Source organism: Lepidochelys olivacea (assembly GCF_965140295.1).
Source record: "Lepidochelys olivacea isolate rLepOli2 genome assembly, chromosome: 11".
NCBI lineage: Eukaryota > Metazoa > Chordata > Testudines > Cheloniidae > Lepidochelys > Lepidochelys olivacea.
The window spans coordinates 5921832-5993920 of NC_140421.1; positions in this window are offsets into that span (position 1 = coordinate 5921832).

Genomic DNA, 72089 nt, shown 5'->3' on the forward strand with positions numbered 1-72089 from the left:
ATTATATTAATATGCTTCATGCTTTGAAAATGGTCCAGTATTTCACTGCATCTTTAAGACTCTTTGAACATTGATCCATAAGAGAGTAAATTACTGGCAGTAACAAAGTCAGCTGCCTGACAGAGGGAATACAATGTAATGTGTTCTTAAATGAATGATATATTTCAAGGGTGGCCAAACTTATTGACCCTCCGAGCCACGTAGGACAATCTTCAAAAGTTCGAGAGCCAAGGCTCAGGGCTTCGGCTCCATGGGAGGTGCCTGCAAGGCTCAGGGCTGAAGCTCTGTTCCTGCTGAAATTCTGAGTCTGGGCAGGCGTGCCCTGCAGGCCTGAAGTCCTGAGACTTCCCTCCCCGCTGGGCAGAAGCCAGAAGTGACGCTTGGGGGGCACATGAGGTCATGTGAGTCAGCAAGCTGGAAGCTAAGGCAGTGGAGAGAGGCAGCAGCAAACAGCTGGGAGGAGAGCCCCTGCTTTTGCTCCACCACCCCACCTCAGGGTAGAAGCCCTGAGCTCTCCCCCTGTCTGATAGGCAGAGAAAGGAGGAGAGGTCTTGGGGGACTTCAAAGAGCCGCATGCGGCTCACGAGCTGCAGTTTGGCCACCCCTGGTATATATCTCGATATGTGGTCTTAAGGGAGGAGCATATCAACTGGATTCGTGCGCAGAGGAGTTGTTTCTTCATCATGGTCCCTCCTGCTCTTTCCAAATCTTCTATGTACTTAGTGAGTGGGACAAGAAGGGCAGGAAGTGAGTGTAGAGGATGGTAAATATAATTCTCTCTGCCTCTCCAGGGAAAGTTCTCCAGGAAGTTCTTATGGACCCATTTTTTTAGGGAATGATCCAAACTTCACTGAAGGTGGTGGAAAGACTCTGACTTCAGTGCACTTTGGATCAGGCCCTCTTATTACAAACGGCAATCTCAATCAGTCTCCTGCAAATTCATACTCTGGCAATGGCAAAAAACAGAAAGCAACCTATATCCACTTATCCCAGGTACAGTTACTCTTCTGTGCCATCAGGAGCAGACAAGATTCATCCTTTCTATGTTCCTGCACAGTGTTGATGTCTTAACAGCCAGCATTATAGACAGTGCTGCTGGTCCCAGTTATCCCGTCTCAGAGCAGGGGCAGTATCAAAGAGCATGTAGCTAAGTGCCACATTTGTACGATAAGGCTCTTGCATGAGCCCATATCTCCTCCTGGTCCACAAACTGTCCTTTTTTGGCCCTTTTTTTAGGGCACGCAAGGAACTTGGCTCATGCTTCCATTCATTGTAGAGGTCCTTGCCTATTACTCAACCATACTTGTATCATATACATCTGGTCCCTAACCTGGTGTAAATGGACATACGCTCCTTTATACCACTTGACGATTATGGCTGTAGCCTCAGTCAGCACCTGTATTTGTGCTCCCAGCTGCTCACCATGCAAGGATTTATGCGATCAAAGCCTTGGTGAGTAAACAATAGTAGGATATACCTATCGTATTCAATCTCAGCAGCCTGCATTTCACCCAAATGTAGTGATGAACTCTCTGACAGGGGGCTAAGATAGCTTTAGAGAGCACTTGCATGCAGACTCTTGTAGCTTAGCTGGCTCAGGGATTGAAAAGAGAGGTGAAGACTTTTCTCTGCGGGGCTCAGAGTGCCGACTCTTTATCTTAGCCCTCTCATCACCGGGGGGTGGGGGGGAGAAGATCTGAAAAGGGAGAAAACTAAAATAACTGTATAATGACTCACACTTATCTAGGGCCTTTAATCCTCAAATGCCCTGTAAGAAATGTCATAACCACATGTTTTGGGTTGTCCTTCAGTTTGAATTACAAATGTCAGAAATGATCCCAGCCTTAATCAATCTTAAGGAACTTAATTATTCTTTCACACTCAACCTCATCACGCACTGCTGTCTTGAAAATATTAGCCCAAAAGTTTGCCAATTCTTGTTTTTCTTTTAACCTTGCACAACCCTTGCTGGGAGAGCATGAGTTACTCCATAGTGGCTAGTACACAAGAGGTTTACAAATGAGGGTTTAGTCCTCTACTACAAGCAGTAGGTGTGCATGCTTTTAGCACAGATGGTTCTGGGTTCAAATCCTGAGGTTTGCTCAAGCAGAGCCATTTGTGCATTGAAGACAGCAGTTTAGCACCCTGATAGAAGTGGGAGGGGCTCAAGGGCAGCTCTTATTCTTTAGCTGTCAGGAAGGTGTTGTCTTGGGACAAATCTTACCTTGGCAGAGTGCCATGATGCCCATGCGAGTGTCACTTACGCCCCTTATTGTGCATTTCTATACACGGGACCCTTGGTACAGCGCATTCACCTTTCTGGGGCTTCTCTCGATGCCCCACCGCGTTGTGAACACTCCCTCCCAGCTTCTGCTTGAGAGAATATATGCTTCTATTTACACCAGTCCTGGGAAAAATGAACTAGAAAGTTACACTGGCCCTCAGTGTAACTCCTTAGTATTCTGCAGGCCCTTTAACCTCAGTAACAGAAGCCTTCAGAGGTAAACCTTTTTCTTCCCTACACCCAAAGTATCTCCACTTCCACAGCCCTCATCCAGATCTGTGGACACTATCCATCAGTCTGAGGGGTATTGCACTGCACTTCCTCGGGGTTCCCTTCTACCATTGCTCCTAAGTTCACTGCTGGGCAACTAACTCCCCGTCTACGAGGGCCTTGTGGCCTAGTGTAGTAGCGTCACAGTGAATGTAGCGTGGGACCAGAGACTCCTCATGATCACTCTGCCACTGACAAACTCTTGTGGCTCTCGAGAGCGAGAGAGCTTGAAACCTACTGCCATTCAGAAAGGAGGACTACAGTAAGCCTAGTGCTTAAGCTTATTTGTGCCTAAACATATCACTGAAGCACATCAGCCATGCACTCCCTGCTACAAAATGAACAAGGACTTGCAGATTCCAGGCACAAGGGTAACAATCTCCTCTCAGATTTGCCCTGATCCCTATTGCACATTCAAGACTACAGCTAAAAGATCTGTAAGGCAGGTCAAACAGGAATTTTGTTGCCGCATGCTGAAGCAGACTGGGGAAGCGAGGTACCAATCTGTGAATTATGGGCCTAATTTGGGCACACTGAAGTTTTTCTTGCTTGACCTTTCAGATCTATAGATCTTTTCTTTCTTCACAGCACATGTGTCTGCACTCTTGACGTCTGTGTTTGGAAGCAGTGGGACAGGAACACTTATCTGACTGAGCAGGAATCGTAAAGCAGTAATGAGAGAGGTGTGTGTGTGTGTAGAAAGAGAGTGAATGCTGAAATGTCCTGGCAGCGATTGCGTCATCTCCAAAATGTGTCTTTAAAATTAAATCTCATACTGGAATGAATACAAACACTTGATTAGTGCTGACCAATGAAACTAATTAATTAATTGATGGGTTGTAGAGTCGTCTTTAGAAGACAACCAGGAAAAACAGGATTCTGTTCGTAAGAAGAAGAAGGTAAAGAAGCCAACAACCAATAGAAGAGCAAGTACTGAAATATCTATTTGCCTGCTTTCCATTTTGTCTGGGTGATTCTGTTCCTCATGATACTTTTGTTCCTCAGGAAGGTACTTATTAATTGTGCAGAAAATGTTCCAGAAGGACATATTCAGCATTTTCCCATTACATCAACAGTCCTCGGCACAAAGAGAAACTTGATGAAATAGATTTGAAAAAATGGGGAAAAACAAATAAATCTGCTTTTCTGTGTTTACTCCTGAATAATAATTCAGGAAGGGATCCATTAACAGGAGTCAGAAGAGGGAAAAGGGTGCTCACTTGCTGGCCCGATCTCAGAAGGCTACAGATAATAGAACCTGAAAAAAATACAGGAATGGGAGTCCACTGTTCGCCTAATGAACTCTCAGATGCTCCTCTGTCTTGACTTCCCTGCCCACTCTTATTACTTCCTCTATATTAGTCTCCTCTGTCATTTGTTCATATAATAATCTGGTGTTTTACAAAGTAATTAATTACAGCGGAAGTGCTCTATAGGCAAATGTCACAGTTAAAAGTGGTATTCACACATTATTAGCTCAGACACAGCCCTTGATATTAGATCCTGTTATATTGTCAGGGAATTGATTGTAGGCCTTCCAGCCTCCTGTGACTTATACAACCGGTTCCAGGGTTTCAGTAGCAACTGTGACATGCTGTGGTTCTGCAGGCTCTGACTAAAGAGAGGTGAAACGGGTTAACACGTCTACGTTTGTCTTTCTTTTGTCCTCCCCAGAGGGGCATTATGGGAGTGATAGGCCAGAGGTCAGGGTCACACCCTACTGTCAACAAAGAGCACAACTACGAAAGGGGAGAGCAGAAGGCCTTACGCATGTCATAGCCACAGAACTTCTCATAGAGTAGCACTGTAAGAATCTGGGAGAAGCCCAGATGCTGAACACAGCAAGCAACTGTAAATGTACCCTAAAGTAGGAGAGAGAGAGACCCCTTTTGAGCCCCCTGTATGCAAGAAACCTGAGCCTCCGAGGTGCTTTGGGGGGGGGGGGGGAAGGAGATTGAAGGGGGTGGGATTGAAGCAAAGAAATAGTGTTGGTTGAAAATTTCCTGTTCAAATTGTTTGTCAATGGGATGTTTTTTGACAAAACACTTTTTCACAACAAGTGACTTCTTTCCACTGAAAATTGTGACTTACTGACAAAAAAAGAGCCAAACCCAAAACATTATGATTTGAAAATGCCATAGCAGTGCCTCAGGCCCCCATTCCTCTCCATTCACTGTGTACCCCAGCTGGACTATATCCCCAGGATGCAGCGTGTGCAGAGACTCCCGTAATGCATGCAGTGGAAGAGCAAGAGGGGAGATTGTGGGGCCGTGTGGAAGATGTAGTCTGACCAAGGAGCACAGCCCATAGAAGAGAGAAGGGGACTTGAGATGCCTGAAGTACAACTCCCAGGAGGCAGTGTGGTGGCATTTTGGCATCAAAAATTTTTTCTATTTTAAACCAAAAATATTTGGTCAATTTTTTTTTGGTTTGGGGGTGAGAATTGTCAGCTTTTGATTATTAGCTGAAAAGTTGAAATTTTTCATAATTTTGACTCTACCTAATGTTTTCATAGACATTTCCCATAGGAAAAAAAGAATTCTAATCAGCAGCAGCAACATCACCCACTCATGATTTCTATAGGTCACACTGATGATGCAATGATTATGACGACATGAAATCATTAGGTCTGGATTGTGTACTTCCTGTTGGCAGCACTTCTGCCCCCGAGAAACAATTCCGTCTGGGAGATTCCAGGAAGCTGTACGCAAAAACACTGGTTGCCAGGAGATGATTCTTCCCCTCACGTAATAACAATAATACACGTGTATTTTGCTTAGTGCAATGTGACTTTGATTTAGCATGGGGCTTCTTGGGTGCTACTGCAGTGTGAAAGTTTAATAATAAGATGCATGTCTAGCACTTGTGATGTGCTTTACATCTTAATATTTCTGTACAAATCTCAGTGAATTAATTTCCTTTTTATTCTCCTCCCTTTGATTAAAACTGATATGAATCCAGTAGGCTATGTAATCTCCTATATAAAGGGTACACTAGTTGCTACCTTTGTAGATCAGTGTGGTTTTCAGAGGCTAATAAGGTTGAACTCTTCCCTGTTTATCACTAATGTACATCTTCAGACTTGGCTTTACTCTTGTGCTCTGCCACACTTAATTTATTCCAGTGTTGCTCCAGATGAGACTGATGATGCTGGAAGTCAGGCAGATGCTCCTAAGAAACATGACTGTAGCAGGCCACTGTGGATGTGACCTTTTATCTTTCAAATAACCTCAGTAAGTCCAGTCTGGTCAATGAACCCAGAAAGATGACTCTGTACCTGGGGCTATGAAGTGAGGGGAGCAAATTCCAGTGTGAGAGGAAATTCATAGGAAGGCCTGGCTGAAACAGGCTTTTCCTGCAAATTGTCTGTGGGGACCGACTGATGTGATATCTGGATTCATCACTCCATAAATGTGAATGGATGCGCAAGTAGCAGATATGTTGGAGACTTTTAAGAAATCTTAGGTGCATGTCCACATGCATTAGTGGGAGTTGAATTTATATATAGGGGTGTAAAAGTGTACATATGTAAAGGGATTGTTACCCCTTTACTAACATTCAGTGGGGGTGTTTTAGTTGCTAGCTGCCAATACTAAAAGGGGGAAGGGTCGATGGGGAATCAGAACCCTGAGACTGCCAGTCCCTAGGAGCAATGGGGAGAGGCCAATGCTCCAGGTCAGCCTGAATGACAGGGCAGGCAGGCTAATCAGGGAGTCAGGAGGCCAGGGGGATCCTGTCCTCTGTGTGAGCTGGATTTGTCTGGGTCAGAGAGAGTGGGTCCGAGCTAAGGATAAAGCAGGGGCCCAAGATGAGCTGGGGAGCAGAGCTGGGCCAGATCCAGAGGGACCGGAAAAACAGCCCAGAGAGAGCAGACCCTGTCCTGGGAGCAGAGCTGCAGCAACCAGAGCCAGAGGGGCCAGAGAAGCAGCCCAGGGAGTTGGAGGCCGAGCAGCAGCCGTGCTGAGGCAGAGTGGAGCTGGGGCTCGGGCTGGAGCAGTCTGGGGCCGGGTGTCATGGGGGAGAGTGAGAGGGGGACCCTGGGCAGTGGGCCCAGCACAGGGAGTCGCCTCAGCCAGGAAGCTCTGCAGGCCAGACTCAGAGGGGGATCGGTAACCCCGACAGGGCGGGGGCAACGCTGGGAAGAAGGGCCCTGCCACTTAGAGCCTGAGAGCCTGTGGCCACCACCAGAGCAAGTGTCCGACCCACAGCATCCCTGCAGCGCAGCCAGGGCCTGAGCAGGAGGCCTGGGACTTACAAGGAGCAGACTGTGAACAGCCCGGACATTCCAGAGACGCTGTTTGTGATGTTCCCTGCCACAGAGCGGGGTGATGTGTTTCTTTTAACCTTTCCCATTTTTCCTTATTCATTTTTTAAAATTAATTGTTGATTAACTTGCATTTGTTTTAAATTGTATGTAATGGTCAGTGGGTCAGAAAAGTGCGCAGTGCAGAGAGAGTACCCTGGAGTGGGGACACCCTAGTCCCTGTCCTAGGTGACCACAGCAGGGTTGGGGGTCGAGCCTCCCAGGAATCCTGGACCCAGCCTTGTTGGGGTTACGAGGACTCTGCCAGACAGGGGAGTGGAAGGGGAGTCCTCAAGGGCAGGGAGGCCACTGGGTAAAGGAAGTGGGAGCGAGGACTCAGATCCTTTCGCTAGCCCACTTCACCGGGGTAGTGCAGAAGCCAGGAACGTTCCCCAACAATAGCGGGACTATTCCCCATGACACACACTCTCTCTCTCACACCCCCCCCCCCGACAGCATTCAGTGTTGGATTGAATATCAAGGTGATTCTTTTGGGAGGCTATAGCATGAGTCCAGCCGTTTACTCCTCTGTAACTTTCTAATTCCCTGACTGAGGCCTTGAATTTGCTTCCACTGTAATCACTAGTAAAACGTCAATTGGCTTCACTTTGTGCCAGATCAGAACCTAACAAAGCTTCTGCTCTCTACAGTCACCACAGAACAGCTCCCTGGGTCGCAACTTGGATTAAGTAGGCTTGGAAAGAAGTGCTGATTTCCACACTACTGGTAACCAGCTGAAGTTAAGCAGGGCCGGATTAACCTGTTGTGGGCCCGGCTCCAAATATAGTTGTGGGCCCCCATGGGGGCAATGGAGCATGGCGCAGGGAGGTCAGTCCCCAGAGCGAGAGGCCAGCCAGGGGCAATGGGGCATGGCATGGCAGGGGTGGCACCCCCTGCCCACAGCCCCACCGCAACTGCCCAGCACCCCACAAAGAACCCTCACTCCCTAGTGCCCCAACACACACATCATCCCTGGCCCCTCACTGCCCAGCACACACCCCCTCCCAAACTCCCCCAGAGACCCATGTCCTGCCTCCCGGCCGCAATGACCAGCCCTTCTGGGAAGTGACTGTGTCTGCCGGGCTGAGCTGGCAGCGCAGCCAGGGTTGGTCCTGGGGTGGGGAATCGCTCCAGCCCCTCAGGAGTGGCATGATCAGCCAGGCCAGGGCCTGCCCTGGCCGGGCTCCCTCAGGACCCACTTGCCTGGAGGGGCCCAGCCAAGCCCCCCATGTTTCCCCTCACCCCAAACCGACCAAGACTGGCCAGGCTTCTGCACCAGTCCTAGGTGGCTCAGCTCTGGGGAGACAGCATCATAGAATATCAGGGTTGGAAGGGACCCCAGGAAGTCATCTAGTCCAACCCCCTGCTCAAAGCAGGACCAATCCCCAATTAAATCATCCCAGCCAGGGCTTTGTCAAGCCTGACCTTAAAAACTTCTAAGGAAGGAGATTCCACCACCTCCCTAGGGAACCCATTCCAGTGTTTCACCACCCTCCTAGTGAAAAAGTTTTTCCTAATATCCAACCTAAATCTCCCCCACTGCAACTTGAGACCATTACTCCTCATTCTGTCATCTGCTACTACTGAGAACAGTCTAGAGCCATCCTCTGTGGAACCCCCTTTCAGGTAGTTGAAAGCAGCTATCAAATCCCCCCTCATTCTTCTCTTCTGTAGGCTAAACATCCCCAGTTCCCTCAGCCTCTCCTCATAACTCATGTGTTCCAGCCCCCTAATCATTTTTGTTGCCCTCTGCTGGAATCTTTCCAATTTTTCTGCATCCTTCTTGTAGCGTGGGGCCCAAAACTGGACACAGTACTCCAGATGAGGCCTCACCAGTGTCGAATAGAGGGGAACGATCACATCCCTCGATCTGCTGGCAATGCCCCTACTTATACATCCCAAAATGCCATTGGCCTTCTTGGCAACAAGGGCACACTGTTGACTCATATCCAGCTTCTTGTCCACTGTAACCCCTAGATCCTTTTCTGCAGAACTGCTGCCGAGCCATTTGGTCCCTAGTCTGTAGCAGTGCATGGGATTCTTCCGTCCTAAGTGCAGGACTCTGCACTTGTCCTTGTTGAACCTCATCAGATTTCTTTTGGCCCAATCCTCCAATTTGTCTAGGTCCCTCTGTATCCTATCCCTATCCTCCAGCATCTCTACCTGTCCTCCCAGTTTAGTGTCATCTGCAAACTTGCTGAGGGTGCAGTCCACACCATCCTCTAGATCATTTAGACAGGCAGGGACCCACAGGTGGTGGAAAGCAGAGACTGCCCAGAGCCAGAGATGCACTGGGGTCTGGCCTGGTGGTGGAGAGAAGCCCTCGGCCGACCAGCTGGCCAAGAGGAGCAAGTGGTGGGCAGGGTTGGGGAGGGGGGGAGCCAGCGAGGTGGTGCAGTCTCGGGGCACAATGCAAGTGGAGCAGGCCAGGGCCCCTTCTGAGCATAGGCCTGACTCCATGGCCCCACTGATGCCATATTAAACCCAGGACGGAAGTTAAGGCTATAAACACCAAGCCACTTAATGGTAAGTACTTGTCTGAAGCCATTAACTCATTTCCCATAGGCCACTGAACAGTTGTGAATGACTTTTAGTCACTACCGCCTTGTTCTGGCTTTGAACCAGTAACCTAGAGGTGAATGTGACTGGGGGGGAGGGGGTGCTCCCCACTCCTGCTCTGCAAGAGCTGAGTTAGGCCAGGTGGGCCTAATCAGCTAATTAGGCTGCAAACAGTGAGCTTTAGGCTCAAGGCTGCTAATTAGAGAGAAGTGCACCTGTGAGGGACAGGTGGGGCTTCTCCAAAAGACAGAAAATTGGAAGCAGAGGAGGCTGCAGAGATGAGTTGCCTGAAGTCTCTCTCTTGGAGGAGGGAGTGAGGAGACTAGCAAACCCAGAAGCGTGGGGAGGACCAGGAGTTATGGAAGTGTCTCAAGGAGAGGCAATAAAGGGCAGGGAAAGGACCTGGGTTGTTGTGCAGGGGGTCTCTGAGCCAGAACATGGAGAAGAGGGTGGGCCCAGCTTCCCCTGCCAGTCACTGCAGGTGTGGCACTGTGAGGCAGTAAAGCAGAAGGCTGCCTGAGACTGATTTTTTGTCCCCCTCCCCACACACAGAAAGGGAAACCAAAACAGTGACCTAGCCGGAGGACAGCTGCAGCTCCTGAGAGCAGCAGAGGAGAAACTGATGGCGCGTAACCACTAGAAGGGGCATTGCGAGACCGAGCTAATCCCTGTGTGGAAGCCCGCGTCAGAGTGAATTTTTGTTTTGTTTTTCGGGAAAGGCTAAAGATCAATCATTTTTAGCTAGGGTTCAAGACACAGCCAACCTCTTCTTCTTCCATTGTGTTGTTTTTTGTTTTCTTTTGTTCGTCTCTGTGAAAAATGATATGCAAACCCTACCATCTATAGTTGTATGGGAAACGTGTAAACCAGACTGGTTCAGTTACTATAGAAATAGTGAGTAGGTCTCCTGAATCAGCATAAATAATGTTTGAGTTGCGAGCTGAGTTAATATTGCAAAATCAGATATAGGAATATTTGTTTGATTCTGAAAGGTGCTCAACTAAGGGATAGATGTCATATTCTGTGTTTGATTTAAACTTTCTATGAACATTTGGGCAACTGAGCTCTGCTAAGCAAAAATACTTGTGAAAAGAATACTTTCGGCTTGAATATTCCCTGATGACAAATTTCCAATTGTCTGGACTGCAAAGCAGTTTCTAGTAATCACCATGTTGGTTCATTGTATAAATCATCCACGCAGAGAACAGAAACAAAGCCATGGAATATGTGGGAACGGTCGAATGCAAATTGCAAACATTTGCAACAAATCACTCACTAGTGAGCGGCAGTGCAAGGGTTATTTACTGAATAAATTTGTGAGCAGTGTCAAACATAGAATTAGCCAGAAAGAGTTTTGCATTCTGTTCACAGACCATTTGCACACTGAAAAAGGGTGACATTTATTGAATACATGATTAGCTGTGAATTAGACAGTCAGCTGTAATCAAAGCATTTGCATCCCCTTTTTTTTTCTTTTTTTTGGAAGGACAGCAAAATTAAAAATTGCTAGGTCATTATCCCAGGAGCCAAATTTTCAAAACATGTCCCAAGGTGTGTCCAAACCCCACGTGTGCTGCTTTTGATATTCATTGATAGGCATCTGTGATACATCCCTAAATGTGCGTGCAAATGAAGGGGGAGAGTGGTGTGCATTTGCAGAATTACTTCTGCTGCATCCTGCTGTGAAAATCTGCTCTTTAGTGCTATGCTTTTGTATAACACTTGCATTTCCTGACACCAGAACTACGACTACTAATAGTAATACTTAGGGTTAATATAGAGCTCTTTTGACACTAGGTCCCAAAGCATTTCATACAAGTCAGTGACTACAATTAGATATAAATTTTACAGATGGTGAAACTGAGGCACATTAACATGCTCTACTCATGGTTGTACGGTGACTCAGTGGCAGTCAAAAAACTAGTGTCTTCTAACTCCCAGTTCCATTTCCTACTTGAAGGTGAAATCCATGCCTGTGCAGAGACAAAGGACAAAGCTAATGCATCATTTTAATCCCACTAGGATTTATGTGGGTCTTAAGTGCTCCATAAACCTGTGACTGGTTTGCCTGCTCCTTTAAGGGCTAGGAGGCCCAGATCCAGTCAGTCCTGTTCAATAAGCCTGCTCTTCTATACCTGTGCAGAGTGTGGGACTTAAAAGGAGGAAAGCCCATCAGTTGAGAGTGGGCTGGGGAGGATGGTGGACAGGCTGATATGGGACAAGAATTTGGGCTGAAAGAAACTGGAAGGCCTGAGAGAATCAGGGAATCCTGAAGAACCAGGAGACCTGAGAGGCCAAAGCTGGGATGTATGGGCCAGGACAAACCTGGGGAGGCATGTAAAGAATCAGCCCAAGAGAAGTCATAGGTTTGTGAGCTGAACTAGAACTTGGGCACTGAGGAAGGAAAAGGAAAAAAGCCCAGCAGGTAAAGGCTGACAGGAGAGGAGAGTGGACAGCTACTCCTATCTGGGGGCAAGAAGCTCCTGGCCCTAAACTAGGCTATTTTAGGACTGTGGCTGGCCAGAACCCTTTGTAGGAGGGTGGGCCTCATCTGAATTGTTGGGTTGACCAGAGGCCAGGTATCTGTTGATGTGTGTTAAGACACACCATTGCATCTGCAGCCCACCTGTGAGGAAAGCATCTTAAGGCTGAGACCAGCAGGGCCAACAACTCATTTGTTTTGGTGGTTTTGTTTCTGGATTTAGATTAAGGGACTCTGTTACCACAGAAGGGGTTGAACTCTCTAAAGTGCCTTGACTGAAGCTCCAAGTCCTCTATGTCTGGAGTAGGCTGAAGAATGTACTGTGGAAATGAAGGTAGGGAAGCTTCCATGCCACACTATACCACAAGGAGGCACTCTAGGATGGTGAGCCTTATAACAAAGCCTTATGCTGGCTCTCTGCGCAGTGGTAAATTTCACTCCAAATGTCCTTTTGATTTAGCTATTGATAGGTACAATATTCTAAAGAATGATTATTAGTTGTATAGCTACTAGACTAGCAAAATAAAAAAAATCGATGGGAATAAACACTAGTTGGCTGCAAATTGGCTGAATATCAAAATCCTGTCTTTTCCTAATCCTACCTTTTGTCTCACTTTCATTCATGCATAACAGGGCTTTCATTCAGATAGGAAATACATATTTTTGTTTGGGATCCCTGCTAACCTTTCCATTTGAACCATCCTTCTGTTTACACAACCAGTCCTGTTAATCTTATCATAGCAGTTCCCCTTACATGCTATCGGCATTCTTCAAACACAGATGAACAAGCTAAGAGGAAAGACAAGTGCTTGCAATAATTGTGGTGTAGAGAAAGTGAATAGGGAAGTGTTATTTACCTCGTCACATAACACAAGAAACGGGGGTCAGCCAATGAAATTAATAGGATGCAGGTTTAAAACAAACAAAAAGAAGGACTTCTTCACACAACACACAGTGAACCTGTAGAACTAATTGCCAGGAGATGTCGTGAAGGCCAAAAGGATAACTGGGGGTCAAACAAGAAATAGAGAAGTTCATGGAAGATAGGTCCATCATTGACTCTTAGCCAAGATGGTCAGGGATGCGACACCATGCTCTGGGTGTTCCTTAGGCTCGGACTGCCAGAAGCTGGGACTGGACAGGGGATGAATCACTCAATAATTGCCTTCTTCTGTTCATTCCTTCTGAAGCATCTGGCACTCATCACTGTTGGAAGACAGGATATTGGGCTGGATGGTCTGACCCAGTATGGCTGTTCTTACTCTATTCTTTCTCTCTTTTTTTTTTTTTTCATTAACAAATTGATTCTGCCAAAGGTCTTCAGCTGAAAAGAAGCTAACAAAATTGAAGAGAATGAGTTTTCATTGTGCCAGGTTAAATAAGAGCAAATGACAGTTTGGAAATACTGAAATGTTTAAATACACAGTATTATCCCCATGAGATTAACCAATAAAACATGTTTTCCTTTAGTAAGATAATAGGAAAATAGCAAGTTAGCAATGTTGATCACTGCAATATTGTAGATCGGGATATAAAAATACTACAGTAAGATCTTTAGGAGGAATAATTACAGTGCCAACTAAAAGGGCTGTGTCAGCAAAAACAATAAAAGACAATTACAAAGAAATATCACTTAGAGACAGCAGGAAAAATGGGATTTTATTTGAATGCATTGAAATTATATAAACAAGCAGTTTTTCAATTCCAGCCATGTTATAAATTTTATCTGCTTAAATTCATCCCAGCTATTGCATGCTGACACTGGAATGAAATATTAGCAATAGAATCGCCATTCTAGTTAGTCTCCATTCAACCCCAAACTTTAATAGAAATAACCTGTCGGATTTGATTGAGTGTGATATCACTATAGGAGCCTTGAATTTAAACTTGGGGGATAAGGAAAATTGCATGGTTTGTAAAGACAGCTTTGACTAGAATGGAAATTTCACTCCAATCCCATCTTGCTGTCAAAAAGCCACTTCTAATACTTTCATAAAGCAATTTGCCTTCAAAGAAAACGTAACCTGAAAATAAAATAAAAAAATAAACACACCCAAACTTTCTAATCTCCTTTGAGTTTAATTTTCTGTTTTACATTGTTTTGCAGTTTAGCTTCGAAGGAGAAAAAATGACGAAGATTCATTCCGATTGGTTATTAAGCTGCTGCTGAGTTATCAGACACATTCATTAGAGTTACCATTTTAATCCTTTGAGGCAAGACAACGCCAAAACAGAGTGAGTCACAGAATGATGATAGGATTGGCGAATTTAAAAACCCACTTTTGAAGTCACAAGGAAATTTACTTCAAAACTAAATAATTTTTTATAAGTGCATGCTCTGAGCAAAATCTAAAATGGGACTTGAAATTTAAAAAAAATGGATATAATGTCTTGGTCCTCCTAGAAACATTGCTGCTTAAACTGATGTGTGTAGAATAAAATGCTGGTACATACTACCTAGCTCTATGTTGCTTGGGGAAACGGCACAGTGAGATCGCTCAGGCTGCAGTTAGTGAACCTGAAGGGAAATGCAATTTTAGTGACAGATGTGGGAGGCTGATCAATTGCTACACGAACATCGAGGGATTTCTTGTGAGAGATGTGTTATGCTACATATGGAGATAATGGCCTAGTGACTACAGGAAATGGACAACTTCATTTCTTTTTAAATAACAATCCCACCACCCAACCTCTCTGCCTTTCCTTTAATTTTATTAAAAGTTTTAAGCAGCGAAGGTTGATAGTTCATAAATGTTAAGGCCAGAATGGACTGCTGTAATCACTTTTTCTGACCTCCCACAGAACACAGCCCATAGAATTTCACCTCATAAGAACAGCTTCCCTCATGAGATTTCCTTTGCTTTCTATTAGGGTGAAATTCTTGGGAGGGAATGGTCTTTCTAACTGTCTACTGTCATTGCTGATCTAGGCCAGCTTCATGGAACACAGTAGAGTATTAACACGATCAACTATCTAAAAGAAAAGTCCACCGAACCCAAGTTGTCTCTTTTTCAACCAAGTCAAGTAGAACTTGGATAAGTGACAACTGAGGGAAATGGATATGTTGAGTGGCTACAAGCCAGGATGGGCCTGGACTGTGGAGCCTGTGGCTCTGTGAGCATTATGGACTATATTTCTAAAGCTTTGGGCTTAGTCAATGAGGCTGAGTTTTGTGAAAGCCAAAATGTCTGAAATATAGAAAAAAAATTAAAAACATGGGACCAGAGGGGGCTGGAGCTTCCCTGCAAGACCAGGTCAAAGCTAGAGACAGAGTGAAATCTCTGTCTGGGGACTCATTGCCAAGGATCCTGAGCACAATTCTTGGGAAAAGAAAAATCTCCCCAATCCAAGGCCATCCAATTCCCTCCAGATTATGGGATTTCAGATCCTAATATGAGTATACAGAGGAAACCCCTTTCCTCATTCCCCTGTCTGCTGGGCAAGGGCAGCCAATCAAAGCTGTTCCACTTGCTGAAGCACGGCTTACTCCAAATTCTGGGATTGAATCCACAGGGCTTGCCTGCTCAAACTTTACCTACTGCCCCAGCTAGGATTCTTTGTCAACACCCATGCCTCAAGCAGAACAGCCCTACTGGAAGGGTATGCCTAGCCTTGGTGTTGTAAACAATGCACGTAGGCCAGAATAAGCAAGTCCTTGAACACCGTGTTCTGTGAAGAGGTAGGTTCACTTTTTCAGAAACACACTGTTTTCACCTCTTCTCCAGTTGAGATAATATTCTATGTGGTGACAAGAAAGAGCATGCTTATGTTGAAGTTCACATTCGCATTCTACCAGACCACCCCAGTATGGGTACAAATGACACACGTCGTGTGTCCAAGCAAAATGGCATATTCCTGCAGACAACAGGGCCAGATTGGTTGCAATGGAGCTACACTGAATTACACCAGATATGCATCTGGCCCCAGATGTCCCCATGGGTTAATGAATGCGCACATATTTTACTTAACTGGCTTCAATTATAGTTTACGAGTGGAGTAATTCTAAAATTCAGTGGTGGGCTATAGGGGCCACCATCTATTTTGTTAAAAAAAAAACAAAAAACCCAACAACCATAACATGTCAGTATTGGCTCTCTACGAAGGCCTGATCCAGCAAAACGCTTAAGCGTGTTTATGACGTTAAGCATGTGAATATCCCCATTTACATCAGTGAAGCTACTGAGCAGCCCAACCAGCCCACTACCCACTTAAGTGCTTTGGAGGCTTGGGTGTTAAACGAATAGGGGCATCAAAGCAGGTCATGAGTTAGGTGTTTTGCATGGGAGGCATTGTTAAAATTGTTTCTAAAGCCATCAGTAATTAGTGACAACAATAGGTTTCTCTTTGCATAGGAAACTTTGCTGTTAGTTCAACAAAGAAAGATTAATAACAGCATTCTTTTCTTGTCATCTCTCTAGTGGGCACTTTCCTTGTAGTGGACAACTGAGAATATCCTCCTGAGATATAGTTGTCCATCTTTTAGAGTTCAGTGTAACAGCCATGTTAGTCTGTATTTGCAAAAAGAAAAGGAGTACTTGTGGCACCTTAGAGACTAACCAATTTATTTGAACATAAGCTTTCGTGAGCTACAGCTCACTTCATCGGATGAGATGGATAGTCTCTAAGGTGCCAAAAGTACTCCTTTTCTTTTTGCATCTTTTAGAGTGGTCACTGACAAGTTCCATTCATGACACGCAGGCCAGTTCAAAGCAGCCCCGCTTCTCTCCTCCGCTTCTGAATAGGAGCATTTCCATTTTCTTAAACAGTGTTTGTTGAAACTTACAAGAAAAAAGTGTGACTCACCTCCCCACATTGAGAAGGACGAAAAAAAAAAAAAAAAAGAAAACCCATACTGGACAGATATCCCCGGAAAGCATCGGGGGGGCGGAGGGGGAGAGGGGAGCAGCAGCAGCCGTACATCAAGGAGGAAGGGTTTGCTTGCTGAGTTATTCAAGTCTCCAAGGAGTTCTCAAGTCCCAATTAAATAGCAGACAGCTGGTCATTTCCTTTGATAAGTGGGGAGGCAGAACTTGAAGCTTGAAACAGACAGTATGTTATACTGCTGCTGACTCAGGTCATCTTTCTGATGGGCAGCAGGCACTGGAAAAACTCCACTTGTGATTCATTTCCTTTTGCAGTGGTTTCTAGCACTAGTGTTAAGGCATCTTAATAGAGATGGGAGAAAATATTCTGGCTAGAAGTTGAATTGTACTTGCATGAGCATGACTTGCATTTGCAGTTATGCAGGCTAAGGTTCAACCTTCATGTTGCTGGGCTCAGGGACAATCCCCCCACCCGCACCATACAATGTATAACATTACTTATTGAAATCAATGAGGCGAAAGACATGCTTAAAGCCCTTAGCTAGGTTTATTATGGGGGAGTTGCTAGCTGCAAATTTCTGATTTAGATACAAACTTGCCCAAGTTTCATGGATATTCTTGTTTAACCCATTGCGGAGTTAGGGGCCGGCCATAACATTTGATCTCCTTTTTGCAGAAGTGCATTTGCACTGACGTAATGTTCATGTGATTAGGCTCGTTCTAATGCCTGGTTCCAATACTTATACTGGCCTGTTACTTTATCCTAGCTTTCTCCTTTATGTCAAGTGGTAGAGACGTGTGTTTTGGGGACTGGTAGTTCCAAGTTTGATTCCTGACAATAGCTGCGATGTCTGGATAAATGTGGTCATGGTCCATTTTATCAGTAATATGGATTTTGGTACAGGCCCATCTCCATTAACTTAATTGATCACTGCTGAAGGCAGAACAGCAGACCTGATCCTACAATGCTAGGGGAGGTGGCAATTACTAAGCTTGGGATTTTCGAAGAAGCCTAAGAGAGTTAGGTCCCTACATCTAAAATTTTCAAATGCAAAACTTTGAAATAGATGAATTCATCATAAAATGCTAAATTCTTAAGCCAGGAGTGCATACATTCCAGTGGTGGAAGACAATTGGAGTGATGCCTGAATATATCCTTTGGAAAGCACTTTGGGATCTTCATGGATGTGAGGCAGCTTTCATTTATTTTAGAATCTCTAAGATTATGTTTTTCATTTAAAAAAATGTTTTTCAGTACACATAAGGGTCCTCCCAAAAAATGATCTCCAAAGAGCATTAAAGACATAGGTCCAGATTTTCAAAGAGACTTAGGCATTGCTGCATGCAGCGTTACAACTCCTAACCACTTTAGGAGACCAGTTCTCATTTTCAAAAAGTATTTAGGCATTTAGAAGCCTGTCAAAGGCATTTTGACTCCTAAGTGCCTAAATCCCATTAGAAAATGAGAATTGGTCTCCTAAATCAATTAGGCATTGTGACACCGTGCGCAGCAATATGTAAATACCTTTAAAAATCTGGGCCTTGGATGCCTAAATCGCATTTTCCAAAGTGACCATCAAAGAGACTTAGATACTGAAGTGGCTGAAAGTTGCTTTTGAAAATAAGATTTAGGCTGCTAAGTAATTTAAGCACATTTGATAATTTGTACACATTGACTTCCCTACAACTGTGTTACATGCAAAAGGAAACAATTAAGTTGTACATTTTATTTGTAAAATAAGTCAAGAGTCTAATGGGAATGGAACTGGAGCAGATCAGCAGTACTATACTGCAATTGAAAATTTATAAATCACATTGAAATTCAACATGGTGATTGTTTAGTATGTGTTAATAAAATGCCCCAGGAAGACAATATAGAAGAGATTGGATGAAGATTCTATTAGAGAGGGAAGAAAAGGACATCCAGTTGCTCTTTATGGCACATAATACTTTTTTTTTTATGGATTTAAAACTGCCTAATGGCTTTTTCCTCTGAGGAATTCATCACCTGTTCAATCATTTACACTCTGGTTAACAGTGCTGCAGTATCATCTTAATGCTATAAAAATTGCTCTAGTTTAGCAGAGTCTCTTGCACTTTGATTTATCCTTGCAAGTCTCTTCTTGTTGATACTTTTTTGGTGAGTCGAAAAAAAATGAGCCAAGAGACTCCTGGAGTTGTTTCCAAGCACTAAATCACCAACACTGGACATTCTAGGAAATAGGCAAAAAGTCTGTCACATTGAAATTGTGGGATTTCAGTGTTCATGAAAGTGAATGAGTGGCAGGAGTGACAAATGACGTTCTCCAGCGATACAAAGAAAAGGCATAGGCTATCAGAGGAAATAGGTCTCTAGTTACTGGAGGGAAAGGGAAACTAGACTGTATTTCACCAAGTGAAAGAGACAGAGTAGTCTGGGGAAGCAGGAGACCCAGTGCTCTGGAAAAGTGCTGGATTCGCATCATCCAGAACAATATTCCTTTATCAATCAGCAATTTTATTATGAGAATATTTTCCAGGCAACCTCATCTTAAATATGTATTGGACTCCTGAGGATGCTGGAAATTATGTGACCAAAGCGATGAGTGAATAAATCAAGGATGTAGAACTAGACAGTTCAGAAGATTGGGAATGGGTTTGAGACCCTTCTAGATCATTGCTTCATAACCTTCCCATCATGGAAGCTACTGAGAGTTGTTACCATGTATTCAGTTGTGTTCATGAGATGGCGTATGCAGTGTGGCAGCTGTGTCAGTCCCAGGATATGAGAAAGACAAGGTGGGTGAGGTAGTAACTTGTATTGGACCAACTTCTGTTGATGTGAGAGAGAGAAGCTTTTGAGCTTAACAGAGCTCTTCCTCAGGTCTGGGGAAGGTACTCAGAATGTCACAGCTAAATACAGTACAATCAAACCGATAGTTTAGCATAAGTAGTTAGCACATCTTCTAAGGGATCCTTCTAGGTGAAGTGACCTGTTGACAACAAGGGTGTTGTAGGACAAAGGGGGGTTCGTGGGTTGCAGGTTGTTGTAACAAGCCATAAATCCAGTGTCTCTGTTCAGTCCATGATTTTTAGTGTCAAGCGAAGTTATGAATTTAAGCTCCCAGGCTCATCTTTTGGAAGTGGTGTGTAGGTTTCCATTGAGGATGAGAACTGATAGGCCAAATATAGAGCAATTGCTTGGTGAAAAGTGCTCACCCACAGGTGCTCGGGTGTTTTTGTCTTTCATGCTTTTCCTGTGTGAGCTCATTGGAGAGTGCAGTGATTATCTGGTTTCACCTACGTGATTGCTGTTGGTGGCATTGAGTGCATGGGGTGGGGTGCACCACACGTTGGATTGGCATGGGTGGGACCACTGGATCTTGAAAGGTGTGTTGAGATGGTTTGGGAATTTTCAATCCAGTTCACAAAAAACAACACTGAAGCTTATGCCCTCAGCAGAGCAGCAAAGGCATCTGAATTCCCTTCTCAGGGTAAAGGCTGATGGTCCAATAGAGGAGTCAAGAAGATGAGGGGGTGGGGGGGCGGTATCAGTGTTCAGCAGGCTGCAGTCATGGCACCTACATTGCAGTTGTTCTGTAAATGCTGACTGTAACTGCCACATCATGAGGAAAAATATATGAACATATGTAATGTGTTTACAAAACAGTTTCTGGGACCATGAACTAAAATGCACTAATCATAATTGTACAGTGTCACTACTGGCCTGAGTTAAGGTGGTTTGGGTGTCTGATCTGAGCATTTCCAGACCTTCGCGTGCTTGGATTTCTGCTGAGTTGCCCTTTAATTCTGCATCTCCTGGATTTCCAGTGTTTGTTTGAGGGAGAATGTTTTCATTACCAAGATCATTTTGGACCAAAATAGGGTCTGACGCACAGGGTGATGAATTTCTTAACGGACCAGATTTTTCATTCATTTTAACTCACAAACGAACAGATTTACTTGCAAATTCTCAGACGTGTAATTGTGTGCTCGAACAACAAGCAATGAACATTTTGGGGGAGAAAATGCTGTATTCTTCATATATAACACAGATGGTGAATTCTTGCTGCAAGGACAAAACTCAGTTCAACCTGAACTATGGGGCCACAGCTTGTGCCACGATAGAGTATGTATGCCACATCTATTTGATTTGTGTGTGTGTGTGTTTACAGTCAATAAGATTAATGTTGTATTAATCTGACCACTAGCGCATAAAGTCTGAGTCCCTTGCATACTGCTGTTAGACAGCAAGAATACTGTGCCATCTACCCTCCAGTGAGCCTATCTGCTATTCTCTATCTGGCAGCTGACAGCAGTGGAGACGTTCCATGGCATTGGGAAGGAGCCAGCATAAATAGTGCCTTATTAAATGAGCAATGTAATGTAAGCCAAGGCCAGGCACTAAAAAGCAGTATCATGAACACTTGTCAGGTTTCCGTAAACGGGGAGTAGATAAAATCTTGGGCACTAGAAACACATAAGAACTCATAAAGAACAAGAATAGGTCACTGGGTCATGTCTCCTACTGCTTTGCCTTTCTTCCCCCTTCCGATTCATCCAGGGCTTTCTGTACTTTGTCTTAAAAAAATCCATCTGTTTCTTACATTGACTACTGCTCTTTACCTGAGTGCTCATGCGACTGACTTATCTTTTATGTTTACTGCCCTTTGTGAAATGCTCTAGTTTCTCTGTAGCTTTTTTCCCCTTCCAATTTCATTGCTCAGATTAGAGTATATATTTTGTTTGTTGGTTGATTGGCTGGCTTTGTTCCACCTTGGTAAATTTGAAGAATTGGGCTCGTTATTTTCAATCCATTTCGTGTTTACTTTTTTTAAATGATCTGAATCCTGTTTTTCTTAAATTCATGAGTGTTTGGGCTTTTTTAGCAAGACAAGCTTCAGAGAGGTCAGCATTTTATGAACGTTTTCAGCCTCGCAAATCTACTTTGAGTTCACTAACTCCCCTTTTTTTATCCTGTAATTTAAACCTGCTGTTCAGTGTGTTGCCTTATACTCCTTCTGTGACTCAAGCACAAATGAATTGCTCCCAGCAAATGGACTTAGGCTCAGATTTTTAAAGGTATCTAGGTGCCTCTCTCTCATTTAGTTCAATGAAAAGCACCAAAATACCAATATACCAAAATACCATGAAAGATCTGGCCCCTGGCCTCTTAGGTCAAGTGCTAGTGGTCCATGTTGCAGCAGTGAATGTCTGATTTACCGTTAAATCTGTTTGCTGGGCTAATACCAGGCAAGGTGGGGTTTAGTCTTAATATTTAGGGTTTGCTTGTTTGATCAGAGTTGTTGAATCTGATTCACCTGCCTGCTTGATGTGAAAAATCTTGGATAACCAGTAGTCTGACTTACCCCAGACCTGTATAAAGGAACAACAGAGGGTCGGAGAGAGGTGAAAAGGGGGTTTAAAGAAATGTGCAATGGTTAGACTGTGTTCCTCTAACAGCCAGGGATCAATCCAAACCTTTAACTTGAGCAGAGAGAACCAGAAGTGAGCTTCTGAGTAGAGTGACTTGTCAATATTCGGACAACAAGATTTTGCTGGGTTTGGAGACTTTGCCAGTTGTTGGTCAGAAGGAATGTTGCGAAAAGGCGCCTCTGGGAAAGTTGCAAAAAAAAAAAAAAGGCTGCAGGAGAAACCTTTCCTAGGGAAGGGCTGTGGTGGCTCCAGAGATCTCACATTGGACAGAGAAGGGTAGCATAGAGCTGGGACCGATGAGGGAAGTGTTTGTAAAAAAATATATATATATATTCCATCCCTATTGAACGGGGATGGGATTTCTCTCTGTGGTAAGAGCTTTACTCTTAATGTGGTAGTAGGCTTTAAATTGGTTTTACATAAATCTTATATTAGGGTGCTGGTAAAATGGTCTCCCTGCCTAGCAACACTGGGGGAGAAATTTTGATGCCTCCAGCTACTTTAAAATCTCCTGATGAACTCTCTGAAAGAATGAAACAATAAGTAGGCTTGGGTGTGTCACTGAGTCGTGATTTATTTACCCAGTTATTCCAGTCCTGTGCCTTTCTAGGAGTGGTAGAAGGAAGCAAAAGATATTTCAGGACAAAATACAATTAGATGTTCAGCTTCCATTCTGGGCAAAGAGATTTAGAAAAGCCAGGAGAAGTGTATGTTGTAGAAACTTAGAGGCACAGGGGAAAGGCAGGGCAACTGGAGATAGGAGTCAAGGTAAAGACAATTTCTTACATGGAGACTGAGTATAACAGGGAGTTAAGTCTTCATATATATTTTTTTTAAATAGGTCCTGTAAATCACTTTCAAGCCTTGAACTCAGGGAAGATGGTCCAGGAGCTCTTAACAAGCTCCTGAAACTGTTTGTTGTTGTTGCTGTTGTTAAGTACAACGTCTAATCTATCTCCTGAAAGATGGAAGTGTACAAAAGTGCATCCTAAATTAAAAATCCTCAGCTACAAAGGGCTCAAAATCAGAGGTACCTTCTTTTTCATAGATTCATTATGGATGGTGGCTCTGATTTTGAGCCCTTAGTTGCTGAGGATTTTTAATTTGAGATGCATTTTTGTCAATTTCCAGCTATACCCTAAACACTCAGAAAGGGGCACAGCTGACCCCCATAACTCCTATTGTATCATCTTCAACTCCCCTGACCTTTTATGTGTTAATTAACTTAATCATAGAAGATTGGGGTTGGAAGGGACCTCAGGAGGTCATCTAGTCGAACCCCCTGCTCAAAGTAGGACCAACCCCAACTAAATCATCCCAGCCAGGGCTTTGTCAAGCTGGGCCTTAAAAACCTCTATGGATGGAGATTCCACCACCTCCCTAGGGAACCCATTCCAGTGCTTCACCACCTTCCTAGTTTAAAAGTTTTTCCTAATGTTCAACCTAAACCTCCCCCACTGCAACTTGAGACCATTGCTCCTTGTTCTGTCCTCTGCCACCACTGAGAACAGTCTAGATCCATCCTCTTTGGAATGCCGCTGTTCAGGTAGTTGAAGGCTGCTATCAAATCCAGCACATATCCATGGCCCACCTTGATTATCATGCACATTGTAAAGAGAGTGGTCACTTTGGATGGGCTATTACCAGCAGGAAAGTGAGTTTGTTGGGGGCGGGGGGGGGCGGAGGGTGAGAAAACCTGGATTTGTGCTGGAAATGGCCCAACTTGATTATCATACACATTGTAAGGAGAGTGATCACTTCAGATAAGCTATTACCAGCAGGAGAGTGGGGTGGGAGGAGGTATTGTTTCATGGTCTCTGTGTATATAATGTCTTCTGCAGTTTCCACAGTATGCATCCGACGAAGTGAGCTGTAGCTCACGAAAGCTTATGCTCAAATAAATTGGTTAATCTCTAAGGTGCCACAAGTACTCCTTTTCTTTTTGCGAATACAGACTAACACGGCTGTTACTCTGAAACTTGCAGAATGAAAGGTATCATCGAAGACAGCACTCTGCTATGCAGTGTCATTTTTTTTTAAACTGTCAGATTTATTTGTGGAATGATGCAATTTAGCCTCCTGCTGTGCAAATAAGGGGACTGATTTACATTTATATACAAATTAACAGCGCGGTCGAGGCTGTTCTATCTCTAAGCATGAATTACCAGCTGCATGCAGCAGCACACGACATGATTTTCTTCTTCTTTCCCCCAAATGGCTATTGATAATGACACTTTGCTGAAACAATGGGAAGAAGCTCTCTCACAATTAAATAATCAGGAATGCAAAATGGGGCATTATCGCCTAACGCCGCGTATCCTTCCTCACCCATTTGGTACAGAAATGTGTGTTGGGTTGAACCTCTCTTATAAGATGTCAGGGTTCCTCTGGTTGATTCATGTAGCTGTACAAAAACAAGATGACGAGCTTAGCTGGGGGCCTGGATACATATAGTTAATAGATTTTACGACATTGTGATTAGCTAGTCTGATCTCCTGCACAACAGAGATTGTAGAATTTCATCCAGCAGGCTAAGGGCAGGACTGGCTGGACTAGAGCACTGCATTTAGGAAAAGCATCCAATCCTGATTTAAAGACTTCATGGGTGACAGATTTACAGCACTGGCCAATCCCGTGGAGTTCCTTTGGACTGGCAGAAGTCAGTGGAATTATTCTGGATTTATACCAGTGTAAGTAAGATCAGACTTTGGCTTTTTCTGTCTTCATGGGTCTGTAAAGCACCATGCACAACTATAACCCTTTATAAATATGAAATAATAATGCAGGGATCATGGGCTAGATGCCAATCTGAGTGATGGCAGTACAAATCTGAAGCAACTCCATTGGGATCAGTGATGTTACCCTGGATTCACCCCAGTTTAATGAAATACTGACTTTTCATTTACATCGGTTGAGGAAAATCCCATTTCTTTAACTGTAAATCCAATTTCTTCTATAAACTGCCATGTAAAGCTATGGTGCTTTACAAGTAATAACAACGTAGTTTCAAGTTCCTTAGGGGTTATTATATACAATGAAAAAATATTGTAATAGTTATAAGAAAAATCTTGATCTTTTAACCCAAATTATTGATCTTCAACTTTTATTTAGCTGTCTCAGCCAATACATAATTATTTTATGACGTGTGTCATCTGCTAGTCTGTACCATATCCTGTAACATTACCATCCTGTGCCTCAAGGCATTGCTTTAAAGATGATGCTAAGATTCTCTTTAACCTTATCTTCTCAACTCTCAACATTATTCATCAGAAGAGATGGTATCATCCAATTCAGAAGGGAGACTGTTCCCTTCAGTCTATATGTACCTGGCCTCTTCAATCTAGCAGAGCAAGGTGTAACACGATTCAATGGCTGGAAATTGAAGCTAGACAAATTCAGACTGGAAATAAGGTGCCAGTTTTTAACAGTGAGGGTAATTAACCATTGGAACAAATTACCAAGGATCATGATGGATTCTGCATCACTGGCAATTTTAAAATCAAAATAAGCTTTTTTTTTTTTTCTAAAAAAATCTGCTTTAGGAATTATTTTGGGGAAATTCTGTGGCCTCTGTTACTCAGATGAGATGGTCACAATGGTTTTATCTGGCCTTTGGAATCTATGCATCTGGGTAGGATTTGTAAAAGGAGAGGTTCACAGAACATAGAGGATATATTGTCATGAATTTATGAAGGAAAAGAAAAATCAGTTAAGGAATTTTGGTTTGCTCGATTTGCACATTTCCCCTAAACATTGTGCTAGGGTATGAGCATCAGAGAGTGAAGTGTTGTCAAAACTAAAAGGAAATTGACCATCTAGTATTTTAAATTGTGACAATATAGAAGAAGGACAAAGATAGAGTGCAAGGCGAGAGATTGTGACTTTATCTTTCTTTCTAGTTTAGGTCCTTATATGGCCCTCATTACTCTAGTATCTCAGCCTTTAAAATATTTATCCTGAAGACATCCCTGTAAGCTAGGGGAAAGATGTTATCCCCATGGAAACCAAGGCACACAGACGTTAGTTGACTTGCCCATGGCCACACAGCAAGTACGTGGCAGAATCAGGGATTGCACTCAGGTCTCCTCACTCCCAAGTTAGTCCTACCCACTAGACCTTCCTTCCTTAATACCACTGCCCTCTGTAGGGGTGGTGGGGAGCTGACCTGCACTGGCCATTCCATTGATACAGCTACAAATCTCACCCATGCCATTATCTTGTCTCTCAATGACTGCAGCATCCTTTTCCCTGGCCATGGCAAATACAATCTCTCCCCACCCACGTCCATTCAGAATGCTGTTGCTAAGATCATTTTCTGAGCCCATCGCTTTCACCACATCACCCCTGTTGCATTAATTTCAATGGAATAAATGGACCTGTGACAGGCTGGAGTCTCTGATGGCATCACCTAGTGATTAGGTCACTTACCCCTCCTCCAACGTCTCTCACGGACAATTATTATTCCTGCAGTGGTCCACCTTTTGGGAGGTGTCAACTCTCTCCTCCAGTGGGGTCACTGATTTTGTCTTGCCCCTCTCCAAGGTAATGGAGTCACAAGGCTCTCACACCCTTATGATTAGTAGGGCCTTCAGTCTGTTTTCTGATACCGTAGCCAGTTGGTTCATTTTGTCATTAATTTATTGTGTGGTGTGTGATGTTATGATTAAGTAACATGTCATATATAATCATTGTATATTGAATAGCTTTAAGGTGTAGGATTATAAAAGTATAAGATTGATTAGTAGTTAGAAGGGATAAGTATTCATTACCCTATCTAAGTAAGTAGACCTGAAATGCAAGGCCTACAGGTTGAAGCCTGTAAGACGTCAGCTTAACCATACGAGACTATAGGCTTAAGAAATGCTTGACATAAGAGACAAAATAATGACCCTATGTCACAAAATTATGAAATAAGATAAAAAATCTGTCCAGTGGGTGACATTAAAAAAATAACCAGAAGAGTAATATTTTACTTACAGGATACCTGGTAGTCACATTTTCTATAACACATGCCCTAACAACAGGCTATGTACAGGCTGTTCCTAAATCTTAATAAGAATAAATGGAACTATAAACAACCCATGAAATGGGGTACCCTAATATTCTTGGGGGACACAATATAAATAAGGAAAAAGAGCATGGACACTTCATGCACATGCTCAGAGTGTTAGGTGTAGTCAGAATCACAACAGAAAAGAGGTTTCAGAATGGTAGCCGTATTAGTCTTTATCAGCAAAAACAACGAGGAGTCCTTGTGGCACCTTAGAGACTAACACATTTATTTGGGCATAAGCTTTCGTGGGCTAAAACCCACTTCATCAGATGCATGGAATGGAAAATACATGGTATATATACACAGTACATGAAAAGATGGGAGTTGCCTTACCAATAAGGGGGTCAGTGCTAATGAAACAATTCAATTAACAGTAGAATACCAAGGGAGGAAAAATCATTTTTGTAGTGGTAATGAAGATGGCCCATTTCAAACAGTTGACAAGAAGGTGTGAGTAACAGTAGGGGGAAATTAGTATAGGGAAATTAGTTTTTGTAATGACCCATCCACTCCCAGTCTTTATTCTGGCCTAATTTGATGGTGTCCAGTTTACAAATTAATTCCAGTTCTGCAGTTTCTCTTTGGAGTCTTTTTGAAGTTTTTTTGTTGAAGAAGTACCACTTTTAAGTCTGTTATTGAGTGACCAGGGAGATTGAAGTGTTCTACTGTTTTTTAATGTTATAATTTCTGATGTCAGATTTGTGTCCATTTATTCTTTTGCATAGAGACTGTCCAGTTTGGCCAATGTAAATGGCAGAAGGGCATTGCTGGCACATGATGGCATATATCACATTGGTAGATGTGCAGGTGAATGAGCCCCTGAGAGGGCTCCCAGACTGGGTAAAATGAGTTCCCTGTGGGAAAACTCCAGCAGGAACCATCCCTCTACTGATGATCAATTGGCAAGGCAGCCATTAGACCTTAAGAATATCATTAAGGATATGAGTGTGATTATCACTGTAACTTCTGCATAGGTCTTTATAGAATTTCTATATGCACAGGTAATCACAATCTTAATTGTAACTTTTTAATAAGATCAGTAAACCAGACTATACCTTGTACTTGTGAATGTATGGTTGGTCACTACTCTTGGTCTTTATGTGTTCCTAGAGGCTCTAATGCCGAAGCAGGTATCAGAGGTGACTTTCACTCTGAGCTTGAAATGGTAGCCACCAGAGCCAAACCCGCAGTGGTGCAATACAACATTACTAAATTCATTCTAAATAACCTACAAGGCTACACCCCTATGGGTGGCCCATCCCAGCCGGGCTGCTTTCAGAGTCTCTACCCACTCCTCACTTCGGGAGGGTTTTCTCCTTTCCCTAATGAACATGGGTGAGAGGCAACAATGACCTGGAGTGCCTTGAGGCTGCTTCCCTGGGCCACTTCCTACCATCCACTTCCTCCCCAAAGTCTGATACAAGGCAACAAAGGGGGGAAGGAATAACTGAATCTTCAGCTTTGCAAGGCTCATCAGGCAATCTCTTCCTCCCAGCAAAAGGCTTCTGCAGCACTCTTCTTCTGGAGCTCAAGGAGAGGTCTTCTCCCTCTTCTGTCTGCCCCCTTCTGAACTGTCCGGCTTCCTTTGTACTTCTTCCTCCACCTCAGCAGAGGTGGAGTAGCCTTGGCTCAGAGCTGCTACTTAACCCCTTCACTTCTAGTGTGGGATTTATACATCCCAAAGAGACAAGGGCTCTCAGGAGATCCTGTCACTGTCCAACATTAAACAATTTGGGGTTTGGCAGGCAGAGACATCAGCTTGCTTAGCACCACAGCAAACACCCCATTCAAATCCTTTTCACCTTCCTTATTAAAGATACGAAATAAGAAGGAAAAACGTGTGCCATGTAAGGCTTTCGTTTTAACAACATCCCTTGTTCCCCTTCCCTTTATCTGGAAAAAAGTTTTTAGAAAGATCCCCCTCCCCCGCATTTGAAAGTCTTTGAGATGGTGTCAAAGATGGTAATAACTGTCCTTTTGCGGGGCTGGAGGGAAGACCAAGTTAGTGGAGGTGGGCTGGAGCTGTTGTTTTTACTGTTTACTGTTCAGTTCCATTCTAAGGTGTCCAGCCCAGATTTTCTGGGAGCTGCAAGGAAAATAAGGGAAAGACTGGGTGCCTTTATGACATCTAAGCTGCTGACATTTAAGTACTTGTTTCTGTCACGCTTCCACATATCTACTTACCAGTTAAGGTCTCTGAATACAACAATATTCAGACTGAAGCATGGTAGCTACCTCATTATTCTCCTCCAAGTTTCTCCTGAAAACTCTGCGTTGCTTGGATGCCTACAAAAAACCTGACAACTGGTAGGCTGCTGGTGTGCTGAGACCAATGCCTGTCAGGCTGACCAACACTGTCTTTTTGTTTCCTTGTTACCTCCCGCGCCCCACCCATCTGTCTGTCTTTGTCTGTTGTCTCTCTTGTCTTACACTGGGATTGTCAGCTCTTTGGAGCAGGGAGCCAACTTTTTTTTCTGGTTGTACAGCGCCTTGCACGACACAGTCCTGGTCCATAGCTGAGGCTTCTAATCTAGGCACTACTATAATACAAATAATAATGACAATTCCTTTTCCTAAGAAAAACAGGGAGATTGGGCTGCAAGTTGCACTTTCAATGAAAAGTTTTTTCAGAAAAAAATTAGTCTGATTGGAAAGTAATTACAATGCAAAGACATTTAATTCCTGGAGCCACAAACTGGAAATCAGACCTCACCACAGCACCCTGCAGAGTTGTCAGTGAGAGATTACTAACGATATCAAGTTGCCTATCGCCTCTGATGTCAATGAGTGATGGCACTGGTTTGGGTCTGGTAGTCACCCATCCCTCGCTTGAATCTTATTCTTGTGTTTAGCTGCAGTGAGATGGGAGATCAAGAAATGGCAACACAAGAACAAGTATAAAACTGATCATTAATCATAACACAACTTCCTGGTACGTGAGATTTCTCCATCTTTAACAGTCTGACATTTCACTCTTCCCATTACGGTAAATAAAGGTCTTCAGTATACATACTCTATCATTCAATTCTTTCTGTGGGCCATTATATCTGATGTAACTTAAGGATATTGTCGGCTCAGCTCACATATCAGCCTTTTTTAAATGGGCAAACATCAAGAATAATTCATTGTTAACTACAGGAAATGTCAGATTTTCATTGTTGATATCATGTGCATGCAATTTCCATCTTTTTATGAATTCATTCTGAACCTGTTGCAAAAAAATAAAAAGGAATGGTCTTGTCTCTCATTATATATAGGTATGATATTTTTATTGTAATGTCTCCAAAAACTAGAGCATATAATAATGTTACGACTACGTTTGGGACTGCTGATATGGAATTCTCGAACATAGGTCATTTTAACAATAACAAGAAGAACTAGTTGAATAATAATAATAATAAAAAGTTCACGGATATTTTAGTGAACGAAAGTGATGTGTTTACTGTTCTTTATACAGTTGTTTTATTTGTGTTTGGCATTTCGACAACTGCTGGTTTACTGGTGAAAACATTCACCACTTCCAAAAGTTGAATGAATCTGAAAATTCATTCCTGGAAAGTGCATTATTTCTTAGACATCATGAACGACCAGCTATTTTCTTGTTTTAAAGATTATGGCCATCCAAGCACGAAGTAGAAACAATACCAAGTGACTTGGGTAAAGAGTACACATTGCAAAATAATGAATAGCGAAGCTGAAGTGATCAGTTTGCAAACAATCCATCAGCTGACATTGTTTGTTCAATTGATTTGGCTAATATTTGTGAATAATGACTGCATTTGAAGAAAATCAAGCTCAGTTCACAAACAGAGCTGGGCAAAATTTTTCAGACTAATAGTTTTTGACAAAAAATGCAGCTTCAGTCAGCCCAAAGCTATTTGTGAGTTTGACATGAATGACTTTGGCCATGCACAAAATGTCCAGAAGAGGTGGGGTCAGTGGTGCAACCCCCTTCCCCATCCCATTTCCTGTATAACCGATATCCCAGTAGCTAAGTCATTCACCTGTAATGTAGGATACCTAGGTTCAAATCCCCACTCTGAAACTGACCAGAAATGGACATTTTTTCAATATACCAACAATTCAAAAGAAAAAACAAATCAAATGTTATTGGATTCAAGCCAACTTTTTCTCACTTTTTTTTAAAAAACTGTTATAGAACCAAAAAGTCAATTATTTGTTTAACTCTATTCACAAACAATTTGCTAGCTAAATTTGGAATCCTATATTTGGATCCATGCTTTCAGACCCATCTGGAGTCCTGATGACTTCAATGCAATTCCACACAGGAACGTGGGTTCACCTGGCCTGGTGGAAGAAGATTAGGATGACATCCATAACCAATATTATTTGAAAGGACTGTTTCAAACAGCCTCCCTTTTTTGGCAGAGGCAGGATAGTTGTGAATCCAACCTGATCAGGCATCGCCGGATGATGGTATTCTTGTACGCAGCATTGAGAGTCAATAATGGCTCCATAAAATCATCATTTTCATTTTATAATTTGAATTACAGTAGCACCTAGCATCCCCAACCAAGATCGGCACCGTACAGATGCATAGCAAGAAGCAGCCCATACCCGAAAAAGCCTACGATGCAAGTAGATGTACCAAACAGTTGCAATGTAGAAGCAGAAGATTGGGACCTGAAGCATGGAGAGATTATGTGACTTGCCCAAGGGCACAGATGGAGTCTGCGGCAGAGTTGGGAACTGGGTGTTGACCTCCTGAGTTCCCATCCAGAGCTTTAATAACAATAACATCACCCTTCCTATTTCGCATTCAGCACCCATGCTTCCTGGATTCTCTGTATTTCTTGCAAATGTTCCTCTTACAGAGAAAAGTCTTGGAGCTGGATTGTCGGATTTCAATCCTTGCTCTCATTGAGAAGTCTTGAGCGACCATGCTGTGCAGCCTTAATGACAGCCATGGAGTCTTAGAATCATAGAACCATAGGCTTAGAAAGGACCGCAAATGTCATCTAGTCTAACCCCCAGCCAAGATGCAGGATTTTGGTGTGTCTAAACCATACAAGACAGATGGCTATCCAGCCTCTTTTTGAAAACCTCCAGTGAAGAAGCTTCCATGACTTCCCTAGGCAGTCTGTTCCATTGTCCTACTGTTCTTACAGTTAGGAAGTTTTCCCTGAGATTGCCTTTCTTCAGTGGCTAAAGATTTCGGACTGCATTATTAGTACCTCGAAGAAAACTTGTCAGACTGGGAGGGTAAAGTTTGAGAAACTACACTTTAAATGGTCATCCATAGGCCATCTGCATGGTGAGAGAGCCACTGTAACTGAAGCCAGAATTTCAGTCCTCTAGGGGGAGACTGTGTTGATCATGGAAGCATATGTAAGGTACAGTCAAGCATCTCTTGTTCTCCCTTCATATATATATATAAATTTCCTCCCTGCCTCTTCCAATAGCCAACTTTACACACTCCATTAGCCTTTTAATATAAACACAGGTGGGTTTGAAAATAAAAATTCACAGCCTGTGGAAGCATAACACTTGGCAGGTACCAGTGTACCTCCAGCATGACTCAGCAGCCCTATCATAAACAAACAACAGGCCCCGACAGCTTTTACAGCTTTTATAATAAGATCTGTTTGTAGTGGGTGGCTCTTTCTTCCAAAGAGCAAGGTGGCTTTAAAACTCCCTCTGTCACACAGCAATGCTTTACAGATGCGGGTGGGTGGCTTTAAAACTCCCTCTGTCACACAGCAATGCTTTACAGATGCGGGTGGGTGGGTGGAGAACCATTTGGGTGTTTGAGAGAACTGATCTGATAGCATGGATGGAGGGTAGAGTGGCAGGAGGTGGGGGGAAGAGGCTATTCAGAGACTTAGTTTAAGGATCAAACTATTAGTATTATTTATTACTGCTAAAGCTTCCATAAGTGACCTGTCAGAGTGCTTTATAGACATGTACAAGTATGATCAACCTAATGTGTTCCAGCCAGCAGATGCGATGGAGCTGATTCTGCGTTCACCTGGAGTTACCCCACTGATTTCAATAGGGTTATTTACATTTCGTTGTCAGTCTCCAGCGACCCTACTGATTCAATGGGATTACAGCAATGTTGCTGAGAGCAGACTCTGCCCTGTTACTCTCAGTCACCCAAGATACAAACATCTAGGATCCTGGTCCTTTAACTCCAGAAACACAGGATGCTACTACTTATGCTAAAGGAGATCTTCCTAAGCAATGAGTAGTAGTAGATCTTTTATCCTTAGTGTGGGTCCTCTGATAAACAATGACCCACTGTCACCACACGAAGCTAGGACAGGACAAGAAGATGGAATCCTGCCCTGATGGGGAAGTTAGATGTTCTGCTTATACGGCAATAAAGAGTATTAAGCAAAATGGTCTTCTCCTAACTTCATTATAACCAACAGTTCAACACGAATATTCACTGAAATACAATGAGTAGGCCTGGTTGGAATTTTTTTGTCAATTTTTTGTCCACTGGAAAATGCTGTTTCAACTCAACGAAAATTTTCCACAAAAATTATATTGCTTTTGATTTAAATTCCCATGAAAACATGTAGTTTTGAAATGCACTTTCTTTTATTTCTGAAAAGTTTCCCGATTTTGTTTGGAAAGAAAACATTTGTTTTGAATGTTTCCCCCCATTTTTTAGTCACTTTTATTATGTTTACATTATTTCATGAGATGTCAGTACCAGTAGTGCATAATACAAGAATATATATATATATATATATATATATATATATATATATATAACTAAACTCCAAAACCAAAATTTATTTCAAAACTAAATTGAAACTTTTCTGAAGCAAAATTTGCCCAAATTGAAAATTTTCTGACAGGAAATTTATGAAAAATTTTGTTTCAGTTCTGAACTGGACTGAAAATAAAATGTGAAATATTGACCTTTTCCATTAAATGGAACTTACAAGTTTTGACCAGCTCTACTGATTGGAGAGAGAGAGAGAGAGAGAGAGAGATTATGGGCAGAAAGGGATGGAACAGAATCTGTCTCTGCTCTAAACTATCTGTCCAAGAGAGGTCAGTGTGGTATTTAGAAGCCTTTTGCAAAAACCAAAGGGAGTTGTGGGAGGAGGCACAGTTCAATGGTTCTAGTTTTAGTTTAGAGAGCAACTAAATTCCTTTTGTCTCTTTATGAAGGGGATGCTATTGTCCTACAGAGTTAACGATATGGTCCCATTCAGTCCTTTGATTCTCTGATCCCTGTGTCAAAAGCCAATTTCCTCTTGTAAACTAGAATGTGCTGCTCTTGGAGTCTCTACTTGAATGTTTCTTTAAATATCCGTGGCACTATTATCCTTCACCTGTGAAAAATGAGGAGCCAGTTGTTAGGGAATGAGCAATGCTTTAGACATTCTACCTACAAATATACTAAGGCAGCACTTCACAAGAATCTATGGAAGGCAGAAATGTATTTCCGTTCTGCCCAACATTTATGAGCAGCGATTTGTACAGGTCCCGTGGATGGAATATTTGCACTGTTTCCAAATTTGGAATGAAATATCTTAAGCACCGAAGTGCAATTTATAGGCCCAATCATGCAAGCGCACTGACTCTAAGCATAATGCTTACTACTACGAGTAGAACTATACCAGGTAGTGTTTGAGCGGTGAGGCCTCACTGTAGCATCACAGCCATAGCCCCTAAAATTTCTAGGTGACCATGACAGCCTTGCCCCGAGTGGCTGGTGTTTTATATTTCTCTTGTAGGAGTCACTAGGTGGTGATGATATACTCTCTCTCTCTCTCTCTTTTACAAAACTGGCAGGTGAGCACTGTTGAACCTTCAAAGAAATGATTGTATTGCTGTTAGCTTTGTGATTCAGTTTGTTTGGGGAGCTGTGGCTATCGGCAAAGGAGTTTGCTTTCTTCCTTAATCTCTCTAATTAGAGTTAATTCTTGGTGCAGAGTTGTTCACTCCTGGAGGATAGGTCCATCATCATGGAGGATAGGTCCATCAATGACTACTAGCCAGGATGGGCGGGGATGGTGTCCCTAGCCTCTCTTTGCCAGAAGTTGGGAATGGGTGACAGGGGATGGATCACTTGTTGATTATCTGTTCTGTTCATTCCCCCTGGGGCACCTGGCACTGGCCACTGTCAGAAGACAGGATACAGGGCTAGATGGATCTTTGGTCTGACCCATTTCAGAGTAGCAGCCGTGTTAGTCTGTATTCGCAAAAAGAAAAGGAGTACTTGTGGCACCTTAGAGACTAACCAATTTATTTGAGCATGAGCTTCCGTGAGCTACAGCTCACTTCTAAGGTGCCACTAGTACTCCTTTTCTTTTTGGTCTGACCCAGTATGGCTGTTCTTAAGTTGGCACTGGTGTTTGGGCTAAGAGTTTTGAAAGCGATGATTGTCTATGTCCTGTTTTACAAGTACCTCTGTTCCATGACTGGTGTATATAATGTAAGGAAACATTGCGCTACATATCTATACAACGAGGCTTTGCATCACTGATTTCTCCTCCAATGGGAAGCTGACCTGACATCTACTACTACTTGGCAAAGGGGAACAGGATGTGTAGGGCTTTCTGCAGACCTCTTTTGGTAGTCTTCGGGGGATAGGGTTAGGATATGGTTGCTTTCATGCAACACAGCAGAGGAAATGATCTGGTCTAGAGTTTCAGTTCTAGTTATATTTTAGTTCTGTGGCAGGAGGTTTTAAGAGGCTTGTGTCATCCATATCATATGGTTTAATGTTCACTTACCTCTAAATCCATTAGGGCATCTTTAGAGCTGGATTATGACATCAGGTCCAGCCCTGAGCAAGGGACGGGTGTGTGCTGGACCAACCCAGGACTAGCCCAGAAGGCATCAGGCCTCAGACACCCCTCCAAGCCACAGTACCTCCCTCACCTCTATCTGGTTCCCGGGGAAGAAGGTGGAGTGTAGTAGTTTGTAACTGGCTTGTACTAGCAGTAAGTTATTATCCCCTCCCTGCAGGCTGGCTCAGCTGTGCTCACCAACAAGTAGATAAAAAACAGTGCCATTCCCCAGCTTTTCTTGATATCCCTCCTTACAGTGATACTGGGGATTCGGCCCTTAACAGCTGAACTTCTCAAATGGAGCGTCTGGGTGGGGAGCTGTGAAGCTCTTGCTGTTGTGATGCACAGCCAGTGGGAGCCAGCCATGGAATAAAGCAGATTTTTTCACAAGCACTTTAAACGTGGAGCACCCACTGGACACCACACTTACTCTCGCTTGCCAAAGATCCAAGGTCCAGCTAGTCCATGGCAAGGTGTGAGGGGATTTCTTAGTCCCTAGCATGGACACGCAACCAAGTCATGACCCAGCCTTTATGGTAATCCCAGAAACCCCATGCTGACATGCTGGAAGACAGACCACTGTGTAAATCATTTGAATTGTAGATTGCCTCATCTCTATTATTTTCTGTCGTCGCTTTATCAGGGCATTGATCATTCACTGTTCATTACAGTACCGATTAGGACCCAATGAAGGGTGTACTGATTCGTTAGAAAAGCAGTAGTTGTATCCATTTTGCCTAAACACCAGTAATATGATGAGACTATCCCTTTAAAGGCTGATGTATTCATAAGATTATAAACTTGCAGAATGTTACAGGCATGTCTGGTCACAAGGTGGCTGGTCCTTTAAGGGGAAATAGGTCTCAGCCACACCTGTGACACAGCCAGCTCTCCTCCTCAGGTAGGGAAAATGAAGGTCGTGTGACCCATTTGGAATTCTGGGGTAGACAAGGGAGAGGCCTGGGGAGAAACTTTGGGAGAAGCAGGGGCTTGAGCCAGAGGAGCTTAAGGGATCAGGAAAGATAGCATGGACAAGCTCGAGATCAGCATCCACATTTTTGGGTGCCTATTCCCATTGCTCCTGACCTTTGAACCATTTGAAGCATGCCCACCACTAGGTAACTGTGAAGTCTGGGGAGAAAGGGACTGAATTTTAACCTCTGAATTTGAATGTGCCCCACACAATTTTGCATCTGGAATTGCTTACAAAGCTAGAATGATTCTGTCTGGAAGCAACCCAGGATGGTGGAGCGCTCTCGAGAAGGGCGAATCTTGCAAGATTTCCCACGGTAAGCTTGGCAGACAACTTGCAAGGTCAGCCGATGTTGTGAGATTACAAGCATCTGGGGCTGAAATCTCATGAGAACAGTTCATCATTCATACCCAGCTGGATTCAGCCTTGAACTCAGACACCAATACTTAACCCAATGGAATTTTGCCATGTGCTTCAGTGGGGCCTTAGTTTGCATCCCTATCCAAACACTGAGACCCAGGCTGGTATCCATCTAGAACATACTAACCCTAAAACATCCTGCTGCAGTCAAGCTCCATGGGTGGTTTCTGATAGGATTTGCATACTCCTCATCGCCAAAATGCACCCAGTCTCTTGTCAGTGTTTTGCAGAGATTTCCTTGTCTTCTTACAGCTGAAAAATTGTGTGGCAACTTTGGACAAGTGATGCACAGAGAATATTTAAAATTCAATGGGCTCCCTTCATTTCCTGCGTCACTGTTCTCTTGTCTCCCAGGTTGGTGGGCACACTCTAGCAATGGCGCCAATTCATATATTTCCTTGCGGGGGACGGGGACAAATTCTGGTCTCTGCCTTCCCTCCCTTTCCCTGGCAGGCACCCTGTTCCAGGCCCTGCTTGTCCCCTCCCTCTTCCTGCAGGGACCCCAGGTCTCTTTAGCCAGGGAGTTTCCCCTCTTTCTTACCCACACAGCACATGAACTGGTGCTTCCAGGAGCTGAGCTCTCAGCAAACTCCCTTGCATTCTGCTGTACCAGAACAGACTCCCCGTGAACCAGGTCGCAGCACCGTTTGGCCCAGCCACTCCTCCCTCTGGACGGAGGGGCAGCTGGGTCAACTTTCAGTGGCGTGACCACACAGCCATAGCGATGCTCTGGCAGCAGTTGTAATGATTTAGTATGGGACCACTGTTTACAAGTGGTCGGGCCATGCCCCACCCCCCAACTCTGCAGCATATGGAACTTTGAGCAAAGGCAAAAATTGCGGGAGGAGGTGTTTGCCCCTCTCCCCAGCAACCCCTAACTGCTACCACAACTCTCTAGATTTAAAAGCATCTCTCAGGAGGTCAGTAAACGTAGGGTTTCCAACCTGCAGGGACCAGCATTTGTGTGCCTCCCCACCCCCCCCAAAAAAAAAAGTCTGGAGGACAGGATTAGAATTCAAAACAACCTTGGCAAATTGGAAAATTGGTCTGAAATCACCAAGATGAAATTCAGTAAAGACAAGTGCAAAGTACTTCACTTAGGAAGGAAAAATCAGATACACCAGTGGTTCTGAATGAGGGGTAACACACACACTCCTGGGGGTACACATAGGTCTTCCAGGGGTACATCAACTCATCTAGATATTTGCCTAGTTTTACAACAGGCTACATAAACAGCACTAGTGAAGTCAGTACAAATGAAATTTCATACAGAGAATGAGTTGTTTATACTGTTCTGTATACTATACACTGAAATGTAAGTACAGTATTTATATTCCAATTAATTTATTTTATAATTATATGGTAAAAATGAGAAAATAGGCAATTTTTCAGAAATAGTGTGCAGTGACACTTTTGTATTTTGATGTCAGATTTTGTAAGCATGTAGTTTTTTAAGTGAGGTGAAACATGGGGGTATGCAAGACAAATCAGACTCCTGAAAGGGGCACAGTAGTCTGGAAAGGTTGAGAGCCACTGCAGCATAGCTGGCTAGGAAGTAGTAGGACTGAAAAGGACCTGGGAGTTCTAGTAGATTTCAGATTGAAAATGACTGAACAAAGTGGAGCAGTTGAAAAAAATGTTAAGATCCTTCCGGGGTGTATTAACAGAAGTGTCATATGTCAGACATGGGAGGTAATGGTCCCACTCTGCTCCGCACTGGGGAGGCCTCAGCTGGAGTATTGTGTCCATCTTTAGGAAAGATGTGGGCAAACTCAAAGGAGTCCAGAGGAGAGCAAGAAAAATCCAGGTTTTGTAAACCTTTGATCAATCAGGAAAGGTTAAAAACAAACTAGGCATGCTTAGTACGCAGAAAAAGAGACTGAGGGAAAACTTGATAACGGTCTTCAAAAATGCTAGGGGCATAAAGAGGACCATGATCAGTTGGTCTCCATATCCACTGAGGGTAAGAAGTAATGGGCTTAATCTGGGTTTATTCAATGTTAGGAAATAACTTTCTAACTGTAAGGGTAGTTAAGCTCTGGAATAGGTTTCCAAGGAAGATTGTGGAATCCCCATTACAGGAGGTTTTTAAGTACAGGTTGGACAAACACCCGTCAGGGATGATCTAGGTTTAGTTGGACCTTTCTCAGCACAGGGAGCTGGACTTGACGGTCTCTTGAGGTCCCTTCCAGACCTGCATGTCTCTGATTCTATAAGCCAATAGAACAGGCCTCTGAAATAGGTCTCAGCTGACACATGAGAATTTCTCCCTTGAATTTTCAAATCTGTGGAAGGGAATTTCTTGCTGGGAACTCCACCAACTCTTCAGGGTTTAGCTGGGATAGTGCAGCAGGCACTAACCCTGAATGGAAAGCATTTAGTATAAATCCCACAGGAAGGGTGGAGATTGGAATTTGATTTTAAAATTTGTTCAATTATAACTACCAAAAAATTAACGCCACAACTAATTATGAATTATTTGAAAAATACCAGGGTATGTGAATGATAGATCTATCTACTAGTTCTATAGAGAGAGTATATATGTACACTGGATTGTAAACCCAAGTCTGCGGGACCTGCAATTTTGGACTCGGCTGGGTTTCCAAGCCTGCGCTTGTGTCCACACTGCACTGTAAACTTGTGTTTAGAATTACTGGACCTGGGTCTCTCAGCCATGCTAATGAGTCCATACTGCACCACGCAGCCCTTCTGACTCAAGTCTGCAGCTTAAGCTGTGTGCACAGTGCTAAATGACAGGGTTGGGTCTGAGTTACAGTGGGACTCAGGCTCTGACCCACCCCACTAGCAGGTCCTGGGTTCTGAGCGCGCACTGAGCCAAGTCCGACTGATTTGTGTGTGGATGCAAGACAGGTTGGGTTCAAAGCTGAGCTTAGTGGACGTGTTGTTCCTTGACTTTAGCAAAGCTTTTGATACGGTCTCCCTTAGTATTCTTGCCAGCAAGTTAAAGAAGTATGGGCTGGATGAATGGACTCTAAGGTAGATAGAAAGCTGGCTAGATCGTCGGGCTCAACGGGTAGTGATCAATGGCTCCATGTCTAGTTGGCAGCCGGTATCAAGCGGAGTGCCCCAAGGGTCAGTCCCAGGGCCAGTTTTGTTCAATATCTTCATTAATGATCTGGAAGATGGCGTGGATTGCACTCTCAGCAAGTTTGCAGATGACACTAAACCGGGAGCAGGAGTAGATACACTGGAGGGTAGGGATAGGATACAGAGGGACCTAGACAAATTAGAGGATTGAGCTAAAAGAAATCTAATGAGGTTCAACAAGGACAAGTGCAGAGTCCTGCACTTAGGACAGAAGAAGCCCATGCATTGCTACAGACAAGGGACCGAACGGCTCAGCAGCAGTTCTGAGGAAAAGGACCCTAGGGGTTACGGTGGACGAGAAGCCGGATATGAGTCAACAGTGTGCCCTTGTTGCCAAGAAGGCTTACAGCATTTTGGGCTGCATAAGTAGGGGCATTTCCAGCAGATCGAGGGACGTGATCATTCCTCTCTATTCGACACTGGTGAGGCCTCATCTGGAGTACTGTGTCCAGCTTTGGGCCCCACACTACAAGAAGGATGTGGAAAAACTGGAAAGCGTCCTGCGGAGGGCAACAAAAATTATTAGGGGACTGGAACACATGACTTATGAGGAGAGGCTGAGGGAACTGGGATTGTTTAGTCTGCGGAAGAGAAGAATGAGGGGGGATGTGATAGCTGCTTTCAACTACCTGAAAGGGGGTTCCAAAGAGGATGGCTCTAGACTGTTCTCAGTGGTAGCAGATGACAGGACAAGGAGTAATGGTCTCAAGTTGCAGTGGGGGAGGTTTAGGTTGGATATTAGGAAAAACTTTTTCACTAGGAGGGTGGTGAAGCACTGGAATGTGTTACTTAGGGAGGTGGTGGAATCACCTTTCTTTGAGGTTTTTAAGTCCCAGCTTGATAAAGCCCTGGCTGGGATGATTTAATTGGGGATTGGTCCTGCTTTGAGCAGGGGGTTGGACTAGATGACCTCCTGATGTCCCTTCCAACCCTGATATTCTATGATTGTATGATTAGTGTGCAGTCTAAACATACCCAAAGAGATAAAAAGGGGTTTTGGAGTAGAAATAAAAAGTGAAATATATATAAATATGGCCTGGAATGGACCATCAGTGGTAGGAGCAGAGAAGTCACCTAAAGCCCTGCCCAGTTGCTGAAGGCCCAAAGGCAGCATATGTAATGGAAAAGCTGCATTTTCCTGAGTGGGAGGATTGGGAAGTAGAGGGGGCGTGGAGTAGCACTCTGAGTGCCTGGTGCCATCATTGGACCTCTCGGGTTTCCTAGTAGGAAGAAGGCAAAAGAAAAACGCAGAGAATAGGGGTTCTCTGGCCCTGTCAGGTTTCATCCATCCCGCTGTTAAACAAAATCCATCCCCAGTGTTAAATAAAAGCTTCCACTGACTCCCTCCTCCTTCGGATATGCTTTTTCCCTGCTGAGCTCTGCCCTGCTTCTCCAGTGCCCACTGGGGATGTGAGAGCTGAATCATCTTTGATGGTACAGCAGGTTCCCGGCTCACTCCCTGGACCAGCGCAGGAGGGAAGTGGGGCCAGGGTCCCCATTTCCTGACTGCCCCCATGGGGTGATGTCTTCAGAAGGGTGTCCAGTGAGAGCATTCCCTGTATTTATCCAAGCGGTGGTACTGTAACTGTGACCAACTCTTGCCTGGGCAGTAAGACGCTTGGGAAGCTGCTTCCAATTGTCCTCACACATAAAGGGCATTCACAGGTGTCCTCTGTGAGCAGGTCATTTGGTCAGCCCCATGGGGGGTCTAGGAACAAGTGGCAGGTAAATTCAAGCAGTAAATACTCCACTGTAAATGCTTAATGACCCGTTCAGGTCACAGAGCAGGTTATTCCTCCCTGAGGATTTTGCCTGTGTGCTATAAAGCACCATTCCTGCAGCTGCAGTACCCTCTCTTTGTAATCGGATGCACTGGATTATAAATGGCCTGTCTCCCCTTCCCATCCTCTCACCCACTCCTGCCCTTGGGTGCTGTATACTTTCTACCTGCTGATTAGCTGCCGAGGCTGGAGCTGCCAGACACACAGACCAATAAAACTTTCCTTGTTGCGGTGGGACATGACTCTGAGTCACTGGCCTACTCATAAAAAGAAAAGGAGGACTTGTGGCACCTTAGAGACTAACAAATTTATTTGAGCATAAGCTTTCGTGAGCTACAGCTCACTTCATCGGATGCATTCAGTGGAAAATACAGTGGGGAGATTTATATACCCAGAGAACATGAAACCATGGGTGTTACCACACACACTGTAAGGAGAGTGATCACTTAAGGTGAGCTATTACCAGCAGTAGAGCGGGGGGGGGGGAAACCTTTTGTAGTGATAATCAAGGTGGGCCATTTCCAGCAGTTGACAAGAACGTCTGAGGAACAGCGGGGAGGGGGGAAAAATAAACGTGGGGAAATAGTTTTACTTTGTGTAATGACTCATCCACTCCCAGTCTCTATTCAAGCCTAAGTTAATTGTATCCAGTTTGCAAATTCATTCCAATTCAGCAGTCTCTCGTTGGAGTCTGGTTTTGAAGTTTTTTTGTTGAAGAATTGCCACTTTTAGGTCTGTAATCGAGTGACCAAAGAGATTGAAGTGCTCTCCGACTGGTTTCATCCCAAAAGGTTTTCTGAGGTAACAGTAGGCTATTGTAAGGCTTAACCTTTCCCCCCGTATCAATACAGAGTTTCAAAGAGACTTTTCCGACATCACCGCTTTTCCGCGGAGGGGCGTCCTCCTTCCTGTGTCGCATTTAGCCCTGGTAGGCCAGCTCCCCCGCCAGTGTAAATCAGCAAAGCTCCATTGCTTTCAAACATTGTTTCTTCCAAAGAACTGACAGTCCATGAGTCCCCTGCACTTTTAAGGGTACTTGGAATCTAAGCCCAGGTTTAGATCCACATTTTGCCATTGATCCCTTTCTAGAGTTGGCCAAAACTCTAGGTCACGTCTACACCTAGAGTGCTGCCGCGGTGTGGCCGTACCAGTACAGTTGTGTGGCCGTGAAGACGTTCGATGCCAATGGGAGAGAGCTCGCCCGTCGGCGTAAACAAACCCACCTCCGCGAGCGGCAGAAGCTTCTGTTGGCGGGAGAAGCTGTCCCACTGCGCTGTGCACATTGGCACTTACGTCGGTGTAACTATGTTGCTCAGGAGGGATGGAATAGTCACACTCCAGAGCAACGTAAGTTATACCAACATAAGTGGTATTATACCAACATAAGTGGTAGTGTAGAAATAGCCCTAGGTGGAACGCCCCCTTATCATTGAGTGTCTGAAATCTAAATGCATGCCCAGCTCTCCTGTTCACCTGACTGTTTTGTTGTCCAATGAGAGTGAAGGCTTTGCTGATATTTGCTATAAAGCATTGTTTTCTCTTGGCTGGAAAGCATTGTGTTTTCTTGAGTGTCAAGGAAAGCGAGAGAGCAAATGAAGAACTACAGCTGTGCAAAAAGGCCACTTGCTAAATGAAACCAGCCCATTACATCATGCTGAACTATAGTCTCCCTGCAGCAGAGCTGGTTAAAACAGGACAGATTTTTCATGATTTTTTTAATGTCATAATCAAGCTTGTTCCACAGGTTTAAAAAAGGGACAATTTACGTTTGTGACATATTTCACCTTTTTTCCTCTTTCACTTCCTTCTGCACCCTCTCCCCCTATTTTCCCATTTTGCCACTGAAGAAGAGTGGGAGAGAGAAGAAAAGTGGGGGGAGGGGGAAGAAAAGCTGAAAACCAAAACCCCAAACCGTTTTTGTGTTCTGGTTTTGTTGAAGAAAAACAGAAAATTCTGAAAAAAAATATTAATGAAAATGTTCAGTGTTTTGGAAAAAAGTCCACTTTTGCTTGAAAAAGTTTGTCCAGCACTAGTCTCCTGTTTCAGGTAGATATAATATTGTTCTTCTCTTCCTACTGTAAGCTGTTGTGTAGTGTTGTTGGCAATTTTAGAGGACAGGAACTGTGAATGTATACCGAGTGTGTTAGGACTGTCTGTCCCAGGCAGCATTGCCTTCAGGGAAGCAGCTCTCTCTCTCTCCATTCTAAAGCCGTCTCTTGGGTGTTTGTATGGCACCTACCACAATGGCATGATTGAGGCTCCTAGGTGCTGCAGTAATATAAATAATTAATAATAAGGGGGCATTTCCAGTCATCTGCTTGGATGAGAGCTGGAGTAGTCTTCTGGGCTGCTGGCATTACTGTTTGTAATGGAGGCAAGGAAGGTTGTGCTCAATACACACTCCCCAACTGTCTGCCAAGGAGGAGCCTCCATGACCCAAGCTGGAAGGTTGGTCACAAAGGCAAAGGTTGTGAGTGCTGGTGGCCCAGTAGTACGGGGGGTCGCTTACCGCTTCCCAAGTGCCAAATCTTGGCTAGACTTCCCTCTGTGGCCATCCCCACTCTTTTTTCCCCCTTCACCTGGGCCCTTCTGAGCACTCACTGAGGCTCCAGTGAGGGTGGCCTTCTAAACTCAACCCTTTCACTCATGCTTCCCCAGTTCTGCTGACAGAGTTTGTCACCAAACAGAACTGAACAGGCCAAAACAAACACACAGTTTCTCAGCTCATTTTTCCTTCCTCACCTCCCTGCTCCTAGGCTATCTCTGGCCAAACTCTGCAGGAGCCAGACTTGTTCCTCCTCGCTTTGTTCCTTCCACCAGTCCCAGCTCCGCACAGTCTCTATGGCCAGGCTTCCTGCCTCTGCAACACCTCCCTGTATCTTCCTGCTGCAGTTTACATTGGAATCATCTGATTCCTCTCAAGTTGGGCTCATCTTGTACTCAGGGCCGGCTGAGCCCCAGGATCTCCTGCCCCTGGGCAAGGCACCCTGTTACAGGCTTGTTCCTCCACATGTCCATCTTGGGCTGGCCTCTTAATCTGATGATGGACATAAATCTGGTTAATCACACCAAGGTTTGTGGCTCTGTTCTTTCTGTTTCTATCCCATTAGTCACTTCTTCCAACTAGTCAGTACAATAAACTGAATACCCCTTAAACTACCATGCCAAGGTTAAGGCTCAGTATCATCTGATCCTGTAACCGGATAACACTGTCACCCCTTGGCCGAGTGGTAGCATTTGACACCTTGCAAGCCAGTGTCCTGTTGCAGAAGGCAGTAATGGTGTGGCTTCTGGGTAATTTCTTAATGCCTCTTGTTTAATCACACTATATGCACCAGGCCTTAAAGAGAAGCGGCCAAAACCGGTCCTCCCTCTCAGAAATATCAGACCAAAAAGCAATGTGTGGATCCCAGAAAACTACTCTGTATCCAGAACTGACTCTAGTTAAAGGCAGGAAGCAAACTTTCTTGCTGTTTGAAACAGCTTCCCGACGCAGAAATCGCATCACAAACTCACAACAGCATTTCTTCACTAGCTTTGTGTGCTAAGGAAAAAGAACATGTTATGAGTCACAGCGCCACCTGGTGCCTCGCACTACAAAAAAATTATATTTACACAGCATCTGTCATCTTCCGGGCTCTTTGGGTGATTAGCTCTATGGATCACGGGAGTCTCAGTCCTGCAAACCCTTATGCAAGAAAGTAATTTTAGGCAGGAGTTGTCTCTTGAATGGGATAATGTACATACATGTTTGCAGGATCAGGGCCATGGACTCTAAACTCTTTGGGGCAGGCAATGATTGTACAGGACCTAGAGCAATGGAGACCCGATCATGAATGGAGAATCTGGGCACTACCTCAGTAATGCTGTGGGATATCTTGGAATAACTGCATCAGCAAACACTTCCTCTTTGAACGGTTGTAATTAAAAAGGGTGGATACAGAATGGTCACTGGGCAGATGGTTTCTCTCTGAATAGGTTTCAGAGTGGTATAAGTACTCCTCATTCTTATCTCTGAATAGTTATTTACTCCACACCTCCCAAATCCAATTAATATTCGGGAATACTGGTCTTTATTGTTATTCAGTCTTCCCAGGGGTATCAAAATCAGATTTTGGTGTAAACCCCCCCCCCCCATTCCACCGCACCCCACTCTCTATGTAGTCTAATAATAAACAATATATAAAGATACTGGGGAACTTGAAGCCCCAATCTAGCAACTTCTCCTACATGGGCAGAGCCCTGAATACACGGAACCCCCCTGAAATACATGGGGCTCTGGACAGAGACAGGGCCACCCACACAGATGCAAAATAAGGATCCTGCCGTTACAAATTACACTGTAAATATATTAGAACAGGGTCATCCACTCAAAGCTGCTTATCTTCCCTGTGTATCTTAATGGTCACTTTACATCAGATGCTACAGTTTCCTTTATTTTATTTTAACACCGATGGGGCGGGAACAACTGTTCCTCACAGATTTATCCCATTATTTAATAAGCAAAGACAAGGATGTCAGTAATGATCTGTCCTTCACAATTAGGGCTACTGTTACAGTCCATTAATCAAAGTGTGTGGAAAAGACAATCATAGTTCTGAAAATATGGACGAAGTGTTCTTTATCATGCCTATTCTATGATATTTCTACTGGAAGGCATCTAGGCCCTGCAATAGCGCTATTAAAGTGATCAAGCAAAGGTGCTACTTTTTCATGAAAGGGGATGACACATTAGACTTCTCATAAGGGACCACAGTATATCACGCTGACCAATACGACCTAGTTGTTTCCTTAAGCTCCCATGTGTGCGTCCTCCTGTGATGAAGTGTGGATTTTTTCTTGTTATGCTGTATGTGAGCCTATGTAAGTCTTACTATTTTGCATGAATACTGTGTGTGCCTCAGTTTCCCTGTGTGTTGCACCAGTGCCTAGGTAGTGGGAATAAGGGTGTGTAATTTTGGCTGAGACCCTCAGGGGCAGGTGAGGCTGCTCCAGCTGCCTGCATGTAGGGTAAGGGCAGTGCCCTTGGTAACCTGAGACCCAGGAGGGGAATGCAACCAGGTGACAACTTTGCCTGGGAAGCAAGACAAAGACCAGGAGGAGGAACAACGGGGTGTTTGAGGTCAGGTTGCTGGAAGCTGGGCAGTCTGACTGGGGGAGCTAGGGTGGGATCCAGGGTGTCTGGCCCAGGATTCTCCCAAGATGGACTTGACTGAAAGTCACTGATTTCTGTTCTAACAGGTTCTGTTCTACACTGTGTTCCTGTTGACTAATAAACCTTCTGTTTTATACTGGTTGAGAGTCACTGCTGACTGCGGAGTCGGGGCGCAGGGCCCTCTGACTTCCCCAGAAGCCCCGCATGGGCAGACTCACTGCGGGAAGTGCTCGGTGTGCAAGGGGACGCTGAATGCTCCGAGGTCAGACCCAGGAAGGTCGAAGCTGTGTAAGCTTCTTGCCTTGGCGACAGTATACTCAGAGAGACGAGACTACCCCAGAGTCCTGACTGGCTTCACACAGAGTAGTTCCAGAGTATTGGCCCATTGACTGTGTGATACCTCCTCTTGACTCCTGACTTATACTAAGTTTGCAAGCTCTTGGAGGCACCTGCTTTTGCAACTCACGAGGAAGGTTAAATTTAGGGCTGGTCAAAAATTTTCCTTGGAAATATTTTTCGATGGAAAGCTTGATTTTTTTGATTCAATGACGTTTTCTTTTGAGGGAAAAAAACCCCTCATTATCTGACCAAGTCGAGTTTATGAATGTAGCGTTTTTGTCTTGGGCTACAGCGCCCAATAAAATAAATATATGATAAATACTCATTTTAAAATCAAAGCAGCTGGGTGGAATAAATGCAAATTTGTAAAATAGTTAAAACAAGAACATGACAGCAGCCCTCTTCCAGTATCCATAATACCTCTTTAAAGCCACAGCCCTACAAACAATATACCAAAATAATGTGCTTCTCACCCTTATTTGATTTCATTTGGAATTTTCTGACCAGCTCTAGTTAATTTAAGCTTTAGTTACTTCTAGTGAAGAAAGAGAGAGTGTGCGTGCATGCAGACATGAGGCTGTGGATGTAAGTTAGCCACAGAGAGCAGGAGTCAAATGGCCAGTTCTGCCTTCGTAGACAGAAACTGACTGTCTCTAACTGGGAGATGCGGAGTGTGAAGTTGCACCACGTTCCTGGTGGTCCTGTGACACACAAGAGCAATTTGGCTTCATCTTATCTGCTGACCCCACCTGTCCCTGGTGAATTTTTTTCTGTAGTCCTACATCTTGCTGTCCTTAATAATAACAACAATAATACTTAGCACTTGCATAGCACTTTACATTCCCAAAGTGCTCTGCAAACCGATCACTTGAGTCAGTACTTCTGGGGTTGCTACTTTCTTGGAAGTGGCTTCCATACAAGGATGACAGGGACATGGCCATAGAGGAGGTCCAGACAATGCGAGATCCGTTGCCTTACGAGGAGGAATGCTGACAGACACCCCAAATGCCATAGGAGGCTTTCTACTCTGTGAGTGAGGGGTCAAGTGAGAGTCCCCAGTTCTAATTCATGTCCTCCTCAAGGCAGAACTTTGCTGTAACCTTTACCGGGAGATTCCTATCTTATAGAGAACTCAGACTAAAGTGTGTGTATATCTTAGTCTGAGTTCTTTGGAGAAAATCACATCCCATTTGCCAAGCCTGAGCTGGTTTGGCTCAGAAGAGTGCCTCAGGGAACGCAGATCATATTAGGCTTTCCTAGGGTGGCCATGTGCCCAGTTTTTGACCACAAAGTCTGGTGGCAAAGGGGACCTGACAGTGTCCTGTCAGATCTACTGACTAGACACTCAAAGTCCACTTACTGTGGGTGGGGCAGGTGGGAGGCACCAGTTCATCACCTGTGCTAGTCCATACTTAGCCAGGACTGCCTCCTACCTACGTTGTAAGGGAGCAGCTTCTAGCCCTGGCTCCACAGGTGAGTCCTTCCCAACCTGGGCACAGGGGGATGAGAAGAGCAGCGAGTGACGGGGAGAAGGGGGAAAATGATTGGATGGGGAGGGACCATGGAGGAAGAGGCAGAGCAGAGGTGGGGCCTCAGGGGAAAGAGGCGGGATGTGGGAGGTTCTGACACTCCTGCTCGAGTGTTTGGTTTTTAAATATTAGAAAGTTGGCAATCCTAGGCCTTCCCCCCAGCAACAGGGCAGTACTGGAACCACTCTGCTGTTGCTAAGCCTGCAGTACCTTTAATGTGGTTTGCATTCCACCCACGCACAAGAAACAGCCTGCAGATCTGTGTGTCCTGTCAGTTTTCTTCCCCTGCTGTGACCTTGACCCTCAATCCCCAGCATCAGCACAAAAGGTGGCCCTACATAACAGGGCCTGTCTTTTTTGTTCTGTCTTTGTACAGCACCTAGCACAATCTAGCATTCTGCCTCCTCTGCATGGGGAATCACACCAGTTCTGCCATGGCCAGGGACCTCTGCACCCGTGCAGGGAAGGAACTGTACAAGATTTCCCCTTGGAGGCTATAATACACAGTGTTTAAAATGGAGGCAAGGATGGGAGCTGGGTGACAAAGGGTTGCAAATCTAGCAAAATAAAATGAAATTAAATTAAAAATCAAACCAGGTCCCTGAAGGTATCACTTTAAGCATTGTCTTACCAAAGTTGCTGCTCCCATATTATGACAGGTACGCTCTGTTTGGATGGCATCCACAAGATCTCTCCAGAGCTGTGAGTTTCAGAGTTAATAGGATCTGGATAATATTTTTTTGCCCCAAATGCTTTTTAGGTGAAAAATGAAGAATCAGTGACACTGAAATGTTTCATGAATTTGTGTCGGTTTTGCTGAATTGTTCATTTAAAATAAAAAAAATTCTGAAAAAAATTCAGTGTTTCATTTCAACCTTTTTCGAAACAAAAGGTTTTGGTTCTTTTTGCGGATACAGACTAACACGGCTGCTACTCTGAAACTCAGATCATGCTTTCTAGCTTTTCCTCCTAACCATGAAGGTTTGCAATAATGGGGGAGGGGGAGGGGAGGGGAGAAGCTTTGAATCTGATATCATTGCATGCCTTCAGGACACCAGACCATAGGCAGAGACTGTCAGTGTCTGTGGCTTAATCCAGTCCTGGAGAAAGGTAACAATGACAGGCTGCACCTCACTAAGAGAAATGATTAAAGGATTCGTGACTATGATTAAAGGATTAGAAAACATGCCTTATAGTGATAGTCTCAAAAAGCTCAGTCTATTTAATTTAAAAAAGAGAAGGTTAAGGGATGACTTGATTATAGTTTAAGTATCTACATAGGGAACAAACATTTTGGAATGGGTTCTTCAATCTAGCAGAGAAAGCTATTACATGATCTAATGACTAGAAGTTGATGCTAGACAAAATCATATCAGAAATAAGCCATATTTTTTTTTTAACAATGAGAAACTGTCCACTGGAATAATTTACCCAGGGTTGTGGTGGATTCTCCATCACTGACTATTTTAAAATCAAGATTGGATGCTTTTCTAAAAGGCTCTAGGAATTATTTGGGACAGTTCTCTGGCCTGTGTTATACAAGAGGTTAGACTAGGTAATCACAATGGTTCCTTCCAGCCTTGGAATCTGTGAATCTATTTAATGGAAGGATTGTTAAGAGGTGGAGGATCCTAAATTCTCTTTCTCATTCCAGTTTGGACTAAAAATTGTGGTAAATTCAGAAACATTTAGAAGCCAAATCAGCAAACACAAAGATTTTGAAAGATACACAAGATGCCCATAAATAGCAAAGCAATCCTCACCATTCTCCAGTTGCTTTGAACTGAGACAATTCTCTTTTATTCCCTTCCTATGGCGTATTGACTGTTATGAACATTACAGTGTCATGGGCCTTTCCCGACTGCTCACAAACACACCGTGCTCAACAGGGGGGGACAGAACTCAGCCCCAGAAAGAGAAGCCTCTAGCACTTGAGCTAAAGGAAATCTCTCCTGTCATTAAGACAGTGGCAGTCTGCGTAGGTGCTGGGACCATCCACTAGAGGGAGACATGGTCACACTCACTAGGCTGGTGTACAGCAAAATCATCAAGAAATGCTTTAGATTTGTTTTGCCAGGCATTTTTCAAGTATATCTTTTTGCCTCCGCACACCCGAAGCATCTAAATGGCTTACATGGATTATGGAGATACAAGGCATAATGTGAGGGTCACCAAATGAAATTGACCATTATCAGCGCTCATTCAAGCAGGTGTCAGCATTTCCATTCCAAATATAATGACCGGGCAGATGATTGTGATAGCTTGGCATTTACCGCTTCTTCAACAAATAATGCATATTTCACTATTTATACTGCAGATCCACTTTGAGCTTTCAGGATATAAACTGCAAAACAAATAGAGGGGACTCTTAGGAGTGGAAAGCCACCATCCCTAGGACATTTGTGATTTTTAAAAGTGAGTAAAAATAACCTGTTATTGATTTGGGATATAATAGCAGCAACAGAGAAGTGGTATTAACAGAACCAAAGCACACAGATCGCTTATGAGCTGAGAAGTTATCCTAGATCCGAAGGACACATTGTTATTATTATTAATTATTTATATTGCAGTAGTATGTAGAGGCCCCAGACAAATTCAAAGCTTCATTGTGCTAGGTGCTGTACAAATATTCACTTCCATTTATTCCGTATAAACTGCAGCATTGCCAGTGCCCCCTTTTATAATAAAATAATTACTTTTATATAGTGTTTTTGTAAATACTTTTTGTAAATCCAAGCTATTGGTTTGTATTTTGTTAATGCAAATTATACAATCAATTGGCTATGACCAAAATCTCAAATAGACTAGATAGTGTCTGATCCAATGTCCATTGACGTCACACCCACAGTTCAGCTTAAAAATCAATAAATAACAATGTCAAGACAATAAGCATCGACATAAATGCAAGTGTGCGCTCACACAGCTCCAAAGGCAAGATTGTCACTTGCCCAATACACCTGCACAAGGAAACAAAGGAGGGATAAGTTGCCTCTCTTTGACTATCTGAACTGCAATTCTGAATGTGGGTGGCGAACAAGCTACACGAGGTCACTACTTCCCAACCAGGCCCAGATAGGTCAGGATTGGATGCAGCCTTGAGTTTCGCCCTGCCCCTCACCCCAAAGTGACAGCCAGCACAGCTGAGCCAATGTGGAGGGGAAAGTAATCTACCTGTTGGTCAATGGCTGTATCAGATTACTTCCTTCTTGGAAGAAGCCAGGACCCAAAGAAGGAAATATGGCTCTGCTGGATGGTTTGTCCCTGGGGTGGTGCCCCTTTATGTGGCCCCTTGGCCAGGGCTAGAAGGAAAGTGAAAAACTAGCCTGTAATTGCTGCAATGAAAAAGTTTTGCACGCTGAGTGACAATGCGGCAACACATCTGTGCTACTGACTGTTAGCCAGCCTGTTAACTAAACCAAAACAAAATACAGCCATCTTCATCTCAAACCCTGATCTGTCAGGATGTGACTCCCCGAAGGCTCCTTTGTAGAGAATCGTCTCTTTGAGCTACAGTTGTCCTTCAGAAGCAAGAAGGCATTGATGCTTAAATATCAGATCTCCACAAGCTGCAAACTCAAAAAAAAAAAAAACCCATCCACAAATGAACCAAAGTGGAATATGTGAAGATAGCGATATATTTTCTGATCCAGGAGAGACAGGCTGGTGGCATGCTGTTTCTCTTAGATGTACAGTTTTTACCTATGTGACAAAATGTGGTAGCTGTGCAGTTGGTCATCAGAAGGCTTCAGGCACAGACACCTCTTGGTCATTCTTTAAACCTGGTTCTTCTAGAGGGAATCTTTACCACAGTGTGGCATGGAGCGAGGAGTTAGGATGCCAGCCTGGGGGCTTGGAAGGGTAGGGTTGGATTCCCTCCCACCACAGACTTCCTGGGTGACCTTAGGCAAGTCACTTAGGTGCTTTTGAAAACTGCATCTGCAATTGTTCTGTGCCTCAGTTTTCCCACCTGCAGAATGGGGCTATGCGATGGGCAAGGAGGCACCAGACCAGCAGAGAAGTTGACACTAAACTGGGAGGAGAGGTAGATACGCTGGAGGGTAGGGATAGGATACAGAGGGACCTAGACAAATTGGAGGATTGGGCCAAAAGAAATCTGATGAGGTTCAACAAGGACAAGTGCAGAGTCCTGCACTTAGGACGGAAGAATCCCATGCACCGCGACAGACTAGGGACCGAATGGCTCGGCAGCAGTTCTGAGGAAAAGGACCTAGGGGTTACAGTGGACAAGAAGCTGGATATGAGTCAACAGTGTGCCCTTGTTGCCAAGAAGGCCAATGGCATTTTGGGATGTATAAGTAGGGGCATTGCCAGCAGATCGAGGGGCGTGATCGTTCCCCTCTATTCGACACTGGTGAGGCCTCATCTGGAGTACTGTGTCCTGTTTTGGGCCCCACACTACAAGAAGGATGCAGAAAAATTGGGAAGAGTCCAGCGGAGGGCAACAAAAATGATTAGGGGACTGGAACACATGAGTTATGAGGAGAGGCTGAGGGAACTGGGGATGTTTAGTCTACGGAAGAGAAGAATGAGGAGGGATTTGATAGCTGCTTTCAACTACCTGAAAGGGGGTTCCAGAGAGGATGGCTCTAGACTGTTGTCAGTGGTAGCAGATGACAGAACAAGGAGTAATGGTCTCAAGTTGCAGTGGGGGAGATTTAGGTTGGATATTAGGAAAAACTTTTTCACTAGGAGGGTGGTGAAACACTGGAATGGGTTCCCTAGGGAGGTGGTGGAATCTCCTTCCTTAGAGGTTTTTAAGATCAGGCTTGACAAAGCCCTGGCTGGGATGATTTAATTGGGGATTGGTCCTTCTTTGAGCAGGGGGTTGGACTAGATGACCTCCTGAGGTCCCTTCCAACCCTGATATTCTATGATAAGTAGGGCCTTCGGGCCTACCTCGTCCCTCCCTGTTATAGAGGGGGAATAAAAGGAAAGAGTCTGGCTCAGTTCAGCGCTGACTGGCCAGGAAGGAGGATGGATTTCTGCTGCTCCATCTTGAGGGAGCTGTGCCTACAGAGTTGCAGAGAAACAGGCCTGGTAGTCAGAGGAGCAGTTAAACCCCAAAGAGTGAGCAACGCACGAGTAAGAGACTGTTTGGAAACCAAGGAAAGGACAGGGATGCTCCATGGGAAAACCAGTGAATAGCACTGTACTGAGCTGGGTTTGCTTTTTGTTTCAGAACATTTTGAGGTTAAAGCCCCTTGGATTGCCGGTTGGCTGGAGCCTGTCTCAGTAGACACTGGATACAGAGACTTCTTCCCTCTGGGGAGACCTGTGGTAGTGGCAGGGTGGCCACAAGGGGGCACTTCTCTAGCCATGCCACTACATGTTATTTGTATTATCACACTGCCTAGGAATCCCAGTAATGGCCCAGGATGCCCCTGTGCTAGGCACTGTACAAACATAGGCTATGTCTACACTACAAAATTAGGTCAAATTTATAGAAGTCAATTTTTTAGAAATTGATTTTATACAATCGATTGTGTGTGCCCCCACTTAAGACCATTAAGTTGGCGGAGTGCATCCACAGTACTGAGGCTAGTGTCAACTTCCGGAGCGTTGCACTGTGGGTAGCTATCCCACAGTTTCCGCAGTCTCTGCCGCCCATTGGAATTCTGGGTTGAGATCCCAATGCCTGATGGGGCAAAAAACATTGTCATGGGTGGTTCTGGATACATGCCGTCAGCCCCACTCCCCCCCGCCCCCCGTGAAAGCAACTGCAGACAATTGTTTTGCGCCTTTTTTCCTCAGTTACCCGTGCAGACACCATACCATGGCAAGCATGGAGCCCGCTCAGCTCACCATCACCGTACATCTCCTGAGTGCTGGCAGACACGGGACTGCATTGCTACACAGCCGCAGCTCATTGCCTTGTGGTAACAGATGGTGCGTTGTGACTGGTAGTCATCCTCGTTGTCTCCTGGGTGCTCTTGGCCAGCCTCAGTGAGGTCAGTAGGGGCACCTGGGCAGACCTGGGTGCTCCTGGCAGACCTTGGTGAGGTCTGTCAGGGGTGCCTGGACATAAATGGGAGTGACTCAGGTCATTCTCTTCTTTAAGTTTTGTCTAATGGAGATTCAGTCCTGCCTGGAATATTAGCAGAGGGATAGCTCAGTGGTTTGAACATTGGCCTGCTAAACCCAAGGTTGTGAGCTCAATCCTTGAGGGGGCTATTCTGCCTCAGGCTGCTCTCCCGGCCAGCAGCACCACGAGCATCCAGGAGATGATGACAGCTAGCAGTCGTACTGCACTGTCTGCTGCCAGCCTACCCCTTGCTCCTCCCTCCGTGAAAGCAATGGCCGACAATCGTTTCATGCTTTTTTCCATGCGGGCGCCATATTGCTGTCAGCATCGTCATCCACCAGCCACTTCCTCTGCCACTCTGCTCTCCTGCTCTCCTTGCCATATCACAGCAAGCATGGAGCCTGCTCAGATCACCGTGGCAGTTTTGATCGTTCTAAACACCACATGCATTATCCAGCAGTATATGCAGAACCTGCAAAAGCAGGAGAGTAGGCGACGGCAGCACAGTGAGGAGAGTGATGAGGACATGGACACAGACTTCTCTCAAAGTACGGGCCCTGGCAATGTGCACATTCTGGTGGTAATGGGGCAGGTTCATGGTGTGGAATGCTGATTCTGGGCCTGGGAAACAAGCACAGATTTGTGGGACAGCATAGTGTTGCTGGTCTGGGACTATTCCCAACGGCTGCGAAACTTTTGCATGTGTACGGGCACTTTCATGGAACTCTGTGATTTGCTTTCCCCTGCCCTGAAGCGCCAGAACACCAAGATGAGAGCAGCCCTCACAGTTCACAAGCGAGTGGCGATAGCCCTGTGGAAGCTTGCAACACCAGACAGCTACCGGTCAAATCTACTGTCGGGGCTGCTGTGATCCAAGTAGCCAACACAATCACTGAGCTGCTGCTACCAAGGGTGGTGACTCTGGGAAATGTGCAGGTCATAGTGGATGGCTTTGCTGCAATGGGGTTCCCTAACTGGTGGGGCGATAGACAGAACCCATATCCTTATCTTGGCACTGGAGCACCAAGGCAGTGAGTACATAAATCAGAAGGGGTACTTTTCAATGGTGCTGCAAGCACTGGTGGATCACAAGGGAATTTTCACCAACATCAACGTGGGATGGCCGGGAAAGGTACATGATGCTCACATCTTCAGGAACTCTGGTCTGTTTCAACAGCTGCAGCAAGTGACTTTATTCCCAGACCAGAAAATAACCATTGGGGATGTTGAAATGCCTATAGTTATCCTTGGGGACCCAGCCTACCCCTTAATGCCATGGCTCATGAAGCCATACACAGGCAGCCTGGACAGTAGTCAGGAGCTGTTCAACTACAGGCTGAGCAAGTACAGAATGGTGGTAGAATGTGCATTTGGATGTTTAAAAGTGCGCTGGCGCAGTTTATTGACTCGGTTAGACCTCAGAGAAACCAATATTCCCACTGTTATTACTGCTTGCTGTGTGCTCCACAATATCTGTGAGAGTAAGGGGGAGATGTTTATGGTGGGGTGGGAGGTTGAGGCAAATCGCCTGACCACTGATTATGCGCAGCCAGACACCAGGGTGGTTAGAAGAGTACAGGCGGATGTGGTGTACATCAGAGAAGCTTTGAAAAACAGTTTCATGACTGGCCAGGCTATGGTGTGAAAGTTCTGTTTGTTTCTCCTTGATGAAAACCTGCCCCCTTGGTTCACTCTACTTCCCTGTAAGCTAACCACCCTCCCCAACCCCCTTCGATTACTGCTTGCAGAGGCAATAAAGTCATTGTTGCTTCAAATTCATGCATTCTTTATTAATTCATCACACAAATAGGGGGATAACTGCCAAGGTAGCCTGGGAGGAGGGGTGGGGGAGGAGGGAAGGACAAGGCCACACTGCACTTTAAAACTTATAGCATGCCAGCTTTCTGTTGCTTGGGCAGTCCTCTGGGATGGAGTGGTTGGGTGCCCGGAGGCCCTCCCCACCATATTCTTGGGCATCTGCGTGAGGAGGCTATGGAACTTGTGGAGGAGGTTGGTCCACTACAAAGGGGCTGTAGCGGGGGTCTGTGCTCATGCTGCCTTTCCTGCACCTCAACCATACACCAGAGCATATCAGTTTGATCCTCCAGTAGCCTCAGCATTGACTCCTGCCTTCTGTCAGCAAGCTGACTCCACCTGTCATCTTCAACGTGCCACTTATTATCTTCAACCCACCACCTGTCCTTGTGTTCATATTGTGCTTTCCTGGACTTTAACGTTGTCTGCCTCCACACATTCTGCTGCGCTCTTTCAGTGTGGGAGGAGCTCAGAGAACGTTTCATTGTGAGTGCGGGTTTTTTCACCTTCTAATCTTCGCTAGCCTCTGGGACGGAGATGATAGTGTGAGTGTTGAAACATTTGCAGCTGCGGGTGGGAAAAAAAGGGAGAGTAGTGTTAAAAAGACACATTTTAGAGAACAACAGGTAGACTCTTTCAGGGTGAACCTTGCTGTTAACATTACATAACACACGTGTATTTGGTACAAGGTTTCATTTTGCCTTGTATACTGAGAGTCTGCCGGTTTGGTGTGAGAGATCACACACGCAGGGCCGGCGGGCAACAGAATTCGGCTTACAGGCAGCCATGCTAAGCCACAGTCTTTTGGCTTCTTTAAGCTTCATAACGTGGGAATGGTTTCAAACAGCAGCGCTCTCATTTCCCATACCAAACAGCCGTTGGGTTGGCCATTTAAAATGGGTTGGCAATGTAAAAGGAGGGGCTGCGGTTTTCGGGTTAATGTGCAGCACAATCCCAACTAAACCCCTCCCCACACACACACACACAATTCTCTTGGATGATCGCTTCACCCCTCCCACCACCGCGTGGCTAACAGCGGGGAAAATTTCTGTTCAGCCACAGGCAAACAGCCCAGCAGGAACGGCCACCTCTGAATGTCCCCTTAATAAAATTACCCTATTTCAACCAGGTGACCATGAATGATATCACTCTCCTGAGGATAACACAGAGAGATAAAGAACAGATGTTGCTTAAATGCCAGCAAACACTGGGATCGTACGCTGCCATGCTTTGTTATGCAATGACTCCAGACTACGTGCTACTGGCCTGGTGTGGTAAAGTGTCCTACCATGGAGGACGGAATAAGGCTGCCCTCCCCAGAAACCTTTTGCAAAGGCTTTGGGAGTACATCCAGGAGAGTTTTATGGAGATGTCCCTGGAGGATTTCCGCTCCATCCCCAGACACGTTAACAGACTTTTCCAGTAGCTGTACTGGCCGCAAATTAATAATTTAGCATGTTTGCTTTTAAACCACATATTATATTTACAAAGGTACACTCACCAGAGGTCCTTCTCCACCTGGTAGGTCCGGGAGCCTGCTTTGGGTGGGTTCGGGGGGTACTGGCTCCAGGTCCAGGGTGAGAAACAGTTCCTGGCTCTCGGGGAAAATGGTTTCTCCTCTTGCTTGCTGTGCGCTATCTTCAACCTCGTCCTCCTCCTCATCTTCCTCGTCCCCAAAATGCGCATCCCTGTTACGCGATAATCCATTGATGGAGTCAAAGCAGAGGGATGGGGTAGTGGTGGCTGCACCCTGTAGAATGGCATGCATCATAGAAGCGGCATGTCTGGCCCCGAACAGCCGTTTGCCTCTCTGGTTTTTTGGTAGGCTTGCCTGAGCTCCTTAAGTTTCACACGGCACTGCTGCGGGTCCCTGTTATAGCCTCTGTCCTTCATGCCCTTGGAGATTTTTTCAAATGTTTGGGCATTTTGTCTTTTGGAACGGAGTTCTGATAGCACGGATTCATCTCCCCATACAGTGATCAGATCCCATACCTCCCATTCGGTCCATGCTGGAGCTCTTTTGCAATTCTGGGACTCCATCATGGTCACCTCTGCTGATGAGATCTGCACTCACCTGCAGCTTGCCACGCTGGTCAAACAGGAAATGAGATTCAAAAGTTCCCAGGGCTTTTCCTGTTTACCTGGCCAGTGCATCTAACTTGAGAGCGCTGTCCAGAGCGGTCACAATGGAGCACTCTGGGATAGCTCCCGGAGGCCAATACTGTCAAATTGTGACCACACTATCCCAAATTCCACCTGGCAAGGTCGATTTCAGCGCTAATCCCCTCGTCGGGGAAGAGTAGAGAAGTTGATTTTAAAAGCCCTTTAAATCTAAGTAAATGGCTTTGTCGTGTGGACAGGTGCAGGGTTAAACCGATCTAATGCTGCTAAATTTAACCTAAACTCATAGTGTACTCGAGGGCATAGAAAGCACGCCCACAGATAGGGTGTTGTGAGGATAAATGCATTCTAGATTGTGAGGCGCTCCGATACGACAGTGATGGGGTCAGATAAGCACCTAAAATAGAGAATCTTCTGGATTCTTCCCCTCTCATTCATCATCACACAGACACACTTGTGATCACAGAACATTTTTGCTGGCTCCTGTAAAACAGTAACATGAGGAAGGTCTCTGTGTATCTTCAGAGTTGTTAGTGGGATGAGACTTTCTGGGGGGAAAAAGTGAATCACACTAGGCCTGATTCTCATTGACATGGCTCTTTGCACCGCTGTGCCACTAGAAAGGGCTCTGGCAGTGTAAAAGGGCGTGAACAGGGGTGGCAATATAAGGCCACCCCTGTTCACGCCCTTTTCTCCTCTCTTGCTGTACATGTTTCCCAGCCATATGTGCATGCTCTACTCAATGCATTTTACCAGCCACTTCATTCCTTTCTGTCTCAGTTGAGTAGCTGCACTGTTCCCAGTGGGGTCCTTACTGGCACTGCTGTTGTTGTTTATTATTTTTATATGCATTGCTGCAGCAACCAGATGCTCTAATCAAAATCAGGGTCCCCCTGTGCTGGCTGCTGTACAGACACGCAGTAAAAGACAGACCCTGCCCCAAGAGCGTGCAGTCTGAGTGAAGACACGGTGCAATAAATGGACGTAACCAACAAGTGGAAGAGAACAACAAGGGAATAAATGTTAGGGTGAGTTGAGGGGAGGTGTGCCGTGCATGAGTTCTATGCAAGAAGAAAGCGCATCAATGATGGGTTCATTTCTGGGGGCCTTAATCCATAATGTGCAGAGCACCCTCAATTCTTAAAGATGCGGTGGGTCCTCAGCACCTCCAGAGGTTGCTTGCAGAAGCTGTGCTTTATTTCCCCACAAATTCTCGGCAAGAACCAAAATGATCTTGCTTCCTCCTGAATGGGAGGTGAGATGGTAGATTCACAGCTCTACTCTTTAATCCCTTATTGAGTAGCTCTGCATAGTGCCCATGAGAACTTCCAGAAAATGTGGAAATCTCTCGCTCTTTCTTGCTTCGATATAATGTCGCCAGGTATATTGTATCAGATCAGGTCATACCTGTGCCACATCTATCCCTGTGGTATTCAGTCATCTTTGCAGTGCACATGTGGGGGGAATGGCGAAGCACTATTTTCTAATCTCCTGCTAGATATAATTGTTTTCTAACCACTGTCACTAAGGTCCTTGAAGAGAAGATACAGGAACAATAGCCAGTAAGATCATCCCCCTGCTCATTCATTTTTCACTGGAGTTACACTCACTTAAACCAAGGCTGACCATCAATTCTGAAAACACCTAAGCAGGGCCAGACTTAGGGGCAGGTGACCACCTGAGGTGCTGGACTTGGGGGCCACAGAGCTCAAGGTGCAGTAAGGTGTTCAAAAGTTTAACAAATGGAGGGTGCCGAAGATGCTTCTCATCTATAGTGCCATTTGGTCTAGAACCAGCCCTGCACCTAAGAACACAATAGTGGCCATACTAGGTCAGACCAATGGTCCATCTAGACCAGTATCCTGTCTTCTGACAGTGGCCAATGCCAGGTGCTTCAGAGGGAATGAATGGACTAAGGCAATTATCAAGGGCTCCATCCCCTGTCATCCAATCCCAGCTTCTGGCAGTCAGAGCTTTAGGGGCACCCAGAGCCTGGGTTTGACCACCTTGGCCAATAACCATTGATAGACCTATCCTCCATGAATTTAGCTAATTCTCTTTTGAACCCAGTTATACTTATGTCCTTCATAACATCCCTTAGCAACAAGTTTCACAGGTTGACTGTGTGTTGTGTGAAGAAGCACTTCCTTTTGTTTGTTTTAAGCCTGCTGCCTATTAATTTCATGGCGTGCCCCCTGCTTCTTGTGTTATGTGACCAGGTTAATTAACATTTCCCTATTCACTTTTTCCACCTTCATGCAACTCTTCTCAGCATCCCAGGACAGCACAAGTACTTCCTGTTCCATGACTGATACAACGCACTGGAAGCACTGAAGTAGTAGGTGTGAACTTCAAGCATCCCTTGAATGTGCAGATCAGCTTGTTTTAACTTTAGCTCTGGAATTAGTGCTGCAAAAACTAATGGGATGATGTGGGTTGGAAGGTTGTTTCCTGGTGTGGGAATCCTCTCCGAAGACCTCCTTCCCCACATGTTTGCAGGAAAGGATCGGTCTGAGACTTTATACTGACTCTTGTCCTTAAATACAGCCCATAATGCAATCCGTAACCCAAGGGCCCTGTGCTTCTGAGAAGTTGTTTACACAGACAACTCAAAAAATAAACAGCCTTTGCTGTAGGCATGGTAAAGTTTTTTGGAGACAAGTATCAGAGGGATAGCCATGTTAGTTTGGATCTGTAAAAGCGGCAAAGAGTCCTGTGGCACCGTATAGACTAACAGACGTATTGGAGCACAAGCTTTCGTGGGTGAATACCCACTTCGTCGGATGCATGTAGTGGAAATTGCCAGAGGCAGGTATAAATATGCAAGCAAGACTCAGGCTAGGGATAAGGAGGTTAGTTCAATCAGGGAGGATGAGACCCTCTTCTAGCAGTTGAGGTGTGAACACCAAGGGAGTAGAAACTGCTTTTGTAGTTGGCGAGCCAGTCACAGTCTGTGTTTAATCCTGAGCTGATGGTGTCAAATTTGCAAATGAACTGAAGCTCAGCAGTTTCTCTTTGAAGTCTGGTCCTGAAGTTTTTTTGCTGCAGGATGGCTGCCTTTAAATCTGCTGTTGTGTGTCCAGGGAGATTGAAGTGTTCTCCTACAGGTTTTTTTATATTGCCATTCCTAATATCTGATTTGTGTCCGTTTATCCTTTTACGTAGGGACTGTCCAGTTTGGCCGATGTCCATAGCAGAGGGGCATTGCTGGCACATGATGGCGTATATTACATTGGTGGGCATGCAGGTGAATGAACCGGTGATGGTGTGGCTGATCTGGTTAGGTCCTGTGATGGTGTCGCTGGTGTAGATATGTGGGCAGAGTGGGCATTGAGGTTTGTTGCATGGATTGGTTCCTGAGTTAGAGTTACTATGGTGCGGTGTGTAGTTGCTGGTGAGAATATGCTTCAGGTTGGCGGGTTGTCTATGGGCAAGGACTGGCCTGCCTCCCAAGGCCTGTGAAAGTAAGGGATTGTTTTCCAGGATGGGTTGTAGATCACTGATGATGCATTGGAGAGGTTTTAGCTGAGGACCGTATGTGATGGCCAGTGGAGTTCTGTTGGTTTCTTTCTTGCGCTTGTCTTGCAGCAGGAGGCTTCTGGGTACACGTCTGGCTCTGTTGATCTGTTTCCTAATTTCCTTGTGTGGGTATCATAGTTTTGAGAATGCTTGGTGAAGATCTTGTAGGTGTTGATCTCTGTCTGAGGGGTTGGAGCAAATGCGGTTGTACCTCAGCGCTTGGCTGTAGACAATGGATCGTGTGGTGTGTCCGGGATGAAAGCTGGAGGCATGAAGGTAGGCATAGCAGTCGGTGGGTTTTTGGTATAGGGTGGTGTTAATGTGACTGTCACTTATTTGCACCGTGTTGTCGAGAAGTGGATCTCCCATGTAGATTGGTCCAGGCTGAGGTTGATGGTAGAGTGGAAGCTACTGAAATCGTCATGGAATTCTTCCAGGGTTTCCTTCCCATGGGTCCAGATGGTGAAGATGTCATCAGTGTAGATAGGTAGAGAAGAGGCATGAGTGGATGAGAGCTGAGGAAGCGTTGTTCCAGGTCAGCCATAAAAATGTTGGCATATTGGGGGGCCATGCGGGTGCCCAGAGCAGTGCCACAGGTCTGGAGGTAGATATTGTCACCAAATTTGAAATAATTGTGTGTGAGGATAAAGTCACAGAGCTCAGCAACCAGTTGTGCTGAGGCATCATGAGGCATACTGTTCCTGACAGCTTTTATTCCATCTGTGTGTGGGATGTTTGTGTAGAGAGCCTCTACATCCATGGTGGCTAGGATGGTGTTTTCTGGAAGATCACCGATGCATTGTAGTTTTCTCAGGAAATCAATTGTGTCACGGAGATAGCTGGGAGTGCTGGTGTCGTAGGGTCTGAGAAGAGAGTCCACATATCTGGACAGTCCTTCAGTGAGAGTGCCAATGCCCGAGATGATGGGGCATCCAGGATTTCCATGTTTGTGGATCTTGGGTAGTAGATAGAATAACCCCGGTCGGGGCTCTAAGGGTATGTTGCTTTATTCCTCTGTTAGAGTAGAGAGTGTCCTGAGTAGATGGTGCAGTTTCTTAGTGTATTCCTCAGGGGGATCTGAGGAAAGTGGCCTGTAGAATTTGGTATTGGAGACGTTCATTTAACACACTTGACATTCAGAATGAAATGAAAATGGTTAAATATCTGACCTTCCATAATGGAAGAAAGCTGCGGTTATCCCAAGGATAAGGAGAATGGCACCTCTGTTTACAAATAGACTTCTGTCTGATTGCCAGCACTGAATGTGTAATACAAGAGATGGGGAGCCTTTTTGCTTATTCTGAAGTTGACTGAGGAATATGAATAAAAACGCAGTCAAAAGAATATAACGAGAGTGGCCGTGAACATAATGTTTGAACAGAATCACATTAATTGTGCAGCTCTCTCATCACTGTGGAAAGGATATAAGTGGGAAATCTACAAAACTAACATGTGCTCAGTAACACCAAGTCTTGAAGGCCTCTATATTGTTAATAATCATCATCATAATTTCCACTGAACAATAGCATTTACTTTGAAGGGTTACAAAGCTCTTTACAAATGTCAGACATAGAGCAACCCATAAATGCAGCCATCTTTTGGAAACAGGTAAATGATGCACAGCATTTAGGGTAAAAGAATACTGGCCAACGATGATGGATCAGACCCCTACACTTGTGAAAATTTCCTGGAAAAAGTTAAAATTTTAATAGGAAGGACACGATTTAAGGGGCCAATTTTTTTGTTCTGAGTTTGTACAGAATCTAGCAAAATGGGGACGTTCTAAATGACTGGAGCTCCTAGGTGCTACTGCAAGATAAATAATAGTAATGTATTTATTAATTATTATTGGCTCAGTCAGATACCCTTATGTACCCATTCAAGGGAGTTAGGGGGAACAGTCACATGGGTTCCTGATCTGCTTAGAGACAGCACAAGGACACACGAAATAAGTCCCTAGTCAGAGAGTGGAAGATTATACCATGTACTTGCTGTATCAATTCCCATGTAATAAATAGGGCCTCATCCAATGCCCACTGAATCTTTCCACTGACTTGAATACATCAGGTCTCAAAGGGAGGTGGCTAATGGACAACTGTTAGGCTGAATTTTTTTACATAAACTGTTTGGCAAATAAACTCCAAATAACCAATTCATTCCTAAAATTCAGGATCCGAATGGAAAAGAGGTTAAATTCTCAATAAATATCATGCACAACAATTAATCTGATCAACTCTGTTGGTAGCTACACAAATAAGATCAGCTAAAGTGCTTTATTAGCATTAGAAGGCAATGGCATACAGTAGCGAAAATGTGATTCCCCCGCCCCCAGATTTACAATACAGGTCTCACACTTCAACAGTGACTTGGAGGAAGGCATTCTTAGCATATGTCTTCCTCGATTAGCTGCCATAATATGAAAAGGAGTACTTGTGGCACCTTAGAGACTAACCAATTTATTTGAGCATAAGCTTCCGTGAGCTACAGCTCACTTCATCGGATGCTGTATCTCACGAAAGCTTATGCTCAAATAAATTGGTTAGTCTCTAAGGTGCCACAAGTACTCCTTTTCTTTTTGCGAATACAGACTAATACGGCTGTTACTCTGAAACCTGCCATAATATGTTATTCCTTTTCATGCAGTACATGCATACTCAATATGAGTGTCCAGCTTGTGAATTGCTATTACTGATCTATTATCATTGAAGCTGGTGAGGGGGTATGCAATCCCCATACCGGGTAAAAAAGAGTGATCAAGCTGCTGCAAGTTCAATCTGCCCCACACTTCTACACTTGGAGTAGGTGTCAGGCATGGCAGGAGGGGCTGAAGGGTGGAAAGCCCAGCTCAGTTGGTGGCTGACATAGAGAGAGAGAAAATCTGCAGCTCTTATTCTGTGAGAGAGACCTGACTGGGGCCCAGGAACTGCTTGGGAGTCTGTCACTGGCCTGAGCATCTCTGAGGGAAGGTAGGCCTGATATGGGACTATTGTTCTATTGTTCTTTGGGGCAGGCAGCTGCAGTGCCGGAAGGGGGTGACAGCTGAATAAGAACCCTTTGATTTGTATCTGACTGAGGACTCGGACAGTGGTTTGTCTGGGGCTCAGGAGTGACTTGATGGCCATGTGCTATGTTAGATATAAAATATATATTGGGCCTGATTCTCCATTGCCCTGAACCTTCTATATTTGCTTACACCAGTACAAAATGAGGGTAAAATGCAACCAGTCTGGATAAGGGAGATTTTAGTCTCACTTTGCACTGGTGTAAACGGCTTCCTACAAGGTGCAGGGCAACAGAGAATCTGACCAATTAGCTTGAAACAAAAAATATATTCTGGCCCCACTGAAACCAATGGCGGTTTTGCCCCTGACTTCAATGGAGTCAAGATTTCATCCAGATCAGAACATCAGCTGAATGATGAATAAAATATCTTAGGGCTGATTCCTTACATTAACATACAGTAGAACCTCAGCATTCCGAACACCAGAGTTACGAGCTGACTAGTCAACCACACAGCTCATTTGGAACCGGAGTACACAGTCAGGCAGCAGCCAAAAAAACAAAGCAAATACCATACAGTCCTGTGTTAAATGTAAACTACTAAAAAAAGGGGGAAAGCAGCATTCTTCTTCTGCATAGTGAAATTTCAAAGCTGTATTAAATTGACATTCAACTGAAAACTTCTGAAAGAACAACCGCAACGTTTTGTTCTGAGTTACGAACATTTTCAGAGTTATGACCAACCTCTATTCCCGAGGTGTTCGTAACTCTGAGGTTCTGCTGTAGTTCCCTGGATTTCAGTGAAGCTGTGCCTATCTACACCAGCAAAAGATCTCGCTCTCTGTTCTTCAACACGTTTAAATGAAACAGCTTCCTCTTATAATTGCTTCTTTATTATTTTACTCAAATAATCTGCATTGAATTAGCAGAATCAAGGTATTTGAACATTGCAAACACATGAGCCCACTGCAGTTACTAACCCAGCACGACCCAGCTAACTAAACTGCACTAATTCACTCCAGTGCAGGAACAGGACTGTGAAATCAGCTGCAGATATGGATCTTTAGTGCACCTGATGCCGAAACCTTCATATATCATCATTATGTTTCCTTAAACTGACTGCTGCAAGAGTCAGTACTTTGGAATGTGGTGATTGTAACGGGCTATTGTGGAATGGAGGGGGGGGGGGGGATTTGCAGATGGAATCAATTTTGCAAGTGATTTATATTTTTAAAAATACAGCTGAACCTACTTCACAGAAACAAAACAGCAAAAAAATCCAAAGTAAAGAGCAGAATCCTAAAGGCTGTGATGTGGTGGTGATGCAAATTACCTGATGATCTGAGGCACAAAGAAATTAAAATGTCATGCCTCAGTTCAGCTATAGTGCTTAAAGTTATGCTTATTTCCTTTGTTTATTCATGCAATCGCTGATCTAGTCAAGAATTTCAAGGTAAGTGCTAGTCTTGTTCATTAAAACATTCTATGGATCAACACGTTCATGATATGCATGAAGAAAACAAGCTTCTCCACTATTTTCTATGTCTGACTGACATATTTACTTGAGTTCATCTTCCAAGAGACCTGGAGATAAGAGATTGACTTTTTCCGCCAGCATAGAGCAAATATTAATCAGAACTGCTGGGCTCCAGGATATTGTGCTTGAGATGTAAGTTCCATACACAGCAATATGTAAATTGTAATGAAAAACTTAAATCCCACGATCCGTTCTCAATCCATCTGTCTTGTCCACCATCTGTCTAAGGTCTAGACCATAAACTCTCTGAGGCAGGGTCTATCTTCTCTGTTACTTGTCTGTAGAGTGCCTAGCCCAATAGTGTCTTGGTTCTTCACTGGAGTTGCTAGGCATAATAAGAATTGTGATGCCGGCTAACATGAGGTTTTCCTCTGAGTTACAAAATCATTCTTCAGTTCAATTTGGCATCCATTAATAAAAACTATAGCTTGGAGAAGGAAAAAGCCTATTCATTGATTTAACAACAAAAGTTTCCAAAATCAATGACAATTTCTGAATGGGATGCAACCCTGTGAAAGTTTGTATGACCTTGGCAAACATGTTCAAACTTTAGTGCCCAAAGTTAGCCTGGCACATTACATATTTGGGTACTTAAATCAGTGGCTGGGTTTTCAGCTGTGCTGGGCAGCTCTAATTCCCACTGATGTCAACGGGAGTTACAGGTGTCACAGTTCAGGGCAACTGCACCCGTTTTCCCACTCTGTGGTTCAGCAAGGTCCCTCACTCTCAGGCTTCTGGCTCCCCAGCCATCACTTCCCTTGAGCGGAACTACACATCTCTCTCCCTCCGGACCAGGGTATTTCCAGGCTGCACAGTTCCTTGCCTATGCTGTGAATTCCCCTAGCAAGGTAGATGACCTAAGCAGGCCTGCTTTGCTTTCTCCTCAGAGGCTATAATTGCCCATGGGTTTAAATTAACCCACAGCCCTTTCTAAGCAAGCACACTTACTGTTAAGGTAAAAGCATTACAGAGAAAACATATTAAAACAAAAGAACCAACATGCACGCTAATAAGCTTACCAGAAATCCCTCCACCCCCATCTCCAACAAGGGCTCTGGCCAGTGTCAGGCCTTCCAACCCTTCCTTAAAGCTTGGGCCCTCTCCTTGGACAGAAGATCCCATCCAGTTGCTGGATTAGAAAGAAGGACCTGAGTCAGCTTAGACGCAGGGCATTTATCCAAAAGTCTTTTCTTTGTCTGTTGGCCTCTGGAAAATCCCATTTGAACCAGTATATGAGAGCCTCCCCAGGAGGTGGTGCCTCTCTGCAGGTATTACAACCTGAGTGAATTTACCTAATTGCCCCGCACAGCTTAGTGCTTGGAGGGGCTGTGGCCACCCTCCCGCACAGAATTACATGCAGTCCCTGGCCCACAATGATACATAAACTTAATGCAGTGAGATCTCCCAAAGATATTGCAGGAAATTGCCATAGCTGTCACAAAAGGCAGTCCGTATTTCTGGGGAATCAGGCTATGTATTTAGGTGCCTGAATACAGCGTTACATGCTAAACTTTTTAAGGCATTGCTCAGCCTTCTAGCCCTATTGTCTCTTGGTCCATGCTTGGGGCTGTTATTTGCCACTGCAATACTGCTAATAATTGTGCAAAACGTTTCACTTTGTTTGCATTGAGTGTGTCAGTTTCCATGTTACCCTCCAGGATCCTTCCATTACTTTGCTAACGTGGCTGCTAACCCCCATTCAGTCTACCTCTGGAATAGTGGAGGTTGCCATGTAAAATATTATCATTGGTAGAAGCTTTGGCTTGATTTTTGATAACAAAATATTGGTATTGCATCTTCCAGTCAAGAATATTAAGATGACTTACAAATATTGATGAGTTAATCCTCAAAATACTCGTGGGAGGTAGGTAGGGATTACTTATCATGCAGATGGGGAGACAGAGGCACAAACCTATATCTTGCCCTAGGCCAGAGCTATAGTTTGTGGCGGAGTAGGAATAAAATTTACTTCTGCCAAGTCCCAGCCCTGTGCCATAAATATATGAGAATCCTTCCTTCCATATGTCTCCAAGAAGACATTCAAGGAATTAAGCAACTCTGGTTGGTGTTGTGATGCTCAAATATTATGTTGGTGGGTGACTGTATAAAAACCCTAAGACAGAGGTTATTTCCAGAAGCAAAGCCTTTTTAGAAGTGCTCTCTTCTGTTAGAAGAATTATAAAATAACAGGACTTCTCCACTGGAGCCAGTGAGTTACCCTGGAATAAAAAGAGTGTAATGGAGTGGAGAATCCAGGTCAAGAACAGCACCTCTAAGAGTCACAATCTGGTTCCCGGTCTGCTCCTGGGGAGAGAATATGGACAATTGCTACTCTGGCCCATTACGAGGTTTTTCAGAGATGCTGAGCTCCTGCAACTCATTTCTGAAAATTAGGGCAAAGATGAGATTAAAAATTCAGTTAAATAAATAAAAGTGGCTCCTTTTAATTAATTACATTAAGAGTAGCATTTAGACACACTGAAGTCAAGGAAAAGACTCCCATTGGCTTTCGATCAGGCCCTTAATGCAGTTCCAGTTTAGTTTTCATGAAATGTTTCTGATAAATGCCTTCTTAAGCACTCATTGACCAAGAGCCTCATAATCCATCATTCCTTATAAAGCCTGGATCTTAAAGCAATAACTGGTACTTAATAAAAGGAGTTTGCTTACATCCATAAATTCATTATTTCATATTTGGAGAAATGCATGATAAGCTGATAAAGCATAGGAAGCTCAAAGGAAAATAACAACACCAGATGTTGTACTGATTTAGACAGGAACCAAAGCACACAAGGTCAATCATGTCTGGATAACACTGAAGGCATTATTACGGTGCAAAAGAAAACAGGGCAAAATCCAAATAATTAATATTTTACCCATTGTGCTATACTACAGCAGTGTAATAGGTGCTTCAATATCTGGTGTCTGAACTTTGCAATAAAAAGATAGAAAGGATTACTCTAGCAAATTCAATCATCTACATTTCCTGGAAAGATCATTATTAAAAAAAAAAGACTAAAGGACAATCATTTCAATTCAGTTTATTAGTGATGATTGAAACTCAAAAGGCTCAGTGTGTTGGTTTGAATAGGCCCCCCCAAATCTAAGAGGTTTATGTTGGAAGGTGATTCTCTTTTGGTCTTCTAATTCAATGTATCTGCCTTACACTCCCATCCTCCTCTCTTTTCCTTATTCCCATTTCCTAAACCAAATCCATCTCTTTCACTTCCAATCAACTGAGTATTCTAATATCCACCACCAATTCCCACCACTTGAAAAAAAAATCAAAGCTGATACTTTTGCAGTCTTCTCTTCAACCCGCCTCTCACGGGGTTCACTCAGTGCTAGGGCACCCTCCTGTGGCCACAGCTGGCGACTGGCTCTGACAGTCTTATGCCCCTTCCCGCAGGGGGGCAGATAACACAGTATCATTACCTCCAAATCTGTCTCTTTCTATCTCCAGCTCTCTAGCTGCAGCCTAGGTGGTTCATTGGCTCACCTAGGCACCTTAATCCCTTCAGGTGGGGTGAAGACCCCTTCACACCACTCTTTCTTGTCTCCCATCTCTCCTAACCCAAGCAAATGTTCTCTCTTCCTATGAAGGTTGATGCCCTACCTCCCTCTCCCCTCCCCCAGCACACACAGACCTCCCTTGGGCAGTCACCTCTCTAGCGTCTCTCCCCAACCTGAATCCAGTGGTGTATTATGTTCTTCCCTTTGCTTCTGGGGTGAGATTCTTCAAAATTGCCTCATGGGTCTGAGTACGAAACTCTCAATAATTTATCGCAGCAATCGAATGTGCAAATCTTTTAGGTAGCAGTGAAAATTTTACCCCTAGTCTCCACTAATCTCACACTCTTCATCTCAAAACAAGATTCGTTTTACACGGGCTTCAATTTTGGGGTGTTCAGCTTCAAATGTCTAGAGCCTGATTTTTTCAGCGGCTCTCTGACTTTGCAGCTTCCTTTGACTTAACTGGTGAAACATGGGCTTAGTATTGACACTGTACCATATACTGAAACACCAGGATCTGAGTTACCCCGGAAAGAATTTTCTGTAGTATCTGGCTGGTGAATCTTGCCCATATGCTCAGGGTTCAGCTGATCGCCATATTTGGGGTCGGGAAGGAATTTTCCTCCAGGGCAGATTGGAAGAGGCCCTGGAGGTTTTTCGTCTTCCTCTGTAGCATGGGGCACGGGTCACTTGCTGGAGGATTCTCTGCACCTCGAAGTCTTTAAACCACGATTTGAGGACTTCAATAGCTCAGACCTAGGTGAGAGGTTTTTCGCAGGAGTGGGTGGGTGAAATTCTGTGGCCTGCGTTGTGCAGGAGGTCAGACTAGATGATCATAATGGCCCCTTCTGACCTTAGTATCTAGTATCTATGAAACCAACATATTTCAGATGTCCCATACACGGGACCAATCAGGGCTGAGCGTGTGAAACCTGACAAGGTCGCAGCATGAGGTAACTGGGCCGCAGTCAAAACAGGGAGAAAAAAATAAGAAGACTTTTCAAAGCCTCTTCCCTAACTTTTTAACACAGATCAACAGTTTTTGAAGAACCAAGTTTCTGAAGCATGAGCTCGCTTAATCTTGAAAATCAAATCTGACGCCGAGGTCTTATTAAAATGACTTTGGCTGCTTTCTCAGATCACCAAGCTGTCCAGTGCTTTCTCCATACTTCAGCTCATATTGATTTCTCTCCATTTTTTAATAAAGTCACTAAAAGTGAATAACACAGTATCATTACCTCCATGCATAATTCAGCTTCTGTTGACACTG